This window comes from Homo sapiens, chromosome 11, assembly GCF_000001405.40.
Source record: "Homo sapiens chromosome 11, GRCh38.p14 Primary Assembly".
In the NCBI taxonomy this organism is placed as follows: domain Eukaryota; kingdom Metazoa; phylum Chordata; class Mammalia; order Primates; family Hominidae; genus Homo; species Homo sapiens.
The window spans coordinates 37922164-37994252 of NC_000011.10; the positions used below are offsets into that span (position 1 = coordinate 37922164).

Here is a 72089-nt window from a genome sequence, read left to right on the forward strand (position 1 = left end):
ATACCAGTATCTGTCAGCTTTCTTTCCTCTGAGTTGATCCTGTTCTCCTTTCCGATGTCTGGCTTTCAAAAATATTAGGTCTTTGACTTTGATAAATTATTTAGAGCTAGAGTCACCCAAGGAGGAGGCACTGGAGAGTTTATATTAACAAACTTATAGAACAACAACAAACACCCAGAACTTTCATGCATTGTCTTCATTTGTGGAACGTATTCATCTTTCTGGATCTATCTCTATGATAGAGGGTATGTATGGAATTCTGGTACTGGCTTAGCCTAGAACATTTGCTGCTTAGCCTAGATCTTTTGCTGCGACACTTTTGTAATCTGATAGTAAAATCAGTTTCACCAGATGAACATGTGTAGTACGTGGAGAAGGGATCCTTCCCCAGAGAAAATTAGAGAGTATTATCAAAAGCAGAATTAATGATTTTATGGAGGTAATAAAAAGAAATAAACGAAATAGGGGATGATAGCTACTAGTACCCAACAGAGGGACAACGACATATTCATTTTGTCTTATTTGAAGTACCTGGATGTTTTTGCCAATCTAAATCTACTACCAAATGCTGGGGGGAAAAGACATTTGAAGATTTTGATAAATTTTTACCTGAAGTGTACATTCTCTCTGAAGTATCTACTTTCAGATTTTGCTAAAAACTTAATCAAATGTTATTACATTTTTTCCTTTTAAAAGCTTTTATGTAGCAATGTTCCAGTGTTTTATTTCCTTTTTAAGGAGTTATTATCTTCCTAAGGTATGTCATGAGAATAGTTGGTAGATAAAACAGTAGTGAGAATAATTAAAAACATACACACAATCATATCATATTGGGAAATAAAATGTATTTATTTTCTTAAGCTATTTTTTGTCATTGTAATTACAAATATTTTGTCTATATTATGATAATGGGAGATAAAAATACTTGTGAACTTTTATTATCTTGATTTTTATTTCAGACTCCCCAAATTAGACACTGATATATTTATATTGAAAGAGAAAACAAAAATAATGACAGCTTTTGACTTATCTCCTCTATTCATTGCACCAAATTCTGATAAGTATATTGATTTCAGAGAGAACCCACTACTACCAAAATGTGGGATGCTAACAGAAAATACTCAGAGGCAAAACATATTGGGCACAGTTGTTCCCAAATGAACAACTTTAAAACAAATATAAGATTTCAGAACTGCTTTGAGGACATGTATATACGGAAAGACCAAGAGTTTCAGCAACGCTGCATAATCTGTGCATCTCAATTCAGATCGGACATTTTTGAACTTATGGTTTAAACATATTTGATCTATGTGAATTCATTACAATTATTACTATTATCTATGTTCAAATTGTCACACCTGTGGAAATTTCCCCTCTGGTACCTTCTTTATGTTTTTTACCATACCGAGTCCTATTGATTTGACCATAATTACCTTCGCAAGCATCCTTGCTATCTGATATGACAAGATATTTCAGACTCATCTTGGATATATCCTGTCCCACAGCCAAAATGAGCCATTTCTTCAAGGAGCCCTTCAACTATTAATGGGAAATGCTATTTGGAGATGATAATCTGTGTTCACAGAGTATAGTTGACTTTTATGGCCTAGAAATATATTATCTTAATTATCAGTTCATGTGAAGGATAATCTTTTTGCTCAGTAGAGGTCTTGTCATACCTAACAAATGGTGTATTTCTAGCATGGTAATAATTAAAACTGTGATTTACAAATTTAAATTTGTTAATAAGGAAGATAGATTCTTTTCGAACTTATGTAAGTAAATACCTGATTAGCAAAGTAAAGGAACTTAGTAAAAGCCCTTAATGTAACATTTACAAATTATTATCTTTGATACATAAAGACAACAAATCAATGCCAAAATTTTCTACAAAATTTGTATATTTTTGATGATTTATTAGCTTATAATCTACATTAAGATATTTCCTGGGAAATTTTGTCTTAAATTTTAGGAACAAAGGCATACTTTAAGTAACAAGGCAATTAATACACATTTAAGATCTTTATTAAATTCAGAGTTCAGTCATTCTTATTGTATGCTAATCAGAGGCATGGATTTTGAGACAGACAGACCTAGGTTTGCCACTGATTGTGACATTGGAAAAATTACTAAAATCTTCCTTTATTATTTTAAAATCCTCACTCAAATGAAAAGATTTTAAAAGGTAATGTTTTCTAAGCTCTTTGTACAATGGCTAGTATATCACAGAACAATAATTAATGGTACCTTATACCTACTAGTGGCTGTGAAAGCAAGACTCAGAGACAAAAGTATTGAGAAAAGAAGAAATTTATTCTGCACTAATAATTTGTAGAAGACTGAACTTCAAGAGGAGATGGCAAAATCGAAAGGAAGGGAGAAAGGAAAAAAGAAAAGGAAAGAGCGAAAGAAAAGAAGGAAGGAAGGAAGGAAAGAAAGAAAGAGAGAGAGAAAGATAAAGGAAGGAACCTAGAAGGAAGAAAAGAAGGAAAAATCGATGTTTAAATTTAAAAAATTGCAAAATTACCAAGGTTATAAAGTTTCCATTATTAATCAGTTTATTCTGGAAACACAGCAACTTTCTCAGAAGATGCACATTGACAAAAGTCATGACATATTTTTAGATAGCATTGCAAAGTGAGAGATAAAATTGGTTTTTGGTAGAAGTCCAGGCTTGAAGAAAATTCTCCAAGTATTTGAGGAGCCAGAACTAGGACAAAACTACGCTTTGTAATTTTGTTTTATTTTTTGGGCAGAGTGGCTGTTCTGCGTGTAAAACAATGATCAGAAACCAAAATCAACCAATTCACTTCTAACAGACTTTTTATCTGTAGTATGTATAATTTAAAATATCCTCCTTTGAAATTCCTGTGTTAATATTCTCGACTGACAGAAAGTGGCATTCATCATAACTGTTATCTAGGATTCTATTTTGAATATTTCAGAGAGCCTAATACAAATCACAAATTACCACAACCATAAGGCCTACTAGGCTAAATATAATTTCATGTGTCTTAGTAGGATGTTACAACTGGTTATCAAAATAGCTCCTGGATCTTCATTACAACCTTTTGAATGCTAAACAATTGAGGGAACTCAGGTGAAACATAGATGATTTCTAAGGTCCCTTCTAGCTCTAACATTCCATACCTTCTCAGCTTTAGGTTTCTAATACAGCATACATATAATATACATGCATAGGATCTATAGGATACATACATATATGTATGTATTATGTTATATTGTATATATGTGTATATATGTATATAAACAGCATATACAATATATACTATATATAGTATATATACAGCATATATACATACATATATATTGTATGTATATAGCCATATTATGCTATATACCTGCTAATACACATAATGCAGCTTAACCACGGTATAGCTGAGGAGATTTGCAGGAAATTCAACTCACTTGCACTCTAAGTAGACACATCACTCAGTAGTTCTATAGTGAATTATTTAGCATATCTTGAAACTTTTTACAGTTTTCTTCATTCAGTAGAGCACATCAACTTCACTTAGTTGTCCTTATTTCATTCTAGTTTCAACTAGGGATCATAATTTAACCTTAGCTGCCTCAGAGTTATTTCATATTGCATTCCTCTTTTCATGGAACATTGCAGAACATAATAAGAAAGCCTGTGAGTAAAAATTTCAAAGCAACTTGACATCCAGGAACAAACCTTTTCCTTGCCCTCAGGCACACACACAGGCGTGTATATACACACAAGTACCCCAGAGATTTTTTTTGTCATATTTATTCTTAGGGTGCTAGGTCAAAAGGAAGGCTATGCCTAGGTAAAGAGGAAGCATTTTATTTTCTTACTCTAGTTTAAGATTTGCCTACCAAACTAAGGTTTTGTCTCTTGAGTAACCTTTTCTAATTACTGGCATTCATTTAAATAAACATCTAGTCTAGCTCTTTAGTTCTAAGGAAGCTTGTGTAAAGTATAATCCATTGTCAGTATATGACCCAAATTACAGAATAGTAGATAATACTAGATATTATGCACAATTACCTGTTGGCTATCAATACCACACCTCAAGTTAATGTTAATGTTAATGTTTGTCAAACTTATCCCCTTTCCTTGTTACTCCTTCATGCGTACAAACTAAGAAGAGATGAATAAGGTAAGAGTACAGTAAAAAAATGATCAATTTTCACATGATATTTACAGGTTTTTTGTGGCACTTGATAATTTAAGATTAATAAAATTGAAATGGTCACTAGCCCAACTCTAGTCTGTGCTAGAGCTGCTCAGCATACCTATACTAAAAATAATTTTCATCTTTAAACATGGTCTTTGCTGGTATAAAAATTGAGGTCTATTTCAACAGACAAATATTTTACATGGTGACCTCCCCTAAATTCAACAACAATAAAATTCTGTCAGTATTCAACATTTTACAGTTTTTACTTTTTTTCTCTCTCATGATTTTTAGTACTTCTATTTTTCCTGGTTTTGTCACATAAAGAAAACTAGATTATCTCTACTTGTAATTGCTGAAGTCAACTCAGACACCAAGCATCGTTGCTTTGACAGCTATAGATAGTATGTTTTTCTTCAGGAAGAGCTTACAAGATGGGAAAGAGAAGACAGTAACATTCATCCCTCATTCTCCTGGGCTCATTACTCATGTAGCCATTTATTTATATGAGAAAAATGACATTTTCTGTGCATCCAACAACTTGTGTACCTTGCTTGTAATGACAAAACTGTGGAAAAATACTACCTGTTTATCATTATTAAACATGCCAAGAACTGCAGTGACATTCTATTGACACTAAGTCATATACTCCTGGTATTTAACTGCTTTAGTCCTAATGACTCATCAAGCTGATATTAAATATAATTAAGGACAGTGAACTGCAAGTTCCCCACACCAAAATTCTTGATCTAAGAGACAGGACACCATCACTCCAGTGTACTTCTCACACAATTACACCTCTATATCTTTGGAGACTTTTGCTGATAGTAAAAACCCAGTTTTTTTCCTACTAAAGTCTTTCCAAGTCTGTGATCATGGCAGAGCCGAATGGACATGAGTGATTCTCTTCTTCCTTCATGAAAAAGACCTTGCCTTAGACATGGAATGAAAGGACATATGAAAAAAATGGAGGTGCTGATTTGTGTTTTGCAGAGCCAAGAGTCGGCTCAATTCTTATCTTCTCTGATTGTAGTGCCAAAAGAAAATACTAAAATAATAGAGAAACAATATAAAGCCCTAAAGATATGCCAACCAATTTACAGACCAAATAACTCTATTTAATCATATATACCAATTGAGATGTCCACATTCATATATAGATTATACCAATTGGTGCTGCATGTGGTTAAACAAATCCTGAATATAAGAAGATACATGAAGGACAAAGGAATCAGACTTACATTAAGGTATCTTTTTTCAGAAAACATGTTTGTTATAATTCATTTTAATAGAAGTTTATTTTTATTGCCAAGATAATGTAAAAATATTTATTTAGTCAACCAACATTAAGTATGAGAAGCTATTGTAAATTCTGGTAAAATACGTTAGTGAATAAAAAGAACGAAATCTCCTTGCATGGACTTGACTTTCTAGTGAGGAAAGACTAATGATAAGTAAATAAATGTGTAAATATATGGAATATATTAGACTTACCAAACTCTCTGGACTTCACAAAATATTTGCAAAGTCCTTCTATGTTTCTAGCATATTCTTATTTTTTGAATTGATGTAAGCCCAAAAGCCTGATGCCACTTAACATATCTCTTAGGACTTCTGTGCTTTAACAAATATCTACTGTTAGCACTGCATGATTTCATAATTCTGATAATCAATTATTCACACTAGTACCTACAGAGAAGCCCATGGTCATCTCTTTCTACACTTCTGATTAACCTCATATTTGAGAGTTGGGTGGAGTACATCCAATAATAGCGATCCCTACAAAGTGAAAGTACAGTAAGAGGGACATAAAAGTATAATGAGAAATTGTAACCAAGAGGATGAGACTCACAGATCGATACTTAATCACCTTAAGGAAACTACACAATTAATCACTTGCTCAAATAAAATAAGAGTTTAAGCTAAGTAGTTTCATTTTATCTACAAGAAACCCCAAAAATTTAGCCTAAAAACAAATCAATCCAAAACAATGTAAACAAAGTACAGATTATTTTTAAATAAATTTTTGTTTTGCTTAAAATATGTTTAATATTAGTGCCTAGACCAAAATTATGATTCTAAAAATAGTTATTATATTTTAAATTGATTTAATTATTTGATTTGAACACATTTTATTGAGGAGTGTTATGTTAGCAGTGTGGGCAAATAAAAATAAAAAGCACTTTCTCGGCTATCAGAAACACGTGAGATAGAATAAGATTTAAAAATTAACATATGTCTACATGCAAATTCTAAGTGCCATATCACAGTGCAAAATGCTAGGAAAGTGAAGAGTGGGTACTATCATTTTTCATTGCCTTGTTGAAGAAGGTAGACTTTGAGATTAGGTTTATGATATTGGTAGGAACTGTCCAAGAGATAACTTTTCTATAAAACTTGTTTTAGTTTTCTATTGTCTTGTAACACATTATTCCAAGCACAGTGACTTAAAACATCACACACATTTTTTTAATCTCACCTTTTCTATGGATTGGGAGTTTGGACAAGACCCCTATGGGCCCTCTTCTTAGGGGTCTTAAATGCATACAATCAACATGTTATTTGTGTTCTCATCTGGAGGTTACACTAGAAAAGAATCCAGTTCCAAGCTTATTAAGACTGTTGGCGGAATTCATTTCTTTGTGGTTTTATGACTGAGGTCCCAAGATTTTGTTGGCTACAGGCTGGAGGCTGCCCTCAGATTCTAGAGGCCAACTGCAGTTCTTTGCTATAAGGGGGTATCCATTTGTCACATCTACTAAAATAGATCTAACATAACATAACAACATAACATAACATAACATAACATAACATAACATAACATAACATAACATAACATAATCATGGGAGTGATGACCGATCTGGTTTTCCGTATTGTAAGCATTAGAAGCAAGGTCCAGCTTGCACCAAAGGAAAGGTATTAGGCAACAGGAAATGAGATATCACTGGGGGTCACATTAGGATTTATTTGTCACAGCAACAAATGACTCCCTAAATTGAAGTAATTTGCAATTCATTTCTTGCTTATGTCACATTTTGGTGGCTACAGCAACTACTGTGATGCCATTACAAATATCTTATCATCCCAAGACTCAAGCTAAAAGTGAAGTTCCTCTTTTGGAGATATCACTTGTGCAGCAGAAGGAAAAGAGACATGATTGAGATTGATTATTCCTTTTAAAACAACTGCTCAGATGAGTTCATCCACATGTCACCAATCGGAAAACATCACATAACAGTAAGAAGAAACATACAATTCTCTTGACAGTGAAAGGAAGAACAACCATCTGGGAACAACAGAACAATCTACCAGACTTTGAAATAAAGATACTGGGGAAGGTTTCATGGTAGTCATAGAACTGAAAATTCATGCAGCATGTATAAAATATTCAAATGTTTCCAAGTAGAAGAAATCTATTCAATATACATTTAAAATTTCAGTTGGTTTGAACCTTTATACTTTCACCATTTTTATGTTCTTACATTATAGTTGACCATCACAAACCACCGTTCAAATATTAATTTTTTTAAAAACTCATCTGCTGATGAAGAAACTTTCATAATTTTGAATAGAAGTACTGCCTATTAATGACAAATAGGAATCTAAATGATATTGCAATCTTTGTTTAGCAGCATTTACCTATGCAAAATTTAAATATTTGTTATTTTAAGGCTTTATATAAAATAACAAAATTAGTGTAATTTTTGTTTTAAGATTTTATAAATTTAGTATAGTTAAAACCAAAAAAATTCATACAACTGGAAATGCCGACTAGGCTTTCAATGTGAAGATTAATAAAAAAGTTCAAAGTGTAAAGAATGCACTTAATCACGCCTGTAATCCCAGCACTTTGGGAGGCCGAGGCTGGTGGATCAAGAGGTCAGGAGACTGACACCATCCTGGCTAACACATTGAAACCCCGCCTCTACTAAAAATACAAAAAATTAGCCGGGCCTGGTGGCACGCGCCTCTCCCAGCTACTGGGGAGGCTGAGGCAGGAGAATCACTCAAACCTGGGAAGCAGAGGTTGCAGTGAGCTGAGATTGTGCCACTGCAGTCCAGCCTGGGCGACAGAATGAGACTCTGTCTCAAAAATAAAAATAAAAAATAAAAATAAAAAAAAAGAATGCACTTAAAAGAAAGGTTTAATCAATTATTTCCTTTCTATAGTTCAGGTCTTCAGGACCTGTACACACTCCCCAAATTATAATTTGTTTGATTGACTTTTTATACCCATAATTTGTAGGGAAAAGAGAGATCAGACTGTTACTGTATCTATGTAGAAAGGAAAGACATGAGAGTCCATTTTGAAAAAGACCTGTACTTTAAACAATTGCTTTGCTAAGATGTTGTTAATTTGTAGCTTTGCCCCAGCCACTTTGACTCAGCCACTTTGAACCAACCTGGAGCTCACAAAAGCATGTGTTGTATAAAATCAAGGTTTAAGGGACCTAGGGCTGTGCAGGACATGCCTTGTTAACAAAATGTTTACAGGCAGTATACTTGATAAAAGTCATCGCCATTCTCTAGTCTCAATAAACCAGGGGCACAATGCACTGTGGAAAGCCACAGGGACCTCTGCCCTTGAAAGCGGGGTATTGTCCAAGGTTTCTCCCCATGTGATAGTCTGAAATATGGCCTCGTGGGATGAGAAAGACCTGACTGTCCCCAAGCCCCACACCTGTAAAGGGTCTGTGCTGAGGTGGATTAATAAAAGAGGAAAGCCTCTTGCAGTTGAGATAGAGGAAGGCCACTGTCTCCTGCCTGTCCCTGGGAACTGAATGTCTCGGTATAAAACCCGATTGTACATTTGTTCAATTCTGAGATAGGAGAAAAACTGCCCTGTGGTGGGAGGCGAGACATGTTTGCAGCAACGCTGCCTTGTTATTCTTTACTCCACTGAGATGTTTGGGTGGAGAGAAACATAAATCTGGCCTATGTGCACATCCAGGCATAGTACCTTCCCTTGAACTTAATTATGACATAGATTCTTTTGCTCACATGTTTTTTGCTGACCTTCTCCTTATTATCACCCTGCTCTCCTACTATATTCCTTTTTGCTGAAATAATGAAAATAATAATCAATAAAAACTGAGGGAACTCAGAGGCCGGTGCAGGTCCTTGGTATGCTGAGCGCCAGTCCCCTGGGCCCACTGTTGTTTCTCTATACTTTGTCTCTGTGTCTTATTTCTTTTCTCAGTCTCTCATCCCACCCGACCAGAAATACCCATAGTTGTGGAGGGGAAGGTCACCCCTTCATAATTAAGGTATTCATTTGCTTATTCAACAAATACTTAGAGAATATCTAGTATGCAGTATTCATTGCTCTAGATTCTAGGGATAGGATATTTTAAAACATTTTAAAATTTCAGATTTTTTGGAGCATAATGTTTTGTAGTAAAAGACAGTAAGTGTCTAATTAGAATATATCAGATAATGTCAATTTATAAGAAAAATATAAAATGTGAAAATGGATAGGAAAAGTTGGAAGTAATTGGAATTTTATGTAAGGGTAAATATAAAAGGACGTAATAAAAAAATATGGCATATGAGTAAAGACCTTACTGAGGTAATAGGGAAGACCATTCCAATATTTAGGGGAGAAAGACGCACTGCAAAGGGTTCAGTGAGTGCGATATTATATGATGAGATGCTAGTAGAAAATCAACAGGCGCTCTTAGACCCAAATTGTATAAAATGAATTGAAGCTTTTGATGTGGAACAAATAAAACCTATCCACTCGGAAAAAGTATCTGGCAGTAACATATGAGATGTTGTCACAGTAGGGCAGAATCAGAAAACCCAGCTATAGAATTTTCATAGAAGTTTTTGGTAATCTGGGCAAGAGATAAAAAGTGATAGCAAACACTGTCAAATAGGTGCTGAAAACTTTTGCTCCCTTTTTTCTTCTGAACAACCAACTTTGTTGCCATGTTTCCTTCTTTCCATCCCTTAATTGAAGAGAAGATGGCCCTATCCCTAACTCAAGGGTTAAATCCTGATTTATTAACTTAAGAATGGCAGGTCTTTTCCTTCTGCTAGTAAATTAATTTAGTAGTGAAAATGTGACCTAATTGTGGGAAATAGCATTGAGAAAACTTTCTTGAGAATTTCTGGTTAATGTTTTTACATTAGTAAAATATACAGAAGGAAGTGTCCTTGTCAGTAATATTTTTCTAGATATTCCTGTATCTTGGAATTCCCAATACATTTTCTATTTATTATGGGACAAAGTCTTATGTATATAAATCTTAACACAGAGTGAATCCTGGACATAAAAGCTGAAAGACACTACATATTTGTTGATTTCACTGCGATGCTGAATTCAGCAACCTTGAGATTGTCACAATTTAAGGCTTCATTTAAATTACCTTATAATAATTTCTTACTGCTAAAACCACTGGATTTTAGATATTTCTCTTGTTATAGTTTAAAGTTTTCTGAGTAAAACTTAAGGGAAGTAGTAAGACCATAACATGGAGTAAGACTAGGGATAAACAGAATGGACATTAAGATAATTTACTGGAAGCTTTCCATTTAACAGATATTATTCTGAGTACTTGACAACAATAAATTCATCTAATCCTCACAACTACCCTGAGAAATAAGCTAAATTTACTCCAGAATATAAGCTCTATTTTTCTTGGTATCAAGCTGGTATCAAGCTGTTGCTAGAAAATGGCTGACCTTAGAGGAGTTACATTTCCCAGGCTCCCTTGCAGCTAGGGCTTGTGATGTATTTTCATCAATGCCATGTGAATTGAATTGATGAGGTACCTTTCCAGGACTGACTCACAAAAACCTTGCACACGGTGTTGCATTATGGCTTTTTTCCACTTCCAGGTGGCTGACTTGGAAAATAAATGTTGACATCAGCAAAGCCACCAATATCCTTGTATTTGTGAATGCCAGCATGGGGGAGAGAGTATCCTTGGCAACTTGCTAACAGACTCTAAGTTCTTGCTAAGTTCTTTAACAAGAGCAAGAAATGAGCTTTTATTGAGTAAGGAATAATGTACTATTGTATGCGGATCTTTATATATTTTTTGCTCTATATGACATAGCCATTCTCTAATTGGAGGCATGGAAACTGAAATCTGTGTGCATGCACATGGAAGTCTGCATGTGTGTGTGAATATCTGCCTGTATGTGAGAATGCACAATCCTGGTTGGATTTTGGTACTGAGATAATATTAGAATAAAATAATTGGGTACTTTTTTTTAATGTTTCCTTTCTTCTGGAGCCCTTTAAATGGCCATGGGGCTTAATATTTTCAGAATATTTTGTAGAAATCTCATATTAAATGGCCTGTTGATAATTTTATTTCTATTTGTAAGCATTGTTCTATCTAGATTTGATATCTTTTTGAAGATTGATTTTGATGTTTTGTTTTTTCATGGTGCTCAGTCATTGCAAAAAAAAATTGTCTAGATGTGAACATAATAGTCTCATATGATGTCTTCCTGTGTGTGGTTAGACATTATCTTTGAAGATAATTTTTGCTGTTGTTGTTCCTTCTATTTTTGGGAATGGGTTATCTCTTAATTTATTAGTTCTATCACTTTTTGTTTTGTTATTCATTAATGTCAGCATTTACATTTGTTAAAATCAGATCATTCTACTTTTCCAATGCCTAATTATATTTTTAGTGTCTTGGATTTGATTTTTTCATAATAAAAATATATACAGCTTTTAGTTTCTCTTAAAAACCCTTTTATCTATATCTCATCTATTTTAACATGTAACTTTTTAAATTACCCTATTTCAATTTGGATTTCCTTTTTGATATAACAAGTTGTTTAAAATAGTTTTATTTGTTTTTTTTCTTATAGCATCATATCATCATTATTTGGTATTAACCTCAAGTTTTATTACATTGTTATCCATAGCATTTCACTACTATTAAAATCAGTAAAGTTATCTTCCTATCAATTCTAATGGGTGCTAAAGAGATTCAAATGTTTCCTTTGAGAGTGTTAAAGTGTTCTATGTTTGTTAGTGTTTTTATTTTCTTAAAATTGGTCTCTCTAGTTATGTCCCACTATTTAATGTAGGATAATGCATTATTGGTCAAAGTAGTAGTTAGATAGAATTGAAAAATCCATCATCTATGTAGACCATATACTCACTTCTCTGAAACTTAATTTCTCCATCTACTAAATCATGGTAATAATATCACTTTATATTATAGTTATATAGATTTGGGAACTATATTGTATATCTGTTTTCTGTAGCTATATTGTATAAATATATTGTACAACTGTTTTGTGAGCTATATGGTATACAATAGGCACTCCATATAATTTAGATATTGTCTCCTGTAGCCTATTCAGATTGAATATCCCAAGCTTTTCTCTATTTCATTCCTTTCCTGATTTTAGCCCAAGGTCAAAAATGACATCCTTCTCTATTTAGGCAGAGGTGTTAAGAGGGTATACCTAGCCTGCCAGTGGATTAAAAACATTTGTTTTTTACCCAGGAATAAATGTTGCATATTTTGTGACAAGCAATAATGATTACAACATAGATATCTTAACATAAATTAAAATGCCTTAAGATACCAAAATGCAAATCACCCCCAAAAATAAAAAATTCAGCACCCAAAGGTATATATTTCTAATAAGAATCCCAAATTAGTTATGGCTAATCTGACCACAGACTTGCTGGCAGAATCAGAACTTTTCCTAGCAAGTACAAGTTTGTCATTTAAGAAGACAGACACACACTAAATAACCCAAGGTGTTTTAAAAATATCAATGCCCAAGTAATTCTAAGATGCTCCCAGGTTTGAGAATCATTGAAATAGTGTTTCATTTATTCTAAGCAAAACTCAGTGAGGTCATTATTATATCCAGTTTTCAGATGAGGAAAGTGAAAGTCAGAGGAGACAGCATTGTTCAAAGTCATATAAACTACTGGCTTAAAGCTGAGAGTTAAACTCCAGGGATTTACTCTAGAACCTCTCAAGTGGACGGTCTTTCCCGTACTCTAGAAGTATATTGAGAAACCTTGACCTTGAAGTAATTTAGAAATGAATTACTATCTGAAAGGTGAAATAAGTGCAGAATTAACTAGAACACGAAAATACAAAGCCATTTTAAAAATAAATGCAAACTAGGACTCCAAAGCTGGCAATAATTGAATACAGATTGGATAGACATTCTAGTATACTAAAAAATGAAGGGGGATTTTTCTTCAGCCACCAAAAAATATAGCCACAGAAATAAACTTTGTGCCTATCTCAGTACATTCAAGGAGAGGATCCACTGGCTCTCCAGGTTCACATAAAGGAGATAGACATAGTCAGGGATACAGGAAAATGTTGCCAGCTTATTTTAGTCTTGTGAGTGATGTAAATAAAACCAACAAAATATGATCATAAGATCTTTCTTTTATATACAAAATTTTTTCTTTATATATACAATGTAATTTATATCCAATAGTAATTTCTTTCAAATCTGTTGAATCATTTAGGTAGTATATAATGCTTGCTCCTCTTGAAAATTCCACTATATTTTATCAGTGTATAAATTGTCTTTCTAGTATACATATCAGAATGTTTTACTTTTGTTATTTTGAGTGTCGCATGTCTGTTCTACTGAGTCCCTCATAACTAATAAATATTGTTTTATTTCTCTCTGTTACAATATTCTGAAACTTTCTCTTACTTTTATGTCATACAATCGATATTAGTACAGCATAGTGGCATCATTTTAACTTTTCTGTCATAAGTGTATTGCATAAGCCTGAAGAGACTGAATAATATTCATTCTCATTAACCCAATGTAATGAAATTATTCTCTTTTCACCTATGAAAATGACAAATATCTTAATTAAATCAAAGACTCATTGTTGGTGAGGATGCAGTGAAATGGGCACTCATAAGCTTTTAGTGGCAGTGCAGCTTGATAGACTTTCTCTAGAAATGAGTTTGGCTGCAGGTATAATAGATTTTAAATAGAGCTTCAGCCATTTTATTTTATTTTATTTTATTTTATTTTACTTTAAGTTCCAGGATACAAGTACAGAATGTGTAGACTTGTTACATAGGTCTACGTATGCCATAGTTGTTTTTGCTGCATCTATCAACACATCATCTAGGTTTTAAGCCCCATATGCATTAACTATTTGTCCTAGTGCTCTCCCTCCCCTCCACCCCTCCGAGCCCAGGAATGGCCCTGGTGTGTGTTGTCCACCTCCTTGTGTCCATGTGTTCTCATTGTTCAACTCACACTTATATGTAAGAACATGTGGTGCTTGGTTTTCTGTTCATGTGTTAGTTTGCTGAGGATGATGGCTTCCAGTTTCATCCATGTCCCTTCAAAGGATATGTTCTCATTCATTTTTATGGCTGCATAGTATTGCATGGTATATATGTACCACATTTTCTTTATCCAGTCTATCATTGATGGGTATTGGGGTTGGTTCCATGCCTTTGCTATTGTAAATAGTGCTGCAATAAACATACGTGTGCATGTGTCTTTATAGTAGAATTATTTGTTTTCCTTTCGGTATATACCCAGTAATGGGATTGCTGGGTCAAATGGTATTTCTGGTTCTAGATCCTTGAGGAATCACCACACTGACTTCCACAATGGTTGAACTAATTTACATTCCCACCAACAGTGTAAAAGCATTCCTAGTTCTCCACAGCCTCGCCAGCATCTATTGTTTCCTGACATTTTAATAATCACCATTTTGACGTTGTGAGATGGTATCTCATTGCAGTTTTGATTTGCATTTTCTTTTTTTAAATTTTTTTTATTATATTTTAAGTTCTGGAATACGTGTGCAGAACGTGCAGGTTTGTTATATAGATATACACGTGCCATGGTGGTTTGCTGCACCCATCAAGCCGTCATCTACATTAGGTATTTCTCCTAATGCTATCCCTCCCCTAGCCCCTCACCCACACAACAGGCCCCAGTGTGTGATGTTTCCCTCCCTGGGTCCATGTGTTCTCATTGTTCAACTCCCACTTATGAGTGAGAACATGTGGTTTTCTGTTCTTGTATTAGTTTGCTGAGAATGATGGTTTCCAGCTTCGTTTTTAACCCCGTAATTTTTCTTCTAGGATAAAGCGTTACATTTTTTCCATTAACTTAAATGTAAATTCTATAATCAGAGAGACAGATGAGATAGCTATAGTTATGAATATATATATGAGTATATATAAGCACATATATGAGTGTATATACACTTACATAAGGAAGTATAAGTATATATGAATATATATATTAAGTATAAGTATATTTATAAATATGCTGAGTGTAAGTATATACACACTCAGTATATATATATAAATATATATACTTATACTTATGTAAGTACATATACATTCATGTATATGCTGTTATAGTAATACAATTTATATGATTATGTTATAATATATAATACTGTATAACATATAGCATGTATAAGTATGTATATAGTATATATATAGTAACATATATATTATATATAGTTGCATATATACTATACATATATATACCTATATATAAATAAATATAGATATAGGTACAATATACATATAGGTATAGTATGAGATATATCAAACACAACAATCTGCAAGTAACTTTTCTGGGTGCCTAAGGGTCTTCATTTGTGCAAAATTGGTCTAAAATCCAAGGACACAATAAAACTATAAAATATATCTAAACTGGTAAATATCATACCATGATGTATTATCCAAAATAAATAGCAAGATGAAAGAGAAGCAATTAGCATAGAAATAGAAGACAATGAAGACAATCTTACCTTGGAGTTTACTTTTCTACTTGCAAGTAAATAAGCAACAGAGAATATAAAAGTTACTTACATAATTTTTTTAAAAAATATATTCTACTGAACTTTTCTTTTTCTTTTTTTGCATTGGAGGGCATACTTAATTCAGCCCAGAGATTTCCAAATAAATAAATGATTCTCAGTGACTAGGATACTCACATCAAGTTACTTACATGAGGTTCTATAGCTAATAAATAGAAGAGCCAGACTTAGAATGTAAGTCTCCAGATTCTATACCTGGTGGAATTTTTTTTAAGTTTAAATATTTTTTCCTGGTAGGCATGTCTTTGCACATTTCTTTACATTTTGTACATTGTAAGTGAAATTCTATTTCCCGTTGTTTAACTATTGTGTTCATTTTGGACATTTATATACAATTATTCAGTAATATAGCATTGTACTATAGATCATGTTATAGTTTTTATGTCTTTAACAACAGCCTTCAAGGCTAAAAATCTAATAATTTTGTATAATTACTTCACTCCAGGACATCTCCCCAAGAATTATCTTAGTGACTGATGAATCAGAGGGATACCTAAATACAAAAACTGAGTGAAAACACCAAAGGATGAGCCAAGTTTGCCAATGGTAACATAAGCATTTAATGGATGGCCTAATAAGAATTTTGTCCAGGTACCTGTGGGGAAGATTTGATACCAGAGTTATAAACTGGTGATTGATGGCAGAAATGACAAGTGATTTCAAATGTCCTTTCTGTAACAGTAGAGTAACTTTTCTTTATGTAAGCAATATGTAGCTCCTCGGTAATGTCAAATACAAGAATAGTAATTATTGTAAATTTCACTAAATTTGTCAATAATATTCAAGGTTTAATTAGCAAATATTAATTGTATATGTAGAGGTTGATATTTTTAAATCCTTGACTTTAAATACTTAAACTCTCATATGGAAAAAAAATTTTACACACGGGAAAATGGAGAAAAATTAATAGCCTACTTTCAATTTCATGGGCATTTTTATTTCATGATGAAAATCTTATAAAGTATAGAATTTGAAGTGCAAACTATCTCAAAAATTTGAGATTATTGTGCTATGGTTTTGCCTTTGATGTGTTATAAAATGCAAATTATTTATCTTAGGTATATGATTCTAATATCTTTATTTCATTTTTTTTTTTTTTTCACAAAATCAGCTCTGTTGATTCTACTTTTGGCTTTATATAAGCAATATCTACTGAGAACAATTGAATAGCACTTATAGGTAATAGTTTCATTGTGTATTATTTTAACACATTTAAAAAATAATGTGACTTGAAAAATATACTGAGTATGCTGTATGCACTATATATAATTTACCATTAAAACATTACAATTACATAGGAAAATAGTCCCTCAAATATCTACATTGATGTTTTTATCGTGATCTAGTTAATTGTATCTGTTATCAATTGCATACTTCCAAATTGTGTGTGAGTTCAAAGCTCTTTACTATGTTATTTATTTCAATCCACTTATTTAAAAATAGATATTGACTCATGTCCACAGTATTTGCAATAGAACCATAAATAAAAACTTAAGATTATATTGTCTCCTAGTTTTATAAGTTTCACAAGCATACGACCTTAGGAAACAATAAGAAATCCACACTGTTTTTAGGAGAAAAAGAGGTAAAAATAGACCTTGTTTTATAAAAAACAAAATGGGAGAAGACAGTCTAGAGGTCTTCTCAGATCAACAACCCTGATTTTTAGACTCTCAAAAGAGGCAAGATATCAGAGTTGTATTTAGATATTATTTATAAGAAGAAAGATACAAGAATTGAAAATAGATCATCAAATCCAATACAAGATATTTTAAACAAACTATTAACAAAATTTTAGAAATGAAGGCTCTAGAGATATCTAAATTTTTATTATGTGTAGAAGAACAACCAAAGTCGCCCCAAAAGTTGCTTTTCTATTTCACTATAGAAATAGCCAGGTATATTAGAAATGGCTTAAGTTTGCTGTAAAAGAGGATTTGTAAAAGAAAATGTATCAGGAGTAAAATATGCAAATAAACTGGAAACATTATCATGCTAAGAAATAGATTCTTATTTAGCCTTGCTGCCTCTGGAGGAGCTGTATGATTATATGTTACATGATAAGTTAGTTTAAAATAATAACAGGCAATTAAAAAAACTTTTAATATTTTTGGAGCTATTCAATCACCAACATTTATTTGTGGATTCTCCTGTGAAGACAGACTTGCCCTTTTTAGTGCTCTGTGGGAAGAAACCGAAAAGAAAAAAAAGACAAAGTAGCTCTCAGTCTACAGGAACTGCAGTCTAACTGGATAACAAATCTATGCATTGAAATGCATTCAGTGCCCTTACAAATAAGGACAAAGGCTGAAGCAAATTAAGACAATGGGGATGGAATAAGAAAATGCTTATTAGGGCCGGGCGCGGTGGCTCACGCCTGTAATCCCAGCACTTTGGGAGGCCGAGACGGGCGGATCACGAGGTCAGGAGATCGAGACCATCCTGGCTAACACGGTGAAACCCCGTCTCTACTAAAAATACAAAAATTAGCCGGGCATGGTGGCGCGTGCCTGTAGTCCCAGCTACACGGAAGGCTGAGGCAGGAGAATGGCGTGAACCCGGGAGGCGGAGCTTGCAGTGAGTCGAGATCGCGCCACTGCACTCCAGCCTGGGCGACAGAGCAAAACTCCGTCTCAAAAAAAAAAAAAAAAAAAAAAAAAGAAAAGAAAATGCTTATTAGAAACAGACCAACTGTTGAGTAAGAACAGGTTAGTTTGGGTGAGATTAAGGACAAGATTAATGATAAATTTAGCTATCAAACTCATTTGCTTCTTTCTGTATTTTTGACCTAGACTCATTAAACAATAAAATAATGAATTGCTTTTTATTTCAATACATAGCTCATAGAAAACTTTAGATTCTAGCTGATTCAGTTACATTATTGAATATCAATTCTTATAAAAATGAATAGATGATGACAAGGTTTCTTTAAAGGGTGTTTATTTATTTATTCTGTTATAGATTCAGGGGGTACAAGTGTAGATTTGTTACATGGATATAATGCATAATGGTGAAGTTTGGGCTTCTGCTGTACTGATCACTCAAATAGCGAACATTGGACCAAATAGGTAATTTGTCATCCCTCACTCCCTTCCTTTCCTTTCACCTTTTAGATTCTCAAATGTCTTTTATTCTACTCTGTATGTCCATATTTACCTATTATTTATCTCACACTTAGAAGTGAGAACATGCAGTGTTTGACTTTCTGTTTCTGAGTTATTTCACTTAGTATAATGGAACTGAAGGCAGTTCCATCCATGTTGCTGCAAAAGACACATTTTATTCTTTTTTATGGCAGATTACTAGTCCATTTTATATATACACACACACACACACACACACACACACACCACTTTTTTTCCTATTATCCTTTGATAAACATCTGAGTGCAGGTGTCTTTTATATAGTGATTTCTTTTCCTTTGGATATATGTAAGCAGTAGTGAGATTACTGGGTCAAATGACAGTTCCACTTTTAGCTCTTTGAGAAATTTCCATATTGTCTTTCCATAGAGGTTGTACCAATTTAGATTCCCACCAAAAGTGTACAGGTGTTCTATAGCCTCCTCATCCTTGCCAATATCTGTTTTTGTTTTTTGGGGGGTTTTTTGTTTGTTTTTTACTTTTTAATAGTAGCCATTCTAACTTGTATAAGGTGGTGTCTAATTGTGTTTTTAATTTGTATTATTCAGATGATTAGTGATGTTGAGCATTTTTTCATGTTTGTGGGCCACTTATTTGTCTTTTGAGAATTTCTGTTCATGTTCTTTTTCCACTTTTTAATGAGATTATTTATTTTTCTCATTGGGTTGTTTGAGTTTCTTGTACATTCTGGATGTTAGTCTTGTGTTAGATGTGTAGCTTGCAAATATTTTCTCCCATTATGTAGGCGTTTGGGTTTATTCTCTTGATTATTTCTTTTGCTGGGGAGAAACTTCTTTTTAATTAAGTCCCATTTGTCTACATTTCTTCTTGTTGCATTTGCTTTTGAGGTCTTAGTCATTAATTATTTACTTAGGCCGAGTTCCAGAAGAGTATTTCCTAGATTTTCTTCGAGAATTTTTATAGCTTGAGGTCTTATATTTAAGTGTTTAACACACATTGAGTAAACTTTTTACATGGTGAGAGATAGGAGTCCAGTTTCATTCTTTCACATATTGTAATTGAATTTTCCCAGCACCATTTATTAAATGGAATGTCTTTTCCCCCATTGTTTATTTTTGCCAACTTGGTTAAAGATCTGTTGCTTGTAAGTATGTGACTTTCTTTATGGGTTCTCTATTCCATTTCATTGGTCATTGTGTCTATTTTTATACCAGTCCCATGCTGTTTTGGTTATATAGAATTGTATTACAATTTGAAGTCAGGTAATAAGATGCCTCCAGTTTTGTTCTCTTTGCTTAGGATTGTTTTGGCTGTTTGGGCTTCTTTTCGAGTGCACACAAATTTTAGAACTGATTTTTTTTTCATTCCAAGAAAATTGCATTGGCAATTTGATAGGAATTATGTTGAATATAAATTGCTTCAGGCTATATGGTCATTTTAATGATATTGTTTCTTTCAATCTCTAAGCATTGAATGTTTTCCATTTGTTTGTGTCATTTATGAATCCTTTCATCAATGTTTTGTAGCTCTCCTTGTAGAGATCTTTTACCTCCTTGTTTAAATGTATTCCTGAGTATTTTATTATCTGGGGGGCTATTGTAAATGGGATTGAGCTCTTGATTTGGTTCTTAGCTTGAATGTTATTCGTGTATAGAAATGCTATTGATTTTTTACATCAATTTTGTGTTCTGAATATTTACTGAAGTAATTATCAAGTCTAACAGTCTTTGGAAGGGATCTTCAGGGTTTTCTGGGCAAAAGAACATGTCATCTGTGAACAGAGATAATTTAACTTTGTCTTCACAATTTGGATGCTTTTTATTTCTTTCTCTTGCTTGATTGCCCTGGCTACAGCATCCAATACTGTGGTGAATAGAAATCATGAGAGTGACCATACTTGTCTTGTTCCAATACTTAACAGAAATGCTTTCAACTTTCTCTATTCAGTAGGATTTTTTACTGTGAGTTTGTCATAGACAGCTTTTATTATTTTGACATATGTTTCTCTGATGCTTAGTTTGTAGAGAGTTTTTATCTTAAAGAAATACTGAATTTATTGAATGATTTTTTAATCTATTGAGATGATCATATAGTTTTCATGTTTAGTATTTTTAGGTGATGAATCATATTTATTCATTTGCATATGTTGAACCATCCTTGCATCCCTTGAATAAAACCCACTTGATTATAATGTATTAGCTCATTGATGTGCTATTGAATTTAATTGGCTATTACTTTGTTGAAGAATGTTATATCTATGTTCGTCAGGGATATTACCCTGAAGTTTTTTATCTTCTTATTTTGTCTTTACCATTATCAGGGTGATACTGGTTTCATAGAATAAGTTAGAGAGGAATCCCACTTCCTCAATTTTTTAGAATAGTCAGTAAGATTGGTAACCCTTCTTTATATGTCTGGTAAAACTGAGCTGTGAATTTGTCCGGTCCTTGTTTTTTTTTTTTTTTCCTTAGGGGATTTTTAATTACTGATTAAATTTTATTACTTGTTATTGGTTTGTTCAAGATTTCCACTTCTTCCTCGCTCAATTTTGGGAAGTTGTGTTTCCAGCACTTTATCCATTCCTCACAGTTTTCTAGGTTGTGCACATAGAGATGTTCATGGTAGTTTCTGAGGGTCTATTTTTGTTTATATGGTACCAATTGCAATGTAACCTTTATTGTTTCTGATTATGCTTATTTGAAGCTTCTATTTTTTTGCTTGTTTAAACTTCCTAGTGACTATCAACTTTGTTTATCCTTTCAAACAACCAACTTTTCTTTTCATTGATCCTTTTTATCACTTTTTGCCCCAATCTTATTGAGCTTTGCTCTGACCTTTGTTATTTCTTTTCTTCTGTTAGCTTTCGGTTCAGTTTAGTCTTATGTTTTTAGTTCCTTGAGTTGTGATGTTAGGTTGTTAATTTAATACATTTCTATCTTTCTGATATAGACATTTAAGGCTATAAACTTTTCTCTTGGCACTGTTTTTTTCTGTATCCCAGGAGTTTTGGTATGTTGTGTCTCTGTTTTCATTTATTTAAAATAAATTAAATTTCTACCTTAATTTCATTGTTTACCCAAAGATCATTCAGGAGCTAGTTGTTTAGTTTCCATGTACTTCTGTCATTCTGAGAGTTCTTCTTAGTAGTAACTTCTAATTTTATTCCAGTGTGGAACAAGAAGATACTTGATATGATTCTGATTTTTTACATTTATTGAGACATGCTGTATGACCAACCATATGGTCAATTTTGGAGAATGTTCCATGTGCGGATTAAAAAAACAACAACAACACTTATATTCTGCAGTTGTTGGGTTAAATGTTCTGTAAATATCTATTAAGTCCATTTAGCTAGAGTCTACTTTAAGTCCAAATTTTCTTTGTTGATTTTCTGCCTCAATGATCTATCCAGTGTTGTCAATGAGGTGATGACCTCCCTCAACATTATTGCATTGCTGTCTCTCTGGTTTCTTAGGTCTAATAGTATTTGTTTTATGTCTTGGTGTTTTGGTGTTAGGTGCATATATACTTAGGATAGTTAAAAGTTTTTGTTGAAGTGAACTCTTTATAATTGTATAATGTAGTTGTCTTTTTTTATAACTGCTGTTGATTTAAATTCTGTTTTATATGATATAACGATGGCTACTCCTGCTTATTTTTATTTTCCTTTTGAGTCATAAAGCTTTTTCTACCCCTTTACTGTGAGTCTATAGTTGTTGTTACCCATTAGATGAGTAGCTTGTAGGTAGCAGGTGGTTGTGTTTTATTTATTTTTTTAACCTAATTTGTCAGTCTATTTTGTACATGAAGCATTTAGGCCATTTGCATTTAAGGTTAATATTGATACATCAACTTCCGTTCCTGTCATAGTGTTCTTAGCTAGTTTCCTTACAGTCTCAATTGTTTAATTGCTTCATAGAATCATATATATTTACATATGCTTTCATGATGATGAATATCATTTTTTCATTTCTATGTTTAAAAGTCCTTTGAGCATTTCTTGTAGGACCAGTCTAGTGGTAATAAATTCTCTTAGAATTTGCTTGTCTGGGAAATAATTTGTTTTCCTTTATTTATAAAGCTTAGTTTTGCAGGTTACAAAACTCTTAGCTGGCAATTATTTTCTTAAGAATACTAAAAGTAGGATCCTAGTAACTTTGACCTTTAAGGTTTCTTCTGAGAGGTCCACCGTCTGATGATATTTTCTTCATGGGTGATTTGATGCTTCCCTCTAGCTGCTTTTAGGTTTTGTTTTTTTTATTTTCTTTTCTTACACTTTGACCTTGAATAGTTTGATGGCTATATTCTCTGGTGATATTCATCTAGTATAGCACCTTCAAGGTGTTCTTCAAATTTCTTGTATCCAGATGTTTATATCTCCAGTAAAATCAGGGACATTTCCTGAATTATTATTTCAAATATGTTTTTCAAGCTTTTAAAATTTTTTCCTCCTTCAGGAATGCTGATAAGTCATAAATTTGATTGCTTTACATAATCTCATGTTCCTCAAAATCTTTGTCCATTTTAAAATTTCTTTTTTCTTTTTTTTGTCTGACTGGGTTAATTCAAAAGACCATTCTTCAAGCTCTGAAATGCTCTCTTTTGTTTCATCTAGGCTATTTTTAAAGCTTTCAACTGTATTTTGAAATTCCTTCAGTAAATTTTTCATTTCCAGAAGTTCTGTTTTTTATTTTAAGATCTCTGTCTTTTCTTAATTTTCTCAGTTACTTTTCTGATTTCCTTATGTTGGTTTTGAACCTTCTCTTGGATCTCATTAAGTTTCCTTACAATATATACTTTGAATTCTTTATCATTTAAGAATCTTCATTTTGGTTAAAGTCTATTGCTAGACAGCTACTGTAATCTTTCAGTAATACCTCACTACATTCAGTGTTCTTATCCTGGTTTCTTCTCATCTGGAGGAACGGCCACTTCTTGTTTTTGAATTCACTGTCATTTGGATAGAAATTCCCCCCACGCCCCCGGAGGGTGTGACTGTGGAGCACATTGGGTAGGGTCTTTCAGCTTTGCTTCTATAGCCCTGTGAACATTATGTTGGCAGATTATATATATTGGGTTGTGCAGTTCAACATTCAGGCCAGTAGGTGGTGCTTATGGGTAAAAGCCAGCTCTGGCAAAGGCAGATAAGTATGTACTTTTGTTTACTGTGAAGTGTTCTCTGTTGTTTCAAGTGATGGGCTAGATAACAAAATGCCTGGCACTCTGAGTTTTCTGTTCAGCTAGGAAAGGTGGGAGACCGGGGCAGAGGTGGACCACCTGGCTCACCCATGAATACACCAGTGATGAGCACAGTAACCATCTCTGATAGGGATGGCTGGGGGAGCTCCTGGTAAAATATACCAAAGTCTTTGTGGGAGGTAAGAGAGGCAGCTGCATCAGCTCCACATCCCAGAAAGGCAGGAATGCACTCTGTTTTCCTATCACATCTGTGTCCCATGGCTTGTGACTCTCAGTTCAGACATACAATGTTGTCTGTCACCAGGTCACAGTGTAGTTGAGAGACATGGAAACCATCTGTTCTGTGGTTCTCCATGGGAATGGCTTCAGTGTGGAACCTCTTTACCAAGCCCAATATGGACAGCTTTATAACTTGCCTGTTCTGATGCTGCTGCTTCATGTACAGAGGGGCAGGGGCTCCATCCTTCAGTATATGTGTGGGTGTCAGATGTGGTGTTGGCTGATTGTGTTGGCTTGACCTCAGATCCCAGGGGAGGAGACAAGGTGCCAGTTGTGGTGGACTGGGCTAGGCAATCCCCTACTCCACAGGCCCCTAGGTAGCCCACTGGTTGTTGTGTACAAGTCTTGTTGAAACTGGACTGAGACCAGGACAGCAGACTTATTCTCAGGTCCCTCAAATTCAGGTGCTAACTGCAATAGGGAGGGGTGGGCTAGTCCCCTGGTCACCAGCAGAACTCCAAGGTAAGGGCAGGTAGAATGCTCTTGTAGTGTCAGGATGCTCAAGATGTGGGAGCCCCAGGGTACATTGCAGGCCTGTAGGGGCTGGGTTGTCAGGAAGGCTCTGAGTCGCAACCAAAATGATCAGGTAGGAACCTTTCACTGGGGAAGTCAGGGCCTACTTGGTGGGAGCAGTGGCAGTGGAGGCAGACACCTATGGGGCTCATGGCCCACTAGTGCTTTTCTCCCACAGGAGCAGTGGCAGTATCCTTTATCTGGGGACACAGAGGTGCCCAATCTTTCACTCCCTTCCTGTTCTGGAAGTGACTATGGCAGCATTGATGTGGCTGGATCCCAGCATAGAATGCAGGCCTCCAGAGGCTAGGCTTTCAACACGGGGCCAGGCCTTTACCACAGTGATCAGGCAAGGGCAGAGAAGCTACTCTGCAGGTATGTTACTGGGGAGAGTAGGCCCTCTTCAGCAGGAGCAATGGAAGCTAGCAGCTATGGGGCATGCAGCTCACTTGCACTTTTGTGCCACAGAAGTGATGGTGGATTTTGCTGTTGGGGTGTGTCAAGGTGCCCAGTTTCTCTACTCCATCCCTGGCCTGGCAGTGGCAAGGGTGACAGTAATGGTGGAAGCAATAAATGCTGTGGTACCTGAAGGGTAGATCATGATCCTCTAGGGGCTGGGCTCTCAGAAGAATGCTGAGCCACAGCCACAATGCTCAGATGGTAGCACAGCAGCTGCGCTGAGGATTTGATAACAGGGAAGGCAGCCCCCACTTAGCAGGGAGCAGCAGAAGCAGGCAGTCATGGGGTGCACAGTCTTCACACTCTTTCGTCCCACAGCAGTGACAGAAGTGACTGGCTTTGGGGTGTGCAAAAATGCCTGACCTCTCTGCTCCCTCCCTGGCACAACAGTGGCAGCTGGCACCTACTTGCAGCTGCTTAGGGATCAAAAGCCTGCGTGACTCCATGTGGGTTTGAGTAGTTCCTTTGCAAAGTCTCCAAGCAGCTCTCTGTGTTATTCTGAATGGTGAAGGTAAGGGTCGAGACGGCTCCCCTATGGCTAAGATTGTAAAAGTCCATGATGGAAGGGTGAGACCCTGTGGGTCTCTCACTCACTCATTCCTTCACTGTGACAGGGAGGCTCTCCTGGCTCCACGCTAGACCCAGCTCAGCAGGCTGCCTTACTTCACTCTTCTCTGCTTTCCCTGATTCCTGTCACTTCTCTGATGAATTCCAAAGTGCTCTTTTCAATGGTCTACTCAAATGTTAATATTTACTTGCTATTTTGATTGTTCTTCATGAGAGAAGTGCCCACTAACTGCTTCTAGTCAGCCGTTTGAACCACACCTCATGAATTGCGTAATACCTTTAGAGTATACATAATCTAGTCCAAACTTAGAAGTGTAAGTACACTTTTTTTTTCTTTCTTTCTTTCTTTTTTTTTTTTTGAGATGGAATCTACTAGCTCTTGTCACCCAGGCTGGAGTGCAATGGCGCCATTTCGGTTCACTGCAACCTCCTTCTCCCGGGTTCAAGCAATTGTCCTGCCTCAGCCTGCTGAGTTGCTGGGATTACAGGTGCAAGCCACCACGCCCAGCTAATTTTTTGTATTTTTAGTAGAGATGGGGTTTCACCATGTTGGCCAGGCTGGTCTCAAACTCTTGACCTCAGGTGATCCACCCACCTCGGCCTCCCAAAGTGCTAGGATTACAGGCGTGAGCCACAGCGCCCAGCCTAAGTACTTATACCAAGTCATTGCACACCTTAACTGCTCTCTTGAGTCCTGGTGACAGCCAACATTTGCAATTTCCTGAGAATAAGTCAATTCTTATAATTATATGACTTCAGTCATGCCATTGCTGTTCTATGAAATGTTCTCCAGAATTTGAAGCAAGAAAAAATTGAGCAGACTCTAGTACTGATTCTGGTTAAAGAGAATCAGAGGCCTCAACTACATAAGAAATGACAGGAATAGACAGAACTACATAAGAAATAACAGGAATGGACAGCAGATATAAGGAAGGAAACAAAGGGAAAATAAAGAGTCTTGGAAATTAATTGTGTAAGAGCAATAAAAATGACTTGAATGACTAGGTTAGTGATTTTACCATTAAAAGAGATTAGAAGCATAAGAAATATGATACATTTCAGAAATAATAATGAGATAAGTTCTGCCCATCTTTCTTGAAATGTGTATGGTAAACTCATATGGAGGCATGCAGTGGGTGGCAGAATATACAAATATGACACAAAGCAAATAAAGTCAAATTTAAAATCTAGACTTGTGAGACATTTTTATAACGATACTAACCAAGACTTTTTAAGTGAATCAAGTCACTTTTCACACTTTATATTTGTACATGTTCATATTTATGCCTACCTCATTAGTTTATGAGCTACCTAAGGATGAGAATAACTCACGTTAATATTTGATTTTTTTCATATTTGCATGATGCCTGGCTCATGGCAGACTTTTAAATTATATGGCCTGAAAGTTACCTTTCTAGAATTTATTTAAGATAATATCAGGTTAGATTCAATGATAAGCATGGGCCATATAGAATGTGTCAGGTGCCTTATCAAAAGATAAAAGTACATTTCTCTCATATATTATCAGAATTTCTATAAAAATGAATAATGTGGGCATCTTTGTGTAATACACTCACTCATTCTTTCTTTATCAGTTTAACCACTTTGAATAAATACTTGCAAGGCACTGTGTCAGGAAAAAAACTTTAAATTAAACAATTTAAAACTACCCAAGTGTATGGGAGGTCCCAGTATTTATAAAATTTCAGATGATGGCCAAAAGTACCTAAATAATCTATTTTCCAGTAATCTTTTTGCTACTTATAAGATAGAAACAATATTTTAATCATTTCACATTATACCTTCCATTCTTCATCTCCCCTACATAGCTTTTATAAGTGTTCAAAATTTGAAAAAATGGACGAATACACTCATTTAAAGAATGGTGGCCTGAAAATTAGAAAATCTTCCCTAACAAGCAAAGAAATATTACATGGCTCTTTTAGCCTATGGGTCCCTGAATTTCTTCTCTGTGAAATGAATGTGGATTAGCAAATCCCAATTACTTTCAGATCTAAAATACCTAGATTTTGCTTTTTGTATGAAAGTTGAATTTCACTACTTAAAAACTAAAAATGCAAAGGAGGTCGGGGGCGGTGCCTCATGCCTGTAATCTCAGCATTTTGGGAGGCTGAGGTGGGTGGATCACTCGAGGTCAGGAGTTTGAGACCAGCCTGGCCAACATGGTGAAACCCCTTCTCTACTAAAAATACAAAAATTAGCCAGGTGTGATGGCACGCATTTGTAGTCCTAGTCCCAGCTACTTGGGAGGCTGAGGCAGGAGAATCACTTGAACCCAGGAGGCAGAGGTTGCAGTGAGGTGAGATAACCCCACTGCACCCCAACCTAGGCCACAGAGTGAGACACGATCACAAAATAAATAAATGAATACATAAACAAATAAATAAGAAAATGAAATATTTGCTCTAATGTTTGGTTTTCTTCTTTTCTTTTCCACCTAGATAGAGATGATATCCTACTCATATTTGCTCTGAAGCAACTAATACAATGCTTCATACATGGTAGGTACAGAATGTATATTTGATAAATAAATAATTTTTGCAAATAAAAAGTAAATTAATTCAGAACACAAAATGTATACTGTGAGTTCAACTTTATAGGTACATTGCATGGCATTTCTTGAACATTTATTTACTGAGGACATATTTTATTGTGGGCATTGTTTTCTACACTGAGGATGTAATACAGAAATGATCAACACAAAATTCTTGCTTACATAAATTTATACTGTATTGGAAGGGAGAGAAAAACATCAAAGAGGCAAAAAAAATAAATGAAAAGAAAATTTGAGACAATGACAAATAATGAGAGAAATTCAACAAAGTATTTAAAGAGTGCCCTTAAACTCACTTCTTGTCTATTACATCCAATTACACCCATCGTTTCCATGCCTTGGCTCATTTGATATTTAGAAAAATTGGTTGATGACCTTTTTTTTACCTTCTTAGTAGTAAAAAAATTACAAATAGAAAATGATAAAGTTTGGCTCTGTGTCCCAACCCAAATCTCACTTTGAATTTTAATAACCCCTGTGTGTTATGGGGGCGACCCTGTGGGAGGTAATTGAATCATGGGGGGGCAGGTTTTTCTCATGCTGTTCTCATGATAGTGAATGAGTCTCACAAGATCTAATAGTTTTATAAAGGGCAGTTCCCCTACACATGCTGTCTTGCCTGCTGCCATGTAAGACGTCCCTTTGCTCTTCCTTAGTCTCTGCCATGATTGTGAAGCTTCTCCAGCCATGTGAAACTATGAGTCCATTAAACCTCTTTTGCTTTATAAATTACCCAATCTCAAGTATGTCTTTATTAGCAGCATGAGAACAGACTAATACAGTAAGTAACTTTGTAATCCTGTATAAAGAATATACTAAATTCTAAATTACAAGAGCAAAACTTGAGTTTTAGTATTGCAAAGTCATGCAGTCTACCCACCAAAATATTATCCAAAGGTTAATAAAGAAAACTAGATGCAATAATCAAGTAGGTAATGGAATGTCATTAGCCAAGTGGAAACCCCTGGGGGAAATGAACATTGTCCTTATTGTGTTATCATTATTGATATAGGGATCTTTTCCCCTGATATATAAATTTTCTGGAAGATACTTCTGCCCATGGTCCTTGGGAATATTTCCATTTTCCCATATTTATAAGGTTGCGTCAACATTCTTCATGTTTCTCCTCTACTTGTAAATCTATCATTATACCCCTCACCCTGCAAAAGCCTATTTCACTTGATTTGGGTTTCATTAGTCAGCAATAGAGCAAAGGGTGAAAATTAGGTCTTGTAAGATCCAGCTGTCAGAAAAATCAGCCAGCTGTGATTCATTAATAGAAGAGAATACATCTGATTGTGCAGTGCAAAACCCAGTTGCTGTTGTTTAATACGATTCTGTCAGCAAAACCTTCTCAGCTGACAATATTTTTGGAACAGCCATCTGTTTTCGAGGATTACAAATACTTTATCAAAATATTTATGACATGTTTTCTCTGAAAGATGATATCTTATCCCTTTCAATAGATTAATGCCTTGAGGGTAACTGCAAAGCTAAGTAGAGAGGAAAAACTTAACTTTAATATTTATCTTAGTCAAAAGCAAATCCATGCCCATTTCTTTCTACTGTCATAAGGTTATTAAATTAATATCAACTGAAGTTGGTTTTACTTTTATTCACAGATTTAAAGCCAGGTTGAATTAAGAGATAGCTTATATATAAAATTCTAATTTGAAGTTCAATTACTTCCTTCCTTTATCAACTGTATGTGCTTATAAAAAATATCTAAAGTAATGAGCATAATTCTAAATGGAAACTTGGAAATTAGAAGATATGTTTTTAAATTTTCTGGATAATTATTAGTATCCTTATAAATTGAATGATTTTTTGTTTTTTATAGAAAGTTATATAAAATACATTAATCTTTTTAAAAAAGTTTCTAATATAGTTTAGGAAAAAGCTGCCTTGATCTAAAATTTTATTTCATTTTGGTTTGTTTTGGACTTGAAAAACTATTTTTTAATAATTATTTTGGTAATTATAATAAAAAATGAACAGTACACTGTAGATTTTCTCATCATCTTAGGAAAAGTGAACTTCTAAATATACTAATACATTTCAATGTGCTTTGTCTCAATAAATAGCTTTTTTCAGAACTTGGGTGGAGGTTTTAATATTTCATTTATGTATAGCATATATGTAGAAAAAAAAATCTGAATTTCTTTGGGTTGATTTTTCCCTAATATATATTATTTTATTTTGAGAACAGAACACAGAATAAGAAGCAATGCCATTCATTGTGAGTCAGATTTGGCTTTAAATAATTAAGTGATTTATTATTTAGATCCTTGTAGTTTTTATTCATTCATTTATTTATTTGTTTATTTGTTCATTATTTTCCCCATACTTTAGCCCTGAAAAATGTAATGATTTTTCTACTTCTATAAAATCACTTTGAGGATCAAAGTAATTAGTCTTTTTTTTATTGTAAAATGGAGTATCACTTAAGCCTACGTGTCATGAATAAACATATTGAGAGTTATCCTGCGGCCAACATTATATAAAAATTTGCAATTTGCTAAGAAAATGCTGTATTCTGCAAGAAATCAATATTATTGAGTTTAGGTAGCTTACAGTCTAGTGATAAAGGCTGGCATGGATAATTAGAGATAGCATAAATTGAGTTTTGGATTAGGATATACCTGGTTTGAAAGCCAGCCCTTCTATGTATTGTATCGTGGTTTGAAATTATGTTCCTAAATCTTCTGAAATTTAGTACTACCTATGGATAACTAGCATCAAATTAGCATCAACTGTAAAGTGTTAATGCTAGGATTCAATGAGAAAATGGAGATCACCTGTGTATAAAGAAACCCATACAGTAATTGTCACCTAGAAATCCAATCAACGTGACTTCCTCATCCTCACAGAGCAAGTCAAATGTGCTAAGTGTTACCAAGGAGTTGCAGACAAAGAGATATTGAAGCATAGAGTGAGAAGAGGTTAATTAAATTATAGAAATATAGAAAATTATAATTTGAACTAAATTAACATTAAATGCACATATAATGCTGAAAACACGAGCAGAGGTGGATTTATATGCAATTCTTCTCCAATTTTGTTTGACCTCAATAAAAGTCTGATTCCATTCTGTTGTATTCAAAAGTGCTACTACTATATGCTTAAGAGTATCCCACTTTTAGAGAAAAAAGAGGGCCTACTAAGAAAATGGAATTTAAACCCAGTAGGAATGAATGCAATTGAGTTGAAATGATAATTGAGCTGAGTATTATTCCATGTGATTGAAGTTGAATTCACTATAATGTACTGTGAGCTGTGCTTTCCTGGGACATTACAATGGCTGGCTAATTTAGTCCAAAAAAAGAAAAAGAAAAAGAAAGAGAAATTAAATTGGTGTTTTTTCATCTAAAATAAGCAAGAATTTTGAGAAATGTGTTTATAAAATGAATATGGTGTAATATATATGCAGGAAAAGAGAAAGAAAAGGCCTTTGTCAGCTGATAATTAAAACACAAACAAAAACATAAGCTTAATATAAGTTCAAGTGTATAATATATAAAAATGTACTCTAAATAATCAGATTATTACCATCAAGGCATATGTTTATTGATTCTCTTTCTTCATTCCCTCTTCAAGGTTCCCTCTTGTGATGTTCATCTTAAGCTGACTTTTTCCAGATACGAATGTTGTGGGTGGCAGCAGAAAAACCCAGCACCTGGGCTCACATAGTGCTTATGCCCAGTCTCAATCTTGATGCACATGCACCCCGTGTATACTTCCCCTGTCTGTCTAATATCACTGAGTTTCCTTATAACTTCAGTTCTTAAAAGCTTCATCACCATAACATCAGGAGACATTTGCTTTAGTGTCAATTCTTGGTTGTGCCATATATAGTCACTGGAAACACAAGTGATCACACAGAAAAAAAAAGATTTCTAAATTAATAAATGAGAAAAGATAATCAGTAGCTTAGCATCAGTCAAAGTCGCTTTGTGAATGTCATGCATTCCTTATGAAATTTGTGACAGACACATTAGGGTTGTTGGGATTAGACAAGGAAACCTATTTCTTAGCTATTAGGAGAAGCTGATTTAAGTTTTCTTCTACTGATCTTCAGCAATTCCTGAAAGGTACAGGTACAAGTAAGAATCTGAGATTCTATGAATATCATAGGGGAGAGATTATTAACATTTCTGGGAAATGATGACATTGTATTTCTTAATATAATTTTTTTTTTTTTGAGATGGAGTCTCCTCTGTCGCCCAGGCTGGAGTGCAGTGGCACGATCTCGGCTCACTGCAAGCTCCGCCTCCTGGGTTCACGCCATTCTCCTGCCTCAGCCTCCCAAGTAGCTGGGATTACAGGCACCCACCACCACACCCGGCTAATTTTTTGTATTTTTAGTAGAGACGGGATTTCACTGTGTTAGCCAGGATGGTCTCGATCTCCTGACCTCATGATCCGCCTGCCTCGGCCCCCCAAAGTGCTGGGATTACAGGCGTGAGCCACTGTGCCCGGCCATAACATTTATTTTTTATACCCATTAAATTAATACTGTAGATAACGTAAAACTATAAAACATTTTAAAAAGTTGCCCATCAATTCAACACTTAAAAGAAAAAAAAAAAACTAGTAATATTCCCTTTCAGTTTTTTTCCATGCACACACTCACACACAAACACATGCATCTAATCAAGCACATACGTCTAGGTACACATTTATTTCTACACCCATACAAACATTATTTATACTAGATAGGTCATTCAGTATCTACAAATTTGTATCTTTTCATTCAGTGTATTATGACCTTTTTTAAATAAATGTGAAAATAATAATTTCAATTAGTTAATCTGACAACTAATTTTTTAGTGATTATGTGCCAGGTAATTTTGTAGATGGATGAATTTTATCAGTGAAACTTGGATGGAACTAGAGGCCATTATTCCAAGTGAAGCAACTCAAGAATGGAAAACCAGATGCCATATTTTCTCACAAATAGGAGCTCAGCTATGAGGATATAAACACACATAAAGTGTTATAATAGATTTTGGGGACTCGGTGGAGGTGGGGAATTTGGGGCGGTTGATGGAAAAAATACTACCTATTGGGTAGCGTACACTGCTTGGGAGATGGGTGCACTAAAATCTCAGAATTCACCACTAAACGACTTACCCATGTAACTAAAAACCACCCATACCCCAAAAACTACTGAAAATTTTAAAAATTTTAAAAATCATGACAACACTACTCACAAAAGAAGAGGATAAAGATCCTTGCTCTCATAGAGCTTGTTTTTTTGGAGGCAGAAGATAGGCAATAAATACTTTTAAAAAGTAAAGAATTCAATTACATAGTATAGTAAAAAGATGATGAGTGCCATGGATTATATTAAGGAAAAAATATGATATAAATAATTAGTGAATAGGATAGAGAGGTTGTATTTTTTTTATTTTATTTATTTATTTATTTATTTATTTATTTATTTATTTATTTATGACAGAGTCTTGCTGTGTCGCCTAGGCTGGAGTGCAGTGGTACGATCCCAGCTCACTGCAACGTCCGTCTCCTGTGTTCAAGTGAGAGGTTGTATTTTAAGCAGCCTTGCAGGGCTGTCCTCATTGAGAAGGTGAGATTTGACAGATTTGATGGAGGTAAAAAAGTTAGTGCTGAGGATATCAGAGAAAGGTGAAAGAAAATTTCAGGCAGAGAGAAAAACCAGTGCCTGAACCCTAAGCCTGGTGTGTTCTAGGAGAGAAATGGAGGCCCTGATGACTGGAGAGAAAGAGAAAAGAGTAGAATCTGGGAATGTCAGGTAGGATGCCCTGTATTATCTCATCAAGACTCGGCTGTTAAGTAAATTGCAGTGGCTCATCCCTTTGCTCCCAGCATTTTGGGAGGCCAAGGAGAGCGGATCACTTGAGGTCAGGAGTTTGAGACCAGCCTGGGCAACATGGCAAAACTCCATCTCTACAGAAAATACAAAAAATTAATCGGGTGTGGTGGTGCATGCCTGTGATCCCAGCTACGCCAGAGGTGGAGGTGGAAGGATCTCTTGAGCCTGGGTGGTCCAGGCTGCAGTGAGCAGAGATCCCATGCCACTGCACTTCAGCCAGCGTGACAGAGTGAGACACTTGTCTCAAAAAAAAAAAAAAAAAAATTCAGTGCAGGGCTTTCTATGTGGGTGACCAATGTAGTCATAAAAGGACACCCAGCATTTAGGATGTAATGCTCTATGGTTACATTTTATCTTTGAATTGTGTTTTGAAAGTGATGTCCAATGGGACAATGGCAGATGCTCCAGGGTACTGGCGTCAGGAGTTTTAGCTCACTCATAATCCCATCTCCTATCTCCTTTCTACGTCTTCAGGATGGTAGAAGCCCTTCCCACTCCAGGCCTTGCTCAATCTTACTTTCTTTTTTGAGATGGAGTCTCACAGTGTCCCCCAGGATGGAGTGCAATGGGGCGATCTTGGCTCACTGCAAGCTCCACTTCCCGGGTTCACGCCATTCTCCTGCCTCAGCCTTCCAAGTAGCTGGGACTACAGGCGCCCGCCGCCACCACGCCCAGCTAATTTTTTTGTTCGGCAGGCAGATCACGAGGTCAGGAATCTAGACCATCCTGGCTAACACAGTGAAACCCTGTCTCTACTAAAAATACTCAATCTTACTTTCTAGCCCCTATCACTCCAGACCTTACTCAATCTCTCCAACTGGAGACTGATGCTAACTTTTGCTGGAGTAGCAACCTGGTAATATGGGGATTCCAGCACTCTTCTGTCTTCCTATGGCCCCAGTGGGGTGAGGCAAACACCCCACACTGTCTCAAGGCTGCAACTTTCCCTCTCTGGGCTGACAGCACTAGGTGGCAGGTGACTAGATGAGGACCTCTAACTCTACTTTCTACTACTTCCAGGTACATAGAATGTCCAGATAAAGTGATTGAAATTTCTCTGGCATTGTATTTTAGTCCATTTTCACACTGCTGATAAAGACCTACCCTAGACTGGAAAATTCATACAGGAAAAAGGGTCTAATGGACTTAAGTTCCACATGGCTGGAGAGGCCTCACAATCATGGTGGAAGGCAAAAAGGAGCAAGTCATGTCTTACATGGATGGCAGCAGGCAAAGAGAGAGAAAGTTTTTCCAGGTGAACTCCTTTATTTAAAACCATCAGACCTCATGGGACTTATTCAGTATTTCGAAAACAGCATGAGAAAGACCCACCCTCATGATCCATTTACTCCCACTGGGTACCTCCCACAACACATGGGAATTGTGAGAATTAAAATTCAAGATGAGATTTGGGTGGAGACACAGACAAACCATATCATTCCACCCCTGGCTCCTCCCAAATCTCATGTCCTCACATTTCAAGACCAATCATGCCTTCCCAACAGTTCCCCAAAGTCTTAACTCATTTCAACATTAACTCAAAAGTCCACCGTCCAAAGTCTCATCTGAGACAAGGCAAGTCCCTTCTACCTATAAGCCTGTAAAATCAAAATCAGGTTAGTTATTTCCTAGATACAATGGGGATACAGGCATTGGGTAAATACAGCCATTCCAAATGAGATAAATTGGCCAAAACACAGGGGCTATAGGCCCCATGCAAGTGCAAAATCCAGCAGAGCAGTCAAATACTAAAGCTCCAGAATCATGTCCTTTGACTCCATGTCTCACTTCTAGCTCACCTGATGCAAAAGGTGGGTCCCCATGGCCTTGGGCAGCTCTGTCCCTGTGGCTTTGCAGTGTAGAGCCCCCCTCCTGTCTGCTTTCATGGGCCAGCATTCCATGTGTATGGCTTTTCAGACACATGGTGCAAGCTGTCAGTGGATCTACCATTCTGGGGTCTGGAAAATGGTGGCCCTCTTCTCACAGCTCCACTAGGTGGTACTCCAGTAGGGACTCTGTGTGGGGGTTCCAACCCCACATTTCCTTTCTGCACTGCCCTAGCAGAGGTTCTTTGTGAGGGCCCTGCCCCTGCAGCAAACTTCTGCCTGGGCAACTAGGTGTTTTCATACATCGTCTGAAATCTAGGTGGAGGTGCCCAAACCTCAATTATTGACTTCTGTGCACCTGTTAGGTTAAAACCACTTGAAAGCCGCCAAGACTTTGGGCTTGTACCCTCTGAAGCCCAGCCTGAGCTATACCTTTACTCTTTTAGTTAGGGCTGGAGCAGCTAGAACACAGGGCACCAAGTCCCTAGGCTGCACACAGCATGGGGACCCTGGGCCTAGCCCTTGAAGCCATTTTTCTTCCTAGACCTCTGGACCTGTGATGGGAGGGGCTGCTGTGAAGACCTCTGACATGACCTGGAGACATTTTCCCCATTGTCTTGGAGATTAACATTCAGCTCCTTGTTACTTACACAAATTTCTGCATCCAACTTGAATTTCTTCTCAGAAATGGGATTTTCATCTCTATTGCATTGTCAGGCTGCACATTTTCTAAACTTTTGTACTCTGTTTTCCTTTTAAAACTGAATGCCTTTAGCAGCACCCAAGTCACTTCTTGAATGCTTTGCTGGTTAGAAATTTATTTCTCCAGATACCCTAAATCATCTCTCTCAAGTTCAAAATTCCACAAATCTCTTGGGCAGGGCCAAAATGCTGCCAGTCTCTTTACCAAAACATAACAAGAGTCACCTTTGCACCAGTTCCCAACAAGTTCCTCATTTCCATCTGAGACCCTCTCAGCCTGGATGTTATTGTCTATATCACTATCAGCATTTTGGTCAAAGCCATTCAAAAGTCTCTAGGAAGTTCTAAATTTTCCCACATTTTCCTGTCTTCTTCTTAGCCCTCCAAACTATTCCAACCCCTGCCTATTACCCAGTTCCAAAGTCACTTTCATATTTTTGCATATCTACAGCAGCACCCACTCTTGGTACCAATTTACTGTATCAGTCTGTTTTCATGCTGTTGATAAAGACATACCCAAGACTCGGTAATTTATACAGGGGAAAGGGTTTGATGGACTTATAGTTCCACGTGGCTGGGGGGGCCTCACAATCATGGCAGAAAGCAAGGGGAGCAAGTCATGTCTTACATGGATGGCAGCAGGCAAAAAAAGAGTTGGTGCATGGGAACTCCCCTTTAAAACCATCAGATCTCATGAGACTTATTCACTATTGGGAGAACAGCATGAGAAAGACCCACCCCCATGATTCAATTACCTCCTGCTGGGTCCTTCCCACAATAAGTGGGAATTGTGGGAGTTACAATCAAGATGAGATTTGGGTGGAGACACAGCCAAATCATATCAGGTTGCCTGTCTGTTGGGAGTTAGGATGGAGGACCTGTCAGGAGGGGAGATTAAGTTCTCTGCCCACAGTGGAGGACCAGTATTTTTATCTTATGCCAACCACCTCAAATTATAGAGCTAGACTTGGGAGAAGAATATTGAACAGAAGAATAAAATTATGATCCTCAACATTTTAAATAGTTACTTTTTAATATGTTGATAATAAGCTATACAAAGACTGGTAGATGCTAGGAAGGAGAGGCTACCATATTATCCCAGTGGGAGATGAGAGTGTCTCAGGTTAAGCTGGTGCCAGTATAGATGGTGAGGAATGGTACAAACCTACATTTACTGGAAAAGAGATAAAATATGATCACCTGGTACATAGGACATGGAATATAAATGACACGAGTGTCAACAATAGTTCAGGTTTTTGGCCTGAGCTACTGAAATAATTGAGTTACTATAAGCTGATATGGAGAAGGCTGAGGGCAGATCAGGTTTGGGAGTGGAGAGATGAGGAGTTCAATCTTTTTCATGTTTACCATGTTATTATGTGGACAATCAAATTATAGGGTAAATAGTTATATAAACAGGCATGTAGCTAGCTCTGAAGAGGTAGTCTAGGTTGAAGTTGTCAATTTGTAGTTTCAATTTATACAGCTTTAATGCCATGTGTATTAGTCCATTTTCATGCTGCTTATAAATACATACCCAAGATTGGGTAATTTATAAAGGAAAAGAGGTTTAACGGACTCACATTTCCATGTGGCTGGGGAAGCCTCACAATCATGGTGGAAGGTGAAAGCCATGTTTTATATGGTGGCAGCAAGAGAGAATGAGAAAGGGGAAACACCTTATTAAAAACATCAGATCTCATGAAAATTATTCATAACCGTGAGAAAAGTATGAGGGAAATTCCCCCATGATTCAATTATCTCCCAGTAGGTCCATCCCATAACATGTGGGAATTATGGGAGCTACAATTCAAGATGAGATTTGGGTGGGGACACAGCCAAACTATATCACCTTGGTACCCAAGTGAAGTCATTGAAGTGGGGGTGTAGGAAGAGAAGAGAAAAGAACCAAGGACTTATCTCCTTGCTTCCATATTAGGAGTAAACAAGTAGAAGAGTCTAATCTAGCAGTGAACCATTTACATAGACCTTAAGACTGAAAAGGAGTAGCCCATGAAGTAAAAGGAATTCAACAAATGTGCTGTTAATGGAGCCAATGAAAGAAAGTTTAATAAGATGCATAAACTGTGCCAAAAGTTACCAAAAAGTCAAATAAAATAAGAACTAGACAATGACTGTAAAATGGCACTGCCTGGCTAAAACTTTTATAAGTAATCTATTTCCCAGTTACTGGTCTTTTAATTTTTGAAAAAAATTTCCTATTGAAAACAAGGCTGCAGCAATTATATATAGAAGCAATAGCTCTATATTTTTTCCTAATTGGAGCTATTTGTGCATTGCATAATTGATTATAAAAATTGAAAGATAGAAATATTTTACCGCAGAAATATTTATATATACGTGTTCAACAAGCTTTTCAAAAGACAAATATAGCAGAATATAGCAGAAACCCTGACTATTTGTACAGGTAGTCTACATGCATAAATACATATATTTAGTATCGTATGATCTGCAAGATTTTCCCAATATATCTGAAAAGTCAATGTGGACTCAGTCAATTTAACATTTTTTTTTAATGGAAATTGACAAGCGGATCTAAAAGTCAGTTTGGGGTAAATATTACATCTGAGATTATTCAAAACATTTTGAAAAAAAGCATCTTTTGGGGGAAAATATGTAAAGGTACTAGGGGGTTAATAATTAAAAGAATGTCATATTGTTATATAAATGGAAAACGGTAGAAATGGTATTGCAACTATCACTAAGCATTTGAAGAGTGGGAGGAGAAGATATAGCTACCTCTCATTATGCACACATACAGGTGCACATACACATGCACACTTAGCTTTACATTATTCTCACACGTAGATCAGTAGGCTGAAAAAACCATTAAAAGTATTATAAAATTTAAAAGACCACATTTTAAATACTGGTTTAGGAATAAATTTTTAAACAAATATCAAAAAAGAATTATTAAACACTCAATGAAATTGATAAATACCTACAAATGCTATTAGTAGAACAGAAATAGAGGATTCAAATAAATAAATAGAAATAATCCTTTAATAAATAAATAATAAAATCTAAAGAGTTACAAGGTACTAAAGAAATCCTCATCAAAATCTTTTCAGTCAACGGTTGGTATAAAACTGTAAAATTTACACATTATAATATGGATGGATCTTACAAAAACTACTGTGCTAAGTGAAACCATTAAACAGAATTAGGTATATGAGACAATACCCTTTCCATACAATAAAAATTTAATATTAAAATTCAAAGTAAAAATTATTATACTGCTTTTAATTCAGCAGTATATGTTTTAAATAATATGAATAAATATAAGGGTGCTTTAAACACATGAAGTCATTGTCAATGTTGATAGAATGTAATAAGAGTGGAAATCTGAATTATAAAGAAAAGAATACATTTGTGAACAAATAAATAGAGAGGCCTTACATAGGTTAATATACTTAAATAGATCAAATACTAGAGTATGGGTGAGGAACATTACTAATCATTTGTACCTAGGCTTTAATTTTTAAAAAGTACACTTGAGTAATAAACACATAAAATAATTCCTGATATCATTAGTAATTCTACAAAAACAAATTAAAATAGAGAATATTGGTAAAAAAAATAGGAAAATAGGGAACATATATCTATAATTTTAGTTATTATGAATACATAATAGTTGTACATATTTGTGGAGTACGTGTGATATTTTTATACAAGAATACAATGTGTAATGATCAAATCCAGGTAATTGGTATATACATCTCCTCTAGCATTTATGATTACTTTGTATTATAAACATTCTAATTCCACTATTTCAGTTATTTTGAAATATACATTATTGGTAATTATAGTCATCCTATATTTTAACTAACAGTTTGGCCACTCATGCACACATGAAAATAGAATGTTTATAGCCAGAAAATTGTTTGTTAAAATAGGAGTCTTGCAATGTCTACAGAGTGTAAATGAGTTCAAACATTGTGGTTATGTATAAAATTTTTATAAATTTGAATAATATATTTTTATATAAAAAAGTTAACAAAGGTAATAATTATCAGTTGTTATATGGTTTTTGTGTGTATATATTTATTTTATATATATTTTATTATTTATATATTCATATATTTATGTATAACTTTTATATTATATATTATATATAAAACATTTTATATATAATATATAATATATTAACTAATATATAATTATATATTGACCTATATGTAATTATATTACATATATTTTATCCCATATATATTTTATAATATATAATATATATTTATATATATTTGCCTAGGGGAGGTTCCCAGGAATGTCCATATGCAAAGGCTGATCAATGCTGGAAAAAAGGCCTGACTATAATAGCTCACCTGGGGACAATTGTAAAGGACTCTTCTAGCTTGAGAGCCCCTGTGGGGTTACTCGTTACTCGTGGATGTTTACAGACTGACAGCATTTGCAGCTCACCTTCTTACTGCCCAATCCTGCTGTCTGCACTTCCCTTTCAACTAACATCTCAGGAATACTTAATACATGTCTAGCAATGCCAAGTTTCAGTTTAGAATAAGACTCCAAGTATTTTTTAAAATATCTGTTCCTGGTATCAAATATGCTATGTGCATCTATTTGGTATGCATATGAGTGTGTGTGTGTGTGTGTGTGTGTGTGTGTGTGTGTGTGTGTATTCTTTAAGGCTCTTGATAAATAATCTCAAATGGTTATGCCATTGTAAACTTTCCAGTGTTTTTAAAAGAGTGCCTACTTCATAGTACTTTGAAATAAAGCTCAGAGTTTCAGGGTTTAACATGTTTTGGATTCCAGCTTTGCCAGTTTGACATGTAAAGGACAGAATCTCAACATCTCATAACATTTTGTTTAAATTTTCTTGAATTTCTAAAGTTGTTGAGATTGTCATTTATTTAACAGTCTTTTAAATTATATTGGTTGTCTATTCGCTTTGATAGTTTCTGTTGCTTATTTACTGTTTTTGTTTAGTTCTTTTGTATTGAACATATATATTGCTTTAACTTCAGATACCAGATACTAGGACGCTGGAAAGGAAAGACGCTTCCAACAGTAGTGGTTCACAAGAAAAGGAATATGTGGCTTCTCTTCAGTCTGCCACACACATTTGAATTCTATTGCTTTTTTTCTCTATAAGCAAAACCTTTTCAAATAATCTCTCCAAATTTATGAATTAGGTGGACTCTGCACCCAAAACGCTAGAAAGCACAAAGGAATGCATATCAAAATAAGCATACAGCCATGTTGGAAGACAATTTGGGAGTTTCTTACAAAGGTTAACTCAGTCTTACCATGTCACCCAGCAATCACTCTCCTAAATGTTTGCACAAATAAACTGAAAGCTTACATCATACAAAAACTTGCACATTTGTGTTTATAGCCACTTTATTTGCAATTGCAAAAAAAATTAGCAGCAACCAAGATTTCCTTTAATAGATGAATGAGTAAATAGTTTGAAGATATTCTAAAACAGTTGAATAGGGAAATAAAAATTAGACAAGCCACAGACCCTCAGACTTATATAGACTCACACAATGGAAAATTAAAAGAAATGAACAGTCAAGCTATAGAAATACATGGAGGCACTTACAACACATATTGTTAAGGGAAAGAAAGCAGTGCCAGAAGGCCACATACTGTATAATTTTAACTATGTGACATTCTGCAAAAGGCAAAACTATAAAGACAGTAGAAAAATCACTGATTCTCAGGGAGTAATGAAGTAGGGGATAAGTAGATAGAGCACAAGAGATTTTAAAGACCATGAAACTATTCTGTTTGATGCTGTTATAGTAGATATGGGACTTTATGCATCTGTGTCAAAACCCATGTAACTGTACAGCTACAAGAGGGAACTACAAAGTAAACTATAGATATTAATAATAATACATCTATATTGGTTTTAAAATAATAATACAATTGAGGAAAAAACATTTTAATATGAGTAATAAAATTATTTAATTGTTCTCATACAAGCAAAATAGAGAAAAACAGGATGGCAGATGGGGAATATCAATAAGAAAGATAATAAAATGAAAAAGAAGAAAATTGTGACCATACATTCAAAGAAGAAAGAAACATAATAAATTAACTACACAGAAATGCAAATGCTCAAAGAGAAAATAAAATAGCTCAAGGAAATTATGATAAGTCTATATAAAGAAATGAAACCTGAATCCTCAAAGCTCAGGAAACACCTGGGAGAAAGAAATGAAACTAACATAAAAATATGGTTAAACTTGGAAAAGGTATAAGGCAGAATAAATCCAAGACAACCAAAGGTATGTCATATATATACATACATATGTATGTATGTAAACATATATTACATGCATATGTATGTATACATATATTACATATACTTATTTATATGTGACATAACTTTGTCTTGTGTATACACACACATACATATAAATACATATATGTAAGATTTATGGGAAAAAATAAAACATGTTTTTAAAAATATCATACATACAAATAAAAAAAGAGGACTTCAATACACAAATTGAAAAGCATAGTTTGTCTGACAAAATATTGATTCAGAATTGACTACAAAATGATAAGTCCCCAAATTTCAAAACAGTTAAGAGTGGAAAAGATTAGGCTGGTTTCAGACTTATTCACAATACTATAACGATGTTTATGATACAAGCAATAAATACCTACAAAATTTTCAGGGAAACAAAGAGGTATATAATGGAAAAAAAAGTTGACATATAAAGACAGAGGAAAAATTGTTTACATGAGAAATTTCTTAGGAATTTGCTAAATTTGTCTTACCAAGATATAAAATAAAAATAAAGGTAGACACACAAAAATAAAATACCTGGAATACATCTAACCAAGGAAGTGAAAGAGATCTACAAGAAGAACTACTGCTGAAAGGAGAACTACTGCTGAAAGAAACCAGATATGACACAAGTAAATGGAAAAACTATATGCTCATGGATTGGAAAAATCAATATCATTAAAAGGCCATGCTGCCCAAAGCAATTTATAGATTCATTGCTATTAGTATCAAACTACCAACACCATTTTTTACAAAATTAAAAAAAAAGAAACTATCCTAAAATTTTTATGGAACTAAAAATGAGCCCAAAATAGCCAAAAGTTTTCCTAAACGAAAAGAACAAAGCTGGAGGCATTACATTACCTAACTGTACTACAAGGCTACAATAATGAAAACAATGATACTGGTACAAAAACAGACACATAGATCAATGAAACAGAATAGACAACCCAGAAATAAAGCCACACACTTACAGCCACCTGATCTTCAACAAACTCTACAATAATAAGCAGTGGGGGAAAGAATTTCCATTCAATAAATGGTGCTAGGATAACTGACTAGCAATATGCAGAAAAATGAAACTGGATCCCTACCTATCGTCATATACAAAAATTAACTCATAATGTATTGAAGACTTAAATGTGAAACCTCAAACTATAAAAATCCTAGAAGAAAATCTAGGAAATACCCTTCTCGATATTGGCCTTGGTAAACAATTTATGACTAAATCTCCAAAAGCAATTGCAACAAAAACAAAAATTGACAAGGGGAACCTAATTAAATTAAACAGCTTCTGCACAGCAGGAGAAACTATTCAGGAAGTAAACAACCTACAGAATGAAAGAAAATATTTGCAAACTATGCATCCAATAAAGGTCTAATATCCAGAATCTATAAAGAACTTAAACAAATTACGAACAAAAATCAAATAACCCCATTAAAAAGTGAGGAAAGCACATGAACAGATACTTTTTAAAAGAAGATATACAGGTGGCCAACAAACATATGAAAAAAAATGCTCATCATCACTAATTATCAAGGAAATGCAAATCAAAACCATGTGAGATGCCATCTCACAGGAGTCAAAGTGACTTTTGTAAAAAAGTCAAAACATACCAGATGTTGACGAGGCTGTGGGGAAAAGGGGACATTTATCCTGTTGATGCAAATGTAAATTAGTCCAGCCACTTTGGAGAGCAGTTTGAGATTTTTTCAAAGAACTGATTTGAACTACCAGTTGACCCAGTAATCCCATTACTGGCTTTATACCCAAAGGGAAATCATCCTAGCAAAAGGACACATGTGCCCATCTGTTTCTGGCAGTGCTATTCACAATAGCAAAAACAAGAAATCAACCCAGATGCCCAACAACAGTGAATTGGAAAAGAAAATGTGGTATATATTTACCATGGAATACTATGCATACATAAAAAAGGACAAAGTTATGTCTTTTGCAGCAACATGGATGCAGCTGGAGGCCATTATTCTAAGGGAACTAATATGGAAACAGAAAACCAAATAGTGCATGTTTTCACTTTTAAGTGGAAGCTAAAGATTGGGTACACATGGACATAAAGGTGAGAATAATTGACACTGAAAACTACTAGAGCCGGGAGAGAGAGAGACCAGGGCAAGGACTGAATATTACCTATTGGGTCCTATGTTCAGTATCAGTGAAGCAGGATATTTCCTTGACCACTTTGCAACAGTACTTGCAACAGGCGTGCCTAGTTTACTCAGCACACCACTCTCAACTCCTCATGGGAGGGAGGCGCTTGAACAAAGGAGGAAGGAACTGGAGTGCACCAGTTGGAAGTGGAACCAGCTGGCTGCTTGAACTCCACTCATTAGGCCTGCTACCTTCCACCCCTCATTAGAGGGAGCATGCAGGCGAGCGGGTGCAGGAGCCGGGGCGAGTGCTTTTGGGTGCTGGCAGAAGCAAACTCTGTGAGGGCCCCGCAGCAGCATTTTGGGGGGGGGGGGTGCAAGTGCGCTGAGCGTGTTACAGTGCTTTTTTTTGCTCTACCATACAGTGGCTGAGTGTTAATTTAGTGTTAACATGTCAGTGGGGCTGTGGCTGCCCTCAGACAGTGAGGGCAAAGGGCCAGTGTTCAACATTTTGTATCCGCGCTCCTTGCTCCCAAGCTCTTGTCTGGCATCCAGGAGAAATGAGGTTGTAGGAACGAATTGAAGGATGGTAAATGTGAAGGATTTTATTGCGGATGAAAATGGCTCTCAGCAGTAAGGGGAGCTGATAAGGGGACAGGGGGCGGGTAAGTAATCTTCCTCTGAAGCCAAGCCACTGCTCTCTGACATCCAGCAGTAGTCCCCGACATCCAGCTGCTTCTCGTCTCTGCCAGCTGAATTTGGGGTCTTTATAGGCACAGGATGGGGCAGGGTGGAGCCATGCGTAGTTTAGGAAAAGGCAACATTACAGCAGGAAAACAAGGATGTAAGTTCTTACTTTGGGCCAAGGTCTCAGGCTTTTTGGCTCGAGGGTGTGGCTTCTCCAGGGACCCGCTCGTGTCTGCCTAGAATTTCTCAGTCTCCTGCCTCTATCATTGTATCACCAGGGCGATGGGTTCCGTCATACCCCAAACCTCAGCATCATGCCAATATACCTCCACAATAATCCTCACATGTACCCCTGATTCTAAAGTAAAAGGTGAAAAAGAAAAACAAATAAAGGCATAAGTTTTTACCTGTCAGGAATGAATTCATTTAGTCTTAGAAAAAAATGTTCAAGCAACTATTGGAAGTACAGTAATAAAAAAAAAATGTCAAGGTTATGTATGTGATAAGCTAAAAAAATCACATAAGTGAAAATTATTAAGTAGGGAGTAACAATGTAGGATGCAGAGAAAGTATTCTGATTTCTTCACTTTTACTATGTTTATATCAAAGGAGATTATAGAAATATGACATTAAATAATTGAGATATATTCATGCCCAAATGCAAAAGTGTGAAAACAGCTTGACATGGAAATTATTTTATATTAGGTAGAGGTGTGTGAGGAATAAGAAGTACATTAATTAATTATTGTAATATTAGGAGATAGATACTGCTGAAAGACATGGAATATTAGATTTAATTTATAAACTTATTTAAACAAAGAATATTAGGAATTCAAATGCAAATCTTCATATATATCAAGAGTAATATACACTAAACAATGAAATCAGTCTTTCACTAGCGTCCGTGTGAAGAGACCACCAAACAGGCTTTGTGTGAGCAACAAGGCTGTTTATTTCACTTGGGTGCAGGCGGGCTGAGTCCAAAAAGAGAGTCAGCAAAAGGAGATAGGGGTAGGGCCATTTTATAAGATTTGGGTAGGTAAAGGAAAATTACAGTCAAAGGGGGGTTGTTCTCTGGCAGGCAGGAGTAGGGGTCACAAGGTGCTCAGTAGGGGAGCTTTTGAGCCAGGATGATCCAGGAGAAGGAATTTCACAGATAATGTCATCAGTTAAGCCAGGAACAGGCCATTTTCACTTCTTTTGTGGTAGAATGTCATCAGTTAAGGCAAGAACGAGCCGTCTGGATGTGTACGTGCGGGTCACAGGGGATATGATGACTTAGCTTAGGCTCAGAGGCCTGACACAGTCTATAAAGTGAAAGTTTTTAAAAACTGTGAGCCTGTAATGTTTGACTCTTGCACAAAACACACTAACAAAACCACTTTTAGAAATGAAAAAAGAAACATCTTTTTTATGAGCTTTTCTCCATACACTCAGAGGAATAAAGTAAATTTAAAATAAATATTTCTTTTTAAAAAAATGGAAGTTTTGCTATATTGCCCAGGTTAGACTCAAATTCTTGGGTTCAAGGGATTCCCACACCTCAGCCTCTCAATTAGCTGCGACTGCAGGTGTACGCCACGACACCTGGCTAAAATAAAAATCTTGTAGTTTGAGAAATATTTGGCTTACACGCATATTGCATAACCACTATAGTCTTCTGCTGGCTACAGTCTCTGTCTAGAATTACCCATGATCCTGCTTGTTCAACCCACCTTTAATGCCAGGCATTAGTGGTTCTTTTTAAATTGCTTCCACCTTTTGTCACTGTATAATTCCATTCTATATAGTTTCTGAAATGTTTGCCCACTATGTAAAGATGGCAAATCTAGATTAGTTCAGGCCATATGTTTATTTGATCAGGTATAGCCCCAGTTCCAGGATGCTACAATGTGCCAGTTTCTCTTCATTTTCTTCCTGTTTATTTGCAACTTTCGATTTCACTTTATTTATACAACCATTTCCATGTAAAAACTAGTTTGTACCGAACTCACAAATCTAGTATTTTAGACCAGTTTTCTTCCCCAAGGACAATTAATATGCAGCCATTAAATAACTCCATAATGACATTTTCAAACACAAACAAGTTGTTTACACCTATATCCCCAGGACAATGGGGCTCGCTTAATCTACATTTCACAGTCAAGTGATTTTTTTTTTTTTTAAAGAACAAAAACAGATTGCTTCAAAGTTTTAATTAGTACCTATCCATCTTATGAAAAAGTGAATATTTTCTTTACAGAAATATTTTGATATAAAAGTTAAAATGCCTTATAATAATTGATTAAAATGCCTTATAATAATTGCATGTATATTTGTTGAGAATTCGTTTGCAACATGGTCTGGTGACTCAGATGTAGGAAGTATGGTTTAGAAAGACCAGCAGGGTGTAGATCTAGAAGACAGTTGGTAGTGATCAGTCAGGTACTAAGGAAAAATTGAAGATCCATCCAAGGAATTGAAAAGGAAAAGAAAGGCTAGGCACGGTGGCTCAGCCTATAATCCCAACACTTTGGGAGGCCGAGACAAGTGGATCATCTGAGGTAGAGACCAAGCTGGCCAACATGGCAAAACCCTGTCTCTACTAAAAATACAAAAATTAGCCTGGCGTAATGGTACATGCCTGCAGTCCCAGCTACCCGGGAGGCTGAGGCAGGAGAATCACTTGAACCCGGGAGGTGAAGGTTGCAATTAGCTGAGATCGCACCACTGCACTCCAGCCTGGGCAACAGAGAGTGACTCTGTCTCAAGAAATAAAAATAAAAAGGTGAAAAGAAAAAATCCAGAAACATTCTGGATTCTTGGGTTAAATCCTAGGACTCTAGAGTCAGTGTGCGGACTTAAAGAAGTCTATGAACTTTCTGAGGAGATCAGCCACATTATGAGTGTAAAATAAATATAGTGGGCATGTAAACGTCAGGTATTAAGAGCATAGAAGACATCAAGCAATGAGGTATAGGTCAACTGAGTCCATGTAGCCTATGGAAAATAAATAAAACTTTTCATAAAGATCTGGTTTAGGAAATAAATTGAAAATCTTTAATTGAAAGAGTTTTGAGAATGGATAGAATCTTAATGTCAATAAGTATCTTAAATATTTTTTAGTATAAACTCTTACCAAACTCAGTAATTTTTTGAATTACAGGCAGATATATAAGAATAATTTTGAATCTGCTACCCTGTAGAGCTGGAAGTAAATATTGGCACTGTTACTTGTTAGCTGTGAAGGCTTGTTTAACCTATTTCCTTACCTACTGAAGATGAAGATGATAGCTTCTTGTTTTGCTGGGAGGCTTATAAGAAAAGAAAATGTAATATACTCTACCTCTGTACTTGACCACAATAATGTTACAACCATTGTTATTTCCATATTGGACATATTTTCAGATTTCTGCTGAAGGGGTGGCCTGGGTAACCATATTGGTAATATGTAATTCCTTCTCTCCCTGCAGCATAAATGAGTGTACTATACTGATTTGGCATCTAACTAATGGATAACCCAGTCTTTCTCTTTCACCTTCCCCTCTTCCACCTTCATCTCCATATTTTAACGAAGAGACACAATTGCCTTTGTTCTGACAAGTGAAATACACCCAAAGCAACACACAAAGCGAAGTCAAAGGTAAGCCAAAATTCTGAGTGAAAGCAATTTACTCTGAATCTGGCGTTTTGAGAAAAGAAGGAGTGGACAAAAAAAAATCTAACAAAAAGCATAAGAAAACGAAGAACCAACAAAAATGGTCTCTGGCATACAGGGACAGAGCATTACTATACTCTAACAGGTTCACTCTAACAGGTGCAATGTCTGATGGCTGAGATTTTCCTAGTTCACCCTCTCACTTTCTGTCATTGACTTCCATCAATTCCATATTTTTATGAAACTCAAGTTTATTCCTTTTCTTGAGCTAGCTTGGCTGGCTCCTGTTTTATGCATTTAAAAAATGTGTCATGTAATCAATTCCTTTCCCCATTTCCTTTCCTAAAACATATTCAGAAGTTTTAGGACCCATGACCCCCCTACCCCACCCAACCACCACCAACCATTAGCTTAAATCTTTATGGTCAATACTCTTTGAGGGATGAATTTAACTCAGGGGTTCTATTATCAAGTTCTGACTTATGTCAAACTGATTTTCTAATTCACTTCAAATCCTGGAATCTCAGCTGCTCTGGCATTAAGCTAGAGATATGTGTGTACACATACGTGTGAGGGAGAGAAAAGTACAGATATACTCAAAGCAATCTGATTAGCATTGAAAAAATATGTTCCAAACTGATGAAATAAAAAACCCGAATAAATACCATTGATATTGCCAAATAAATCTAATTTTTAATGATGCTTGCTGTTTTACTGATCTCAGTCCTCCTCATTAGCACATCTAAAAATATCTTGAAAACTATATGATTACCGTCTTGATGGTAGAACTTTAATAAAAACATCTTGAACTTTGTAAGATTTAAAGGTAAATATGAAAATAAAAACAAGAGCACTAGTCAGAAATGAGATTATTAGTCATGAATTTGCAATCCAAATATTTTTCCCATTTATGCAATACCCAGAAGATAGCACATTTCCTGTCGATTGACTCTGGCCTTAAGTTTTGCTAAACATTAACAACTTAAGGAAAGGAAGAAAGCTAAAATAGCTCCCTTTTAAGGCAAGATAAGAAGACCTTGCCTGACTTCATGGATTAAGTAGAATTTTCAACTTTTCAAGCCTCAGTTTGTAAAAAAGAATGATGTTTCTTTCTTTCCTTCTTCTGTTTCTTTCTTTTGCTCCATCTTCTCTTCTTTCCAGGCATTTATTCAACAATGTAATAAGACTTTACATTAAAAATTTAATTGTCTTCCCTTTTCTACTTGGTACTAATAGCCATAAACAGCCCTAAGCTAAAAATATTCTTAGAGACCTGATTCTATTAGTGATGCTTTGGCTGTGATTTCCTTGACCAATAACACAAGTCAATCTTAAGAGTTCAAAGGTCTTAGTCTTATAAACCTCCTTAAAAGCCATTTATTACTTTTCACCAGAGCATGCACTTAAAAATGAATCAGACAAGGCAATCTTTTCAAGCTTAAAATAAATTTATTCAGAACAAGAATATATGATCCAAAGGTCAAAGCCAATCTGCCCAAGTTTGATTTTCACCTCCAGGAGTTCATAAACCTAGAGCTGTTTACGCTTATGTTTCTGAGGAAATATTTTGATCATGGTTGTAGTATAGACATATTTTCTTTTTAAAGAAAAGTATAGCAGTCTGGCAACAACCTTCATTTTTTTCCACTTCATGAAATTTTTTTATTTATAATTTTTTCTTTAAACTTATTTTTTATTAAAACCATGTTCCTCAAGCTACAAGTTGTGACCTAATATTCTGTCATTAAATCAATGTATTAAATGGAATACGCATCTAATAAATTAAGAAGCAATAGATATATAATAATATGAACAATAAAATAGAGCAGTTATATTAAACTGTTCATTAAGTATTTGTTAGGACAGTTTGCTTTCTGTGTGTGTGTGTGTGTGTGTGTGTGTGTGTGTGTGTGTGTGTGTTTTGGGTTACAATATAAAACATATTCTTTATCATACTTTTGTCCCAGTTTGTTTAATAAATTACCCAGACTTAGTGGCTTAAACCAACAGTAATCATTTATTATGTCTTACAATTTATGTGGTCAGAAATCCAGAAGGAACATAACTTATTTCTGCTCTAGATGCCTGTGGCATCAGCTGAAAGACATACAGGCTGAAGGCTGCTGTCACTTTCATTCTCATCCACTCTCATGTCTGGTTCTTGATGTGTGCATGTCTTGATGATCTCATTTGGGCTGTTTGCCGGAACACCTACAAGTGTCCTCTCCATATGACTGCAGTTTCCTCACAAGCTGGTGGCTGGGTTCCAAGGGCAATCATTGTAATAGAGTGAGAGACAGAGGCAGCATTGCTTGTGTTGACCTAGCCTTGGCAGTCACAAAGTCACCCGATGTCATTTCCATCATATTAGTTAAGGCAGTTACAAAGGTCCACTCAGATTTAAGGAGAATAAACATGGACTCCTCCTCTCTATTGAAGAATGTCAGTGTCATCCAGTAAAAGGTACTTTGGATCAGAATATATATTTTGTATGGCTATCTTTGTAAAATTTGCTGCCACAGTTTCCTACTCAAAAAAGCTGAAAACTACTTGGTCCTTGGTCATAGTCTTTGGGATATTAGCATTGAATATTTTATAAGACATGAAGAGACTTGTATTAAAGGAACCCCTGCCAAAATTCATGACCATTAAAATAGAAGAGATAGAAAAAATGTTTACATTTGGAGAGAAGAAAAAGTGTAATGAGTATTATATACTCTTAATTCCTGGGGAATGTATATCAGTCAGAATAGACCTGGCGTCTTTGTTCTCTTCTTCCTTTTAGTAGTAGTTTACTTCATATAACTAGGTAATCAAAAAGTTCCAAGTTTTAAATTTATTTTATGAAATTTATATTAATTGACTACTTCAAGAATTATTTTAGGCACTGGAATGGTTATTGAGCCAAATAAAGATAGAGAGCTCAAACAGCATATAGCCTAATCAAGAGAAATACATAATAAATATGCCATTTCATTCCCAAGCTGAAATAGAGGTAAGTACAGAGTATTATGATGATTCCTAGAAAAAGGTGACTGACTCTGGCTGATGGATTTGGAAAGGTTTGACAGAAGAGCTGCTTTTTAAATTGCACTGTGATATGTTTCTAATCATAAGCAATTTTTTACTATGGTTATAGGTTATGTTACCTTAGATCCTTAGAAAATAGTTCTCACAAATGTCAGAGTTGAAATATTCCTACCAAGTTAAACATAAAAATGGGCCAAATCCTGTAATCCCAGCTATTCAGGAAGCTGAGGCAGGAGAATCGCTTGAACCCGGGCGGTGGAGGTTGCAGTGAGACGAGATTGTGCCACTGCACTCCAGCCTGGGTGACAGAGCGAGACTCCGTCTCAAAAATAAAAATAAAAAATAAAAAGTGGGGCTGAATCTCTTATTGGTTAAGGATCAGATTCAAATATTGCCTATACTATGTACTACTTGGGTAACCTTGGGTAAATTGAACCTCCACATATTTCTGGTTTTCACCTGAAACATAAGAAAAACAGCAATACCTACATCATAATACTGTTAAGAAGATCAAAAGAATAGTATTTGTGAAGCGATTATTATAGTGCCTGAAATGTGTTGAACAATTAAGAAACATCTGCCAAAATTGCCAGCATTGTTTTCACTACTAATATTGTAGCCATAGACAGGAGGACATTTTGTGCAGATCATGCGAACTAAAAATGTTTAGCAAAAGTTAAGCTAAGGAGGTAGCTCATCAGATATCATCATCATTAAAATACAAATGGAATAAGAGCAATAAACAAAGTCAATGACTTTCTATTGCTGTGCTTCATTCTTATTATGGCACTAAGCACAATAAAAATTATGTTGTCCATTTTATTACTTGTTTGCTCAAGATGTTTTTGTTTCTCTATCAGCAATGTTTCCACCAAAAAAAAAAAGCAGAACCAGTAGGATTTAAGGGTATATATATACACACACACACACACACACACACACACACACACACCTAATTGACTAAGAGGATTATGGTCTGGTAGGCAAGTTCAAAATCCTGCTGATAGGCAAGCCTTGAGGAAAGGCAGGCTGGAACTTGAAATTGTCTAGCAAGACTAAAAGTGTCATCCTCAGGCAGAGTTCTCAATCAGGGAAGCATCACCTCTGCTCTTAAAGGTCTTCAAACTGATTTAATCACACACACAGATTTTATCAAGCATAATCTCCCTTACTTAAAGTTAACTTACAAAAAGTTGTGTAATAATGAGACCTTAATCATATCTCCAAAATATATTCACATCAACTCATAGATTATGTTTGATTGAATAACTGAAAACTCTAGCCTAGCCAAGTTGATCCACCAAAAGACCATCACAGTTTCTAATTGCTTATTTTCTCTGTCCTGTATATAACTCAATCCCTACCACCTGTAATGTTCCCTGGAACACAGCAGAAACTCAAAAATATTTGTTTAACAAATAAAGAAATGTGAGTATCATGCTGTGTGGCATCTAATAAGCCTTGCAAATGATTTTGAAACATAGCCTAAAAGCAAATGCAAACAAAAAAATACTTTTAGATTAGATAGGAATTTCATAAAGCATTTTTTTTTGGAAAAATAAAGAATACTATAGTCAGTGTGGAAAATTCATTATTAATAGGAGAGGCCCTCCACAACAAATCATTAGGAGGATATTATATTCATGCAGGTGAGAGAAAAATGAGATCCCAAACTAAGTAACACAGAGAAAACGGAAATATAGAACATTTTTGAGAGAATTGTGAAAGATATGGTAAGAATTTGCTTGCCACAGAAAAAGAAATAAAGAACAGAATCTTCAGTAGATAATTGTTGCTTATTATGTAAAGGTCATGGAGTGGAATAAACATATTACAGTTTCTTCAAGTAAGACTACAAATGAAATAATTTTCTAGTTTCAGTACCTCAAGAAGGCACTTTTGGATAGAAATAGAACTGATGTATCACTTTGTGACTCTTACAAGCAAACATTACTTTCAGTGTAAATGTAGGAGTGCAATTAATAGGAAATTTATCAACATACTGTACATGATGGAAGTATATTTTTACACATTATGGAGTCCAAAACTTAGCTTTATTAGTCACATTGGTTAATGATCTCTGTGTTAAGGTATTATACAACCTTTTAAAATATTGAGATATTATTGCTATTTTCACATTGTTCTGATGTTTTATTAATTGTTGCAGCTGTTTGTTCTAAATAATTTAGTTAATATTTAACTGCACTGATGCCCTGGGATTGTTAAAGCTAAAGATGCAATTCAAACAATCAGAACAATAAAAGCATAATTACTAGAATCAGAAAATGTTGTGATGAGATTTAATAAGTTTTTAGGATTCCTTTGTATTTTTCCATACTTACTTATTCCCTCATTAGTAACCAGTATGTCAGTTTCTTTAAGAAATGAAATGGAAATATCAACTATGTGAAACTGTATTTTGGTGCTAATTAAATATACATAGATATACATCAGGTATGTTAAGTATTCTTGCCCCAATGTTCTTTTCAAATGTCATTAAACTTACTACTCCAGAAAAATCTGTCAACACCATTATATAGTCTTCTCACATCAAAATTAATATCTAAATAATCTTCATGTTGTATTAATGTTAAATATACATGTTTTGATGTATACTATATTTCAGAATGCTATATTTATGCTAAGCTGTCCAAATAAGTTTGGAAATCTTTCGTGTTAAATACAATTTTATAGATTTTGTTATTTTTATTGTAACACTTCTTATATTTTATAATATACCAATGTACATCCTGAGTTTTCAGAGAAGAAGAAGTAGTATGAAACACTATTAATCTCATTTAGCTAAATTATCATCATATATTTTGATATTTTTAAAAGAGCAGGATAAGAAAGTTAAGTATACAGATTTGGTTTGCCGTTTAAGGTGGCTTACTAAACACAAGTATTTATTAATCCTCCCTCTGATGTCCTGTTGAAATGATGTAATGCATAAAAAATAATATAGATCAGATATAGGACTAGAAATCTTGAGAAAACACCATCAACAGAAGAGGAATTTCTTATATTTTGAAAGACATGTTAGGATCAATTTTTTAAAACTTTCCGTAAGAACTAGAAGGCAGACATCTTACGTGGGTGAAAGAGAGGACTGTCAAACAAAAAGTACATATATATATATATCTCATATACATGTTATATATATGATTTATATAAATATTATATCTTTTATATGAGATCTATATAAATATCATATATATTTTGTATATGATATATATATAAATATGCAATACATATTTTATATAAATATTATATATGACATCGTATATACATATATGTATATATGCACACGTATACAAATACATATATAAGTGTGTGTATATATACATACATATAGTATGGATATATTGGGGTATTCATTCAAGAACTAATTAAAAGGCTACTCATACTCTTATTCTCTTATTTCTAAAGCAACTAAAATAAAATAAAATATTTGCCTTCAAGTTAAATCTGCTGTCGGATTTATCAGAGTTCAGTAAGAAAAACAGAAACCATTCCATGTATTATATGAATAAAATGGCTTTTATGACTTTTGGAAAAGCTGGAGGGGTAAGAAGTTCATAGAAGCTGCTCTTGAGAGTCAATTACTTGATTGTGAATATTTCAGCTTGAATGATCAAAGTGAATGGTTCTTACAAAGCTAGCATGAATCCATAGCAATTCTCAAGTATCTCTGAGAAGCTCCCAGATGTAAGTCTGCAGCATGATATGAGATATTCTCCAAAGCTTGCTAGGAGCTGCTGGGACTCTCTCCTCTACCCATGTGTCTAGCTGTCATCACCTCTGGAAAACAATAAAATCTGTTTTATCTCAGCTGCCTCTTCAGTCTTGAGGAAGTTCCTGTCATTGAAAAACTTCAACTGGGGAGCACACAGAAATGAGATTTCTGTGACCTATTGTTCCAAAGCGTAGAAGGTGGCAGTGCCCTGCCAAATTAGCAATAAGCAACCAAGCAGAGTAATTGTCTAAATTAAGTATGCATATTTGAGGCAAGAGATTCACAGAGTAGATGCCAAGCATAGCCACATACAAGATAACTGAGAGCCATCCAAGGAACCAAGATAAAACCATAACTGGAATATAAGCAACCATGCTGGAGGAAAAGCCTGTTTTCACATTTCTCTTCTTCAGCCCAGATCCCTGCACTATCTCTTGTGTCAAGCTCCTCTAATTAGAACCAAAAATCCCATCAAGGAAGCCAATGATGAACTACTGGACTAAAGAGATATATGCCAGCTATCAATACTGATGATTTATAAACAAAAATGATAAAACATTTTAGGAAAATCAAGACTGTGAAAGAAGCTCTCCGATCATAAAAAGGAGAAATAAAACCTCTGAGGAAACGAAGCTCTCCGATCATAAAAAGGAGAAATAAAATCTCTTGAGAAAACATAATTAATACCTGTAAAGAAAGCATTAAATGTTTTAAAATAAATTGCAGATAGTATCTTCACAGAAAATAGCAAGAATGTTAGATGTTCAAATGCAGGTTTCATACAAGAAAAATTTTAAAAATTACTATTTAAAAACACGACTTGAAAAGTAAAACAAAAATTAATGGAATAAGGGATGGACATGGCTAAATATTAGACTAAAATGATATATTGGATGTGAAATAAAACATAAAAAGACAAAGAATTAAATAGAATGGAAGATTAAAGAAACGGAGAGATACAGAAAGTCAGAGATGAAAGAAATAATAAAAAGAAAACACAGGACAATCTTTCTTTACTTGAATAACTTTAGAGTTCGGGTTGAAAGTTCCACCAAGTCTCAGTGAGAATGATCAAAAAACCAAACCAAACAAACCAAAACAAAACAAAATCTCATATGTGACATATACAGGTAAAATTTCTTAGCTAAATGGAAAAATAAAAATAAAAATCTAACAAAGAATAAGCAAGTTATGCATTTTTTAAAAGGTCACATTATATTGGCAGGGCACATTTCAACTGTAACAATGTGCTAGAAATTCATGAAGACAAATTTTTAAAAGATTCCAAGAGAAAATGAGTGATGTTTCTAAAATTCTCCCAATGACTTAAGGAGTTGCAAACAAGGGGTTTGTTTCTAGAATCAATTCACCACAACAGGTTGCATACATTTGATTTTTCAAGAAGTTTGCAAATTGGAAAAGAAAAATTAGAAAGACTACCAGCAAGAATCAGTAATCAAAGTTATCAATAATAACTTAATGTTTTGGCTTAGAAGACAATACCAAAAGTACTGCATAATCAAAATGTACAGTAATACATGCTCATTCTATTATATTTTGGATCTGTCAAGAAAACTTAAATGAGTTTTGTGCATTCTTTGTCAATGCATTATATCTCTCTGTATATAGCAATCTGAAAATTTTCCATCAATTATGGTTAGACTTCTAAATCATTTGAAATTTCAAAGTGATTAGTAAAATGGTGAGTGAAAATGGTAGATAAATGAAGTATTTTTGGAATAAATTTAAACACGCTTAAAATGCTATAACAAGTTTATAAACTTACTTATCTGGAATTGACTAAATAGAAAAGTCCTAGATACAGCATCAATTTTATAAAGTCAAGTCAATAAACTAGAAGGACCATTTTTATTATTTTTTACTGCATTGTTTTATTTTCTTAGTGTACATGCTATCAGCAAAGTCTGAAGGCATGGTTTGCACATGAAAAGGGTTTTAGCAACTCATAAATAATATAACCAGAGATAAGAGGGGAAAGTAACATTATTTGTTTCTTTAATTTGTGTTTAGTGGGACAATTTTATTAGGACTTTCTCCTTGTCACTTTATGAATGACTAAAAAAAGAACAAAGAAAAAGGAGTTGTGCTTCTGAAACAATAGTTTGGAAACAAAGGTAACATTTGAACAACAAAGCTAGGCAATATTGAAAAAAATTAAAAATCAACATCTAAGAAATAGTTGGCAGTAAATATCAAAAATTTTACTATGAAGTACACTCCTTACTGACTTTGGAGGAAAAAAAGTATTCTGTGACATTTCTCTCTATTCGTTAGAAATTGTAAACACATCCTCAGTGAAATATCTACAAATAACAAAAAGCTGTTAATTCTTTCCGTGTAGAGTTGTGTGACTGTCTGTTATGAACACAGTCTATACTTGCAGTGGAGGTGGGAACTGGCTTCTCATTTGGGTTCTTTTTGTGACCAGTGGCAGTACAGCTCATTCTCTCTGAAAGCTACTTTTAGATAGGGTAACATTTCCTTAAGGCAAAACTATTGCTTGCAGCTCATTGAAACCTTTCCTACTGGCTGAGCTAAATGGGCAGATGTGTTAGGTATATTTATTTTTAGTGATAATATAAAAGAATGATTCACGTTTACATGGTGATTTGCAGATTACTGTGGTCTACTTTCACATTTAAACCTACTTCCTTGACATAATATGCAGGTGTAGTAATTGCTTAACTGATTTCTGAGATAAAACACTAACTCCTTGTGGGAGAAATTATGCATATTGTCTATATCACAGCACTGTATTCTCTGCATCTAGTCATTCATTCATTTAATTATTTTATTATTCATTCTATTCTTATCAAGTACACTGTTAAGCTCTGAGAATATAACTTGGAAGAAGATGAGCACAATCCCTTCCTTCGTGATTTTAACATTCAAGTAGAGATTATACATTTTTAAGAAAAACATTTACAAGTTTCAGATGAATGATACATGAACTAACATTCTGAGAGTCGAAGGTATTTGGCCAGGCTAAATTTCTCATAAGGTGACTCTTGGAACTATGGTAAATAACTTTAAAATCTACATTCTCTAAATCAAGGGTCGCAACCCTGGGCCATGGACAAGTACCAGTCTGTGACCTGTCAGGAACTAGGACACACAGCAGGAGGTGAGCGTGGGTGGGTTAGCAGTCAGGGAACCTCATCTGTATTTACAGCTGCTCCCCATCATTCTCATTACTGCCTGAGCTCCACCTTCTGTCAGATCAGCAGCAGCATTACATTCTCATAGGACCGTGAACCCTATTTTGAACTGCACATATGAGGGATCTAGGTTGTGTGCTCCTTATAAGAATCCAACGCCTGATGATCTGTCATTGTCTCCCATCACTCCTAGATGGGACCATCTAGTTCCAGGAAAACAAGCTCAGGCTCCCACTGATTCTATGTTATGGTGAGTTGTATAATTATTTCATTATAAATTACAATGTAATAATAATAGAAATAAAGTGCACAATAAAGGAAATGCACTTGAAACATACTGAAACCATCTCTCCGCCACACCTGGACCCCGGTCCATAGAAAAATCGTCTTCCACGAAACCGGTCCCTGACGCCAAAATGGTTGGGGACTGCTACTCTACTAGGACTGCTACTCCTCTCTGATTCTACCCGGAGAGGAAACAGTAGGGCATACTTGAAACTGTATTCATAATCCAAAATTACTTAATGCAAATTCTTGAATACATATTTTTATAGGTATACATAAAGTGAGTGGTGTATGTGTGCGTGTGCGTGTGTGTGTGTGTGTGTGTATGGTGGTGAGGAGAGGTATTATGCAAAGCAAGGTAGCACTCTGGTTAAAATCTTTTATTATGAACCCGGTTTGACTATCTATTTTAAGGGATACTTGCTGTGTTGCTTTACATTGTGTCCCTAAACTTCCTATATTACAATTTTTCTTATCTGTAAAATGGGGTTGATGAAAGTGATGACAATGAGATGAGATAAAGTTAGTCCATCATTTCGCATGCAGAAAAACTAACTTTGAACCTTAGTCGTATTACAGGGGTGACTAATATTTTTGTTAGTACATTTGTGCCATGTTCTATGTTCTAACCAATTTTCCCCTTTGTAAAAGTATTCCATTCCCTACATTTTGAAATGCATTAAAGCTTGCTAGTGTTAGCTTATGAAAGCAGATGTATTGGTATCACTTTTCCACAGCTTTGTTGACACAACTGTGTGCAGATCAATATGTATTCTTATCTCAACCAACTCATTTCACTTGTAATGAAGTGAACTGTAATATATGCATCAACGGGTTGGATAATCCACAAGGACCCCATCTTAAAGAATAATACAGGTTCACCAAATTCTCCCTGCTTTTCCTCTTGGCACACAGTGAAGCAAGTGTTCATGTCTTCCGGGCAGCTAGTCAGAACCATGAGACTGGGTTCTGGCCAATACACTGTGGCAGAGGTGATGTATACCACCTCTAGACCTGGAATATTAGAAAGTCTTATACAGTCCATCTATCATCCCTTGACAGCTGGCTAGATTCAGAAGGTAAAGTGCAGGTTGACTTCGCCCAAGAACATTCATAGAAAAAAAAAATCTCGAGTCCTTGTATAATTCCATGAGCAGAGCCCGTGCCCCACTTATCCATTGAGATGGGCCATTAGTCATTTCTTTGCATGAAACCAATGAAAATGTTGAGTTGTCTCAATTTGGAGGTTGTTTATAAGTGCAATAGCCTACCCTATGCCGTTTCTCTATTGAAAATTAAAGGAATTCATTGTGTAAGAAAGAAACGGAGGGAGAGACAGAGAAAGAGACAGAGATGGAAGTTCTAAGGAGAATCTATTTTTTTTCTCATTGTAGTGAATGTATTTTTCCCATTGTAGAGAATCTATTTTCTTCCCATAATTTATTTGGGCCCATCTTTTGCAATAGAAATAACAATTGTATGTAAAATATCACCACTGTAGAAAGACTATTGATTATAAGGAAGAAGAGAAAACTAGGGAAACAAAGAAAATAGACATATTTTATAATTTATTAAGTTAAAAACACCAATTCTCCCAAGCAGCTGGGACTACAGGCTACCGCCACCACGCCCAGCTAATTTTGTGTGTCTGTGTGTGTTTTTAGTAGGGACGGGGTTTCACCATGTTTGCCAGGATAGTCTCGATCTCCTGAGGCAGGAGAATGGCATGAACCCGGAAGGCGGAGCTTGCAGTGAGCCCAGATGGCACCACTGCACTCCAGCTTGGGCGACAGAGCAAGACTCCGTCTCAAAAAAAAAAAAAAAAAAAAAAAAAAAGCAAACACCAATTCTTTGAAAGAAAAAGAGACTTTCTGTAATAAAGATTTGATATTTGTGTTCAAGCAAAAAGTACACACACACACACACACGTCGGGACTTTAAAAAGTTAACAAAAATTGACCTAAAAGATAATATAAATATAAACTTTCTCAACATAAGCTTTGTAAAGTTCAAGATTTTTTTTAAACAGTGATACCAGCCATTTAGTGCATCCCTAAAGAACTAAGTATGATTCTAGGAATTAAATCATGTCAATGTCATCTTTTTTACATAATTAACTGAAAAAATATGTTTCTTTTACAGATTTTTAAATTTTAATTTTTAATTTTTGTGGATGTATAGTAGGTGTGTATATTTATGGGTACATGAGATATTTTGATACAGGCATACAATGCATAATAATCCCATCAAGGTAAATAGGGTGTCCATCACCTCAAGAATTTATCCTTTGTGTTACGATACATTTTAATTACTTTCAAATACACAATTAAATTTTACATGTATACATACTATAGTCACCTTGTTGTGCTACCAAATACTAGGTGTAATTCATTCTTTCTATCTTTTCTGTACCCATTGACCATCCCCTGACTACCTCCTTCCTGTCTCTGTTCTTTACAGATTTTTAACAATTAGGAAACAAGAATACATTAGAAGGAGCCAAATCAAGACTATAAGGTAGATGCCTAATGATTTTCTACAGAAACTTGAAAAAGTGCCCTTGTCTTATGAGAGGAACAATCAGCATTCCCGTGGTGGAAAAAGACTCTGGTAAAGTTTTCCTGTTAAAGCTTTGGCTTTCTCAAAACACTTTCCTGATAATCAGATGATACCCTTCTTCAGCCAGCCATCCAGTAAGTCAGTAGCAAAATGCCTTGAGCATCCCAAAAACTTGTTGCCATGACCCTTGCTTTTGACTGGTTCACTTTTGCTTTGACTAGACCTAGTCCAACTCTTGTTAGTCATTGACTAGATAGTGCTTTTTCTTCAGGGTCACACTGATGAAGCCATGTTGCATCTTCTGACACAGTTATTTGAAGAAATCTTTTATGAGCTTCAGGATCTTTAAAATTCCCACTGATAGCTATGCTCTTGTCTACAGCTGATCTGAGTGCAATGAATTTGGCACTGCTCGGGTGGAAAGTTTGCTCAGCCCTAATGTTTCATTCAGAATTGTGTAAGCTCATCCTATTGAGATGTCTGTGGTGTTGGCTCTTGTTTCAGTTATTAATCATCAGTCTTCTTCAATTAGGGCAAAAACAAGATGAATTTTTTTCTTGCAAATTGATGAGGATGTTCTGCCACCATGGGGTTCATCTTCAACATCATCTAGATCCTTCTTAAAATGAATTATTTATTTGTAAACTGCCAAGTTCTTTGAGATCATTGTGCTCATAAATTTTTTGTAAGGAACTACTCTTCTATCTAAGCTTTATCATAAATTTAGTGTGTGTCCTTGCTTCAATTGCAGCAGAATTCATATTGCTCTGATAGGGGCTCTTCTCAAACTGATGTTTTATTCTTAGTGCCTCAAACTAGATCCTGTTCAGGCACATAATAACAATTTAGTATGAGTTTATTTTAGTCAAAAACTTTTGAAATCCATATATAATGTTTTGATAATATGTATTTTCCATGACCTTTTTGAAGACCCTTCATATATATGTGTGTAAAATCTCCATACTTTGAACACATATTATGATTTTCTCCTAGTGTGTTCAACTGGTGCAATAGTTTTAATAAACTCATATACCCTTGACATACAGACTTTTAATGTACCAATAAAAGTATTGTGTAGACAAAATAACCTTGTCAATTCTAGGGTAAAGAAATAGTATTTCACTTTTTGGCTCAGGTATGCCAAGCTTCCCTGATGAGTCCTGCATAGGAGATGTGTAAGATTTTTGAACAAATATTCTGGCCTTCAACAGAGAACACAATTAATTAGTGAAGATAGGGATGTTGGATTGAGTAAAGGGTAACATTTTGACTGTGTAGTTCTGAAGGCAAAATTTGTGTTTTTAGGGGGAAAGAAGTGAGCTATTCCAAGACATACATTCCATAGTTTTTTATTATTTTAGTATACATAGGTATGCAGTATTAATTTTTATAAAGCCTTTCTGACCTGGATGATGGGAATTTAATTAAATAATAATCATGGAGCAAAACTCCTATGGCATAATAGAATTTCCTCAAGATCCATAAGATTGTATAGAACAAAAAATTCTAAAAGGAATGGATTATTTTATTGATTTGTATTCCAATTTGTAATCCAGAGACTTTTATCATACCAAATATAAATAATTAATTTATTAAATACTAAATATAGATACTTTGCTAGGCAGTTACAAAAAGTAAATAGGAAAACATTGAGCACTTTTATAAACTATTGCACAGATTTGCCTGAGAATTTTGATATATCCAACTTTCTCAAAAGTGGTTCTAAACTTTTACCTCTAGAGAAATAAAATGGAATGAAGTTTATGTAGAGTTTACTTCTAGTACCATCTTATATTATGAATTTCTAACCACTAGTGTTTTTTAAAATGGAATTCAATTTCAGCAACATTACCTATTTACACTTTAAATCAAGTTAGTACCTTTGAATTCAGTTTCTCATACAGAATGGAAAAGTAGAAAATGTTCATGAAGCCTGCCTCTACCTTGCTTCAGGCAAAGGAGATCAGAATCAGAGTAGTCAGCAATACAACAAAAAAAAAAAGGAAAGAGAAGAAAAGAAAAGAAAAGAAAAGAAAGGAAAAGAAAAGAAAAGAAAGGAAAAGAAAAGAAAAGAAAAGAAAGGAAAAGAAAAGGAAAAGAAAGAAGAGTGTGTACTAAGAGTTCTACAGCCTTTGCCGTATGTTCTGCTACAGGTTGGCCAAATTGGATGGAATCTTTTTGTTTAATTGGAATCTTCCTACCTTCATTCATGGATGTCGTTTGAGAGTATAGCTAACAGTCCAACTTGGTGACACATTTGTGTTTGGTGAAATTAAGTACCAAGGACTGAGCTGACCAATGCCTGTGCCCACTCCACCCTACCCCTTTACTTGTTAGCCTTTTCAAAAATTAGGGCTTGCTGATGGTCCTGGTAGTTAATTATCTCACTTGGTTCATTAAGATCTAACTTTAATGGACTGTCATTAAATCCTGCAGACTCTTCCATGCTCATTTTAGGGCCTTTACACATACTAGTTTTTCTTCTACCTGAAGGGTTTTCTCACCCTCTTTTTATTATGGCTTGTTTCTACTCACACCTTGAGTAGCAACTGCACTATTAAGTTCACAGATGAAATCTCATTTGAATACAGTCTTGTCTCCCTATTTCCTCTTAATTTATTTTTTTTTACAGAGATCAATATAATTTGCAATTATTTCAATATTAATTTCTGTTCTTTGTCCTTTAAATATTAACATTATATTTTATTGAGGGCCCACTATGTGCCTGACATTGCTTTAAATCCTTTTTATAACTCAATGCATTCAATCATGCAAAAACCTTATAAAGCAATTATTGTCAATCTTATTTGCAAGTGAAGAGAGTAAAGTTTAGACAGATTGTGATATGCTCACAATTTAATAGTTACTAAGCAGCTAACTACAGAATTGAGTTGTATGTTAATTGTCTATATGTTATAGATGGTAGTATATACACAAACTTTATATTCTATGAAGAAGGGATAGAATCAGCTTTATTCTTTATTTTATTAATAGTTCCTACCATGCTATCCAGTATATACTTGGTACTTAATAATTAAATGAAAGAATCAGACATTTATGGTGCCAGGAATTTTCCAAGCAGTTGTGCTTTTTGCAAATTACTGAGCTATGCTATCAGATAAAGGATTTTTTTGTTACTCCATATTTTTGGCAGAAAATGTTTATTTTATTTATTTGGGTAATAGGGGGCCGATTCCTTGAAAATAAATTAATGCCCTCCCATTGTGGTGAGCTCTCACTTTAACAGAAATGAATAGTCTGAGACAGTGGGTTGTTAAAAAGATTCTGGCTTCCTGTTTTGTTTTGTTTTTTCCTCCCTTTTTTTTGCCATCTGATCTCTGCACATGCTGGCTCTCCTTCCACTCTCCGTCATGAGTTAAAACAGCCTGAGGCCCTCACCAGATACAAATGCTCTATCTTGAACCGTCCAGATGCCAGAATTGTGAGCCAAATAACTTAACCTCTTTTGTTTATAAACTACCCAGTCTCCAGCATTCTGTTATTGCAACACAAAACAGAAACAGTCCCTCAAGGCAGAGTACTGATTGATTCTGGGAAAATGTTATGATATAGTTGGGTTGGTTTAGTGGTACAATGAAACAAAGGTTTGAAAACTAGTTTTGGTGTTAGACATTAGACTGTTGGACTTGATAAGCAAGCCACTTTAGTTGGTTCACACGCAGTTCTGCATTCCAGAAGCAAATATTTTCTTGAGCAAGTAGAATTCTTGTTTGTTCTTTGTATTGTATAACACAATTATGGGAAAATATATACTGTACTTATATTAATAAGAAGTTTAATATAAGTATATAAAAATATGTGCAGTCTCATTATTATTTAGCACAGACATTTCAAATTACATTGGCTTTATTTCTCAACAGAAAATAGTGCTATTATATAAGACCTAAGTATGGACAGATGTTTGTTTGTTTTTTCCAGCAAAAATGCAGAGTCGCATATGAATATATCACTTTTTTACACAAATGTTTCTTATTTACCACTGTAAAAATTAGGCTATAGGTGTAACTTACTTTGCCTCACAAATTGTTGCAACTTCCCAGCCCATCTTACCAGGTGGTATATTGTTTCTAATTGGGGAGGATTGCATATTTTTAACTAATACTTTTTAAATTTCTAAAACCTTAAAAAAAAGAGACTATAAAGCAGTGGATCATTTACAGAGAGTTGTAATTCTGAAGACTGATAGTAAGGACAATCGATTTTCCCACTTCTGGTTTTATTGACTAGAAGAGTTACAAACATGAGGATAAAATGCCTCACAATATACTGAAAAAACAATGTGTTTTCATCTACTCTGAGTTTCTTTATAGAAGAATTTGGGGTTTAGTTTGTGTGTTGAAGAAAAAGGCCATCATGGAGTTTTCTATTTGCTGTTTTGACAGCAATATGTTTTTCTTTCTCTTCTGAGACATAAGTGAACTGTTAAGAAGAGTTGTTCCCTTCACTTATCTTGCAAAATTGTTTTCTGAAGCAACTAAACAGTGAAAAATCACCAGTTAATTAAGGATAAAAAAATTTCTATGAGTTTACTCTTCATGGAGAAAGTGACTATAATTTATGTTGTACCCATAAGAAAATTCAGATTATTACTTATTATCAATATGACATTCAACTGAGAGACAGTTTCTTTGAAAATAAACAAATGCTACTTTGGAAGAAATAAGTTTGTAAAACATCTTTGTTACATGAATCCACTGGAAAATATCAATATTGTAGTGTCTGCAGGAAGAGGTCTTGTGTGTAATGTGAAATTTTGAGAGAAGAGTTTTTCTACAAATAGAAAGTCATTTGGAGAAGTTATTCCACATTACTACAGGTGCAAGATAAAGCAAATGTAACCTGGCCTGCTATATAAGTTCTGTTCTGTTTTTCCTTTTTGTTTGCTTGTTTGTTTTTGAAAGAGTCTTGAAAATTAACCAATGAAAATAAATCCATTATAAGGGCTAATAATCTTCAGATTTGGAATACTTTGACATTCATTTTTAAGACTCCTGGTTATTTCTATAATTTACTTACTATAATGTACTTACCACTTTAAAATCAAGCCATCCTTATGTCTCTCACACTTTTTTGTCTAGCCCATTTATTGTTTATCTCTCTGGCTATGAAGCTCACAAATGCTAAGTAAAATCACCCTTTTCTTAGAGATAACATTGATGCTGTGATAGAAAACAATGATTTAAAGCACTCACAGCTTGTAAAACTATTATCTGGAGTTGTTTATCACTTACAAGCCCTGTTCCAGAGCTAACATAGTCACAGAGATACTTACTAGCATTACTTGGTGTCCAACCACATAATTCTGCCTGTTAATCTCTAAGAACTGCCAAACAGGCAAATCGAATTTGAATAAGAAAGTGCCAGGAAAATCTCGGTGCCAGGTCAAGTGGTAATACAATTTATAAAAAAGTTTATTTAACCCAAGCTATTGTATTTAAAATACCAACATTAGTACAATTCTTAGTTTCAAATCATGCTTGCCTTTTGGCTAGATGCTGGGACATTGAAAAAAATTAAAAAGATTAAAACATTACACACTAATTGGCAAGATCTTCTGAGAAACAAACAAGAGATTTATTATAGATATATTTGATACATTTTTAAGTTTTAGGACATATGGTATTGCTTTGGTTACCTTTAAAGGGTTATTGAACTTAATTGTTAACCTGTCTAGCATCTTTTCCTGAGAGTTAGTTATCATCAGTTTTTGTAATAAAAGACAGGGCAGTATGGCTTGCAAAGGGATTGGAATCCAATGTCCTGATTGGTTTTAATTCCTGGTTCTGCCCCTTCAAGCTCTGTGAGCTGGGACAATTCAGCTGAACTCTCTGGTCCTCAATTCCTGCATCTTTAAAATGCAAGTAATATAAATCACAGAATTGTTAAAATAACTTAGTGAAACTACAGAGTACTCATTGTTAAAATGATGGATTATAGAGTAGAAGACTGTGAAGTGTCATGTATTTGTAAGTTATTACTAGAAGTAATAGCAGTAGTATTAAAGTAAAGCTGGTAAAATTACAAGGAATACGAATGTGGAAAAAATGAGCTGTGTTACATGTGACTGTAGGATTAACTTCCTCGTTTGTTATTTTCAATTGTTTTCATACAAAGAAATGACAAAAAACTTAAACAACTCTAAACATATTGTTAGAATATAACATCAGTAGGAGAGATCTAGAAGCATATGTAGAAGCATATTTGTCATGAAAATATTTAAAGGTATGCATGGTATTTCCTGATAAACTATAATTTGAGATATAAGTATGTGCCAGTGTCGAAGAGATTGTTTGCTGGACAAAAGATCACACTCTAGAAGCAAAGTAGTTATGGTGCCTCCAGCAATTACAACCAACAGTCAAGGGAATAAAACTTGTAACAATTTTATTTTATTTAATCAACAGGAGGTACATAATTAATAGTCTTGGTGGGACAAAAGAAAGAATTCATAAATAAAAACATGAATATATTATTATTAACATCTATGGAAAGGTCTTCTGACTAAAGACAATATAGTTAAATGAACAATTTTTAAACTGTTTTAGATAAACTTCATATAAGGTGATGAAGAAGAAGAAAAAATCAAAGGAGAAGGAGAAACATTCATTTATTGATTGCTCATTTACCAGGTACTGTTCTAAGAACTTTACAAAAATTATAATAATTAATCCTTTAAAAGTCATATCAACAAAGAAATGTTGGCCTCATTTTAAGTATAAAAACAGGTGAATTAAAAAAGCTTAAATAATTTACTAAATGTCAGCCAGTTATAAAATGATAGAATAGGGATTTGAATACAAGCAGCCTGACTCCATTTTATTGTTAAACTATAAGTTTTCAAAAGTTTAAAAGCCATGACTCCAATGTGTATATAATATGAACCCACTTCAAAGTTTCTGGTCAATTCATTAATTAGCAAGGGAACCAACAGGATTTTATGACCTGTTTAAAGAGCATATTGTGAAGTCACATACACTATGCACATACACACACACCCATGCATACACAGTATTAGGGTAGATTACTGGTTTCAGTATAAAACTGGTTAATGGCCAATGAAGCCATCAATTTTAAGGGCATTTGTTCAACTGGACTGAAGTTATTTGTATCTTTTTAAACAAAATCAAATTAACACATAATTTATGTGTTAATATATAATTAATTAATAATAGTTGAACTAAGATCATTGCCCAAGATAGCTCTTGGGTGGATTTCTTTCTCCTATATGATATTCCCCCCAGTGTTATCATTCTGTCGTATTTCAAGGATTCAGATTATTTTGCTGATATAATGTTGTGGCTTTTTCACTCCTGTAGTTTGGCGAGCAGAAGAGAGGGCTACAGCTCCCACCACCCACCGCTCAGAGAGCAGGAGCATTACAGCTCTTTCACTCCTACAGTTCGGTGAGTTCCAGGTTTTTGTCCTGTGGCCAAGAGGAATAAGGTACAAGACCACTGGAGAGTGAGTAAGGCAGAGCAGAATTTTACCGAACAACAGAAAGAAAACTCTTGGCAACTAGAGGGGACCCAAAAGTGGGTCAGTGTCTTTGAGACTGAATCCAGGATTTTTATGGGGGAGTGTATGCTGATTGGTCCATAGTCGGTCTTGGAAAAAGCACCATTCAATTTGTTAAAAGGCATAATTCAGAAGGAACTAATACAGTGAGAGTGGGTAAGACAGGGATAGAAGTTCTCACTCCGGTTGTGGACTCTATCTGAAATGGACAGCTCATTTTTCAGGCTTTACACTGTCTTGGCTTGAAGGTCGGGTTTTACCAGGGACCTATCCCTGTCTCCCTAAGAATTTGTCTGTCTCCTGTCACTACCAATAATATAGTAGTACAATGTTTGCACTATATCTCATTTTAGAACCATATTAACTTGGTTAGGAATTTAATGCCTATATTATAACTTTTTTACAGATAATGAAGCCAATTGTCAGAGAGATTAAATAACTTTAATGCATATGTTTTAGACTGGATGCAAACTCAATTTTTTTAATATGACGTTCATATTATTTTCAATCTCTTTGGTTGCTTTCCATATAGCACCTTACATAATTCTAAACATTTTTATTATAATAATTTATGTTATTCATCATATAAAGTTGTTTGCTTTGTATATTATGGAAATAGTATATTATATTCAAATATATATTACATTTGTATATATTAGTATATTATTTTCAATTAGTATATTATATTCAAATATATATATTTGAAGTATTCTCCTAGATACAAGGAAAATTAAAGTCAAAGCAACCTAGCTCCTAACTATGAAAATTTCAATAGGTTGTATTGGTTATTCCATAAAATACTTTTCTTTGAGAAAAAGAGAATAGAAATACAATAAATTATCTAAATAATTATTTCTATTTAACCAATATTTCTAAATATGGGTTAGTGAAAAACCTTGTGCAGATACTCCTAAGAATACAAAAATCAAGAGAATACAATCTTTGCCCTTATGGAATTTCCAGTCTACTGACTTATATTTTTAATATTTTTTCTGAAGTGTTTCCACAAACCCTATTGTTGTCATTCAGGTCTTATTCATCTCTTGCTTGGACATTAATAAGGTCTAAATTGTTTTTTTTTTGTCTTAGCCTCATTCTCTGCAATATAATGGTGTCTGCATCACCACCGTGCTCTAAAATAAAACTACCATGCATATAAAATGGGTTGTATTAATGGTGAGTATAAAGTCATAGGGAAAAAGATAAGTATAGAAGACTTAACATACTAGTGAAGTTAGGGAAAGAGGCATATATGGTGGGAACTTTGAAAACAGGTTTGAAGGCAGAAGAGAAGTTTGTCAAGCAGAAAATTCAGGAAAAAGCATTTCTGATATGGGGCTGAGGGATAAAGGCAGATGAACTCGGTAGCCATCAAGTCGTGCCATTCAGAGTTCCTTCACAAAAGGACTTGCCACGTAAAGAACCTTTAGCTAATAATTTCCATTTGCAGGGACTTTGGTCTCTGCCTCAGTGTTTAAGTTGATGACGTGCCTTCCAACATGGCATAAGCCAATGATTTAGCGTAGGAAGAGCAGTAGGAAGTAGTTTTTTTTGCTCAGTGTGATTCCCCTTTGAGCAATCTTTACAATGGAGTTTCCCACTGAGCTGGCTGATACTTTCTCAGAGCTGCACCATGGTTTGGAGCACTTTCTACCCATTCTTTTTTTTATCCCCTCCCATTACACAAGTACCACCCTGAGACCATGATCTGAAGATTGTCCTTTCCTTCTCCTGCTTTCTCTCCTTTATCATTCATAGGTACTAACCCCAACAAATCTCTTGGTCTTCTGATGGTTGTGTCTTATATTTTCTGAAGAACGTAAACTTACATACTGTATTTAGGTAGAGAACTGATTTTAAAAAATCACATATTATGTTAAGTACTTCCCTCTAATTGGAGAACCCATGCACTTAACTAACCAAACAATTTCAGCACAGTGAGTTTAATGCAAATATAAATAGTACTGAGA

General features: G+C 34.8%; 1 long non-coding RNA gene across 1 annotated transcript, besides 2 other annotated features; it reads left to right on the forward strand.

Moving 5' to 3' along the window:
- Positions 1-16437: 16437 nt before the first annotated feature.
- Positions 16438-32500, forward strand: LINC02760 (long intergenic non-protein coding RNA 2760). The gene is made up of 3 exons (NR_135110.1): positions 16438-16540; positions 28578-28637; positions 32288-32500. It is a non-coding gene; the product is annotated as a long intergenic non-protein coding RNA 2760 (long non-coding RNA).
- Positions 45362-45863: an enhancer, noted in NCBI's record as "H3K4me1 hESC enhancer chr11:37989075-37989576 (GRCh37/hg19 assembly coordinates)". NCBI's record gives its function as "activates a minimal SCP1, AML or CMV promoter by ChIP-STARR-seq in primed H9 embryonic stem cells {active_cell/tissue: H9 hESC(primed)}" and the evidence as "EXISTENCE:reporter gene assay evidence [ECO:0000049][PMID:30033119]".
- Positions 47078-47630: an enhancer, noted in NCBI's record as "NANOG hESC enhancer chr11:37990791-37991343 (GRCh37/hg19 assembly coordinates)". NCBI's record gives its function as "activates a minimal SCP1, AML or CMV promoter by ChIP-STARR-seq in naive H9 embryonic stem cells {active_cell/tissue: H9 hESC(naive)}" and the evidence as "EXISTENCE:reporter gene assay evidence [ECO:0000049][PMID:30033119]".